The sequence below is a fragment of the Pituophis catenifer genome, unplaced genomic scaffold, assembly GCF_029215685.1.
Source record: "Pituophis catenifer annectens isolate HBS135680 unplaced genomic scaffold, rPitCat1.0.hap2 SCAF_5, whole genome shotgun sequence".
NCBI classification, from domain to species: Eukaryota; Metazoa; Chordata; class Lepidosauria; order Squamata; family Colubridae; genus Pituophis; species Pituophis catenifer.
Window position 1 is genome coordinate 48,568,600 of NW_027256885.1, and position 72,089 is coordinate 48,640,688.

Below are 72,089 nucleotides of genomic sequence, written 5' to 3' on the forward strand. Positions count from 1 at the left end.
CACCGAACAACCCTAAACTCACCGCGAAACTCCGGGCCCTGATCAAGGACTGCGGAGCAGCAACGAGGGAGGAAGAGACAGAACCCGACCACGGAGAAGAGGACACGGTAGGCAAAACACCCCCAAAACAGTCTCCCGCCGAAGAAACCGGGGTCAAAAAGACATTTTCCCCATGGTGGCCATCTTGGAAAATGACGTCACCCAAGATGGCCGACCAATGTCCAATGGGGGGCCAAGATTTGAATTTTCTGGCGGGAACCGAGGCCTACCCTCGAGCCGCCGAAGAGAACCCCACGATCGATCAAGATTAGTGGAGAGAGGACCCAGCTAGCTCGCCTACCGAGCTAGAAATAGACAAGGCCATGCGGGTACTGACCGCAGCCTTCGGTGACAAAATCAAGCTGCCGGGCCCACACCAAAGGGCACCCGTGGGCACAGAGAGAACAACCGGCAACCTAAGGGCCCCAGAAGAGATCTACCCGGACCACGCCGCCCTCGCTGGCTGGTCACAACGTCTGCCGCCACCCACCGGGGACTCCTACATGCTACCCCCGAGGCACCCCTCCGATCCCTGGGGAATCGCGCATCACTTACCAATCCGAAGGCCTACTCCAAGCCACCCGGGAACAACAGCCGGCGAGAGGAGCAACCCGGACCTAATCCAAGCCTTCCGCACCGGGCCGAGTCATCCGGACGCCAGACCGAGCTTCACAAGGCCGACGACCACAACGATGCACCCGATGGACGACCCAGCGACCTGGCGGACCTTCCGGCAGGACCACGATCGACCGAGACCGCCCAGGGCCGAGCCATGGAGCCATCCTGCAGCTTGGGGCCTTCCACCAGGAGCCACGAACACGAGCACCTTCTACAGCGACTGCCGGACGAGAATGAACCCCGAGCATGCGCAGGAGCCACCTACAAGAAGAGAAGAAAGAAACATAGACTCAAGTCTATACAGAGCAGTACCATGCGTCCCTGTGCCATATTGTGAGTTCCCTCACATAAAGAACCATGGACAGCGACAGAATGTGAGTAACTCCACACACAGTGCTGTGACTTTGCCTGCTGACTTCCAGAAACTTAAGACAGATGGGACAACCCTCTTTGATTGGAATCAGCAGCTCCAGATCATTTTTCTAAGAGAGAATATGTTATTCTTAATTAGTGACCCCCCTAGAAAACCCTGGTCTTTTGAGGTGGACTGCCTACACCATAGGGCCTTTTACATACTTATTGCAAGTATTTCTCCTAGCATCTACCCTAGCCTAAGCCACCATCTAACAGTGCCAGAAATACTACAAAAAAATACACAACCTATTCTACAGCAAGAGCGTAGCCACAACAACCAAGATCTCTAGGGAATTTTATTCTGCTAGACACAAGGATAACACACCAATGGGGGAACACATACTGAACCTAAATGCTACTAGACTAGAGCTTATACAGAGAGGGGAGGCAATATCAGATGAGAGCATGAAAAGTATTATAATTAATTCACTTGACTCTAGCTGGGACGGGTTCATAACGCAACTAGATAGCCTCAGTCTAGAGCACCTCACACTAGAGACCCTCACAAATAAATTAATAGCGGAAGACAGCCTAAGGAGAGACCGTTACGCAAGTCGCAGGGAAGGCAGAACAACCAAAAGGGTCGATTTTCAGGTCAGGGAAAACAGCACTCCAGAGTGCTACACTTGTGGTTCCAGGAACCACTATAAGAGGGACTGCCCCAGAAACAGCAAGGATAGGGAAAGGCAAGGACGAAGACCAGGCTTCCCCGACAGACACACATCTGACAACAGGTATAGGCGTAGGGACTCCCCCAACCCGAGGGACAGAAGAGGGCGGAGAGATAGCTCCAGTGAAAGCCAGACAGGTTCAATGTATGGACTCAGAGACCAGGAAAAGACACGCACCCAATTGAGAGATGCATGGCTTATTGACTCAGGGGCTACCAATCACACGACTAACAATAGGGAAATACTTACAGCATTCACAAAAGAGAATTATTACGTAAAGGTAGCGAACCAGGACAGGGTCCTAGTAACAGGCAGGGGCAACACCTACATAAACGGAGTAGGGAAAATAGAGGGGGTATTACTCATACCCGGAATACCACGCAACATACTAGCGACCCTCAGACTGAGCAAGGACACAGGCATCAAAACCACTTTTGAAGGGGGAAGAGCATACATGACTAGGGACAATAAGGACATAGGCAAGATAATTATCGAGGGAGGGCTAACATACCTCCAACCCGAAGGGGAACCACAGTCATGCCAAAACATACACACAGAAGGCATCGAAGATAAAGAAGGTGACAACGAGGAAATAGAGGGGGATAAGGCAGAAGACAATACAGGGAGTAAACAGACACATGAGGCAACACACAAAGGGAAATTGTGCATTGGCAGGCCCATGCACGATGAATGCGCCCACTTACTACACCGGAAGCTAGGTCACGCCAGTTTCCCAGTTATACAAAAAATGCTTGAGTGTTCAAACGGTTTAAAAATAAAGAGCTGTAAAAACTATCTAGAGTGCTCTGTATGTAAATGCTCAAAAATCAAAACCAAGCCCAAACCCAAGAGAGCCACACGCACCACAAAGTCCACCTTTCACTTAGTACACATGGACCTGGTGGGCCCCATGAAACCATCTATAAAATATAAGAAGAGATATTTCCTAACCATAGTAGATGACTTCAGTAGGTATGGGTTCGTGTACACACTTAGCCACAAGAATGAAGCATTCCAAAAATTTAGGGAGTTTTACAAAAGGGTGGAAACACAACATAACACAAAAATAAAACAGATAATGACAGACAGAGGGTCCGAATTCCTATCCAGAGAGTTCTCGAATTGGCTGAAGGAGCGCGGGATACTGCACTTTAAATCAACGCCGTTTTCCGCATTCCAGAACGGGGTGGCAGAAAGAAAAAAACGGTGTATTGCAGACCATGACCAGGTGCGTGCTAGAAGACGCAGGACTAGGACAATCATTCTGGGCAGAGGCACTCGCATACTCCAACTATACCTTGAACAGGCTTTGGTCCAGTGTAGTAGACAAAACACCATATGAGATAATGTACAGCAGGAAGCCCCAAATAGGACATTTGCACATATTTGGTGTAACCGCAGATGTACACATCCCAAAGCAACTTAGACGCAAGGGAGAAAAGGTCTCGAGAAGGTTAAGGTTCATGGGCTATGAAACCGGGACTAAGGGGTATAGGTTTATTGACAGAGATAACAGATTCATTATATCTAGGACAGCGGTATTTCACGAAAATACGAACTGGTCCAGGATACACCTCAATGAAATACTACACAGGCAGGAAGATATAGACAGGGCAAGAGATGAGGGCAATCAGGACAAAACAGACACACATAAACACGAAAGGCGCAAACCTAGGCACCATGAAATAACTACCAAGGAATGGAAGGAAGGTCACCCTACAATAAAGGTAGACATCCTCACAAAGAAAGAAGCCAGGTACATGCATGGCAACGAGACACCACCCAACAGGCCCGTCAGATCTAACAGGAACAAGACCCCAAAAAGACTCGATGATTACATCCTATCCATACACGCTAGCAGGGTAACGCCCAACTCATATGAAGAGGTGCTCAGGCTGCCACCGGAAGAAAGGGAGCAAGCCATGGACAAAGAGATGGCCAGCCTGAAGGAATTAAATGTGTACACCCCTTCTAAGGCACCCACCGATAAGACACCCATTGGGACTAAATGGGTCTTCAAGATCAAAGAGCTCGAAAACAACCAGGCGTTATACAAAGCTAGACTGGTAGCACAGGGGTTCGCCCAGAAATACCCCGAGGATTATACAGACACATACTCACCAACAGTCAGGTCTGAAAGCATTAAGAGTGCCTTGGTAGTAGGGTCTCTCCTAGGACTTGAGGTGTATCAGTTTGACGTGCAAACAGCCTACCTCCATGCGGAACTAGACAAGAAAATCTTTGTCAAGGCACCCCCCGGGAGAAACCAAATACAAGGGGACACTTGGTTATTAAACAAAAGCTTATACGGTTTGAAACAGTCTGGAAAGAGGTGGTATGATTGCTTGGCAGCGATACTCAAGGACATGGGCTTCACACCCACCTCTGCTGATCTTTGTTTCTTCCTCAAGAAGGAAGGCGCATCAATAGAGTACGTATTGCTTTACATGGACGATATTTTATATTTTGGCCCACACAAACGGAAATGCGATACATTTGCAGAGAGGCTAGGCAGGCATTTCACACTCAAAACATTGGGGAAAGTAAATAAGTACCTAGGGGTACAGATAACCAAAACACAGAACGGGTTCAAACTCTCTCAGAGAGAGAAAATACTGGAACTCTTACATAAATGTAATATGGATGAAGCCAAACCCTGCGAGACACCCATGCAGGCCGACTTCCTAAAACACATGTATGAGCAAAGCGAACCATTTAAGGACAACACGCTGTATAGGTCTATCATCGGGTCCCTGCTATATATAGCCAACTGGACCAGGCCAGACATCATCCTGGCAGTCAACCTCCTGTCCAGACACATCAGTGAACCCACAACATACCACTGGGAAGGAGCAAAAAGAATTCTCAGGTACCTTAAATACAGCACAGATGCCTGCCTACACCTAGAACCACCCAACTCCAAAGAACCCATCTTAAACTGCTATGCAGATGCTGACTGGGCCGGAGACACGAAGAGCAGAAAAAGCACATCCGGCTACGTGTTCTTCATCAATGACTGCCCAGTGCACTGGTACACCGGAAAACAAAACCTGGTAGCCACCTCCACAGCAGAAGCGGAATACATCTGCCTGTCCAAGGCAGCAAACAACCTAACATGGTTTGATGACCTGCTTTCCAACATACGGACCGAGCCAGTCTACACCATCATAATACACGAAGATAACAAGGCAGCCATAGACATCTCCATGGCAGACGCAGTAGGCCAGAGGTCAAGGCATATTGACATCAAGCATAAACATGTTAGGCAGTTATCGAGCATCGGATTCATCAAGGCTGTACATTGCGAGACTGTTGAGCAAATTGCAGACATACTGACCAAGCCACTGCAGAGCAAGCAACATGCCTACCTCACCACAAAATTAGGCATACACCTACAACCTGCACACACACATCAGCATGTTAGACATTTAGAGGGGGATTTGTTAGATATAAATGCCTAACACGCTTTGTCCATGCTATAGCAGGGGTTAACATCCACCCACCGGACCCTTCCCTTGACCCCTCCTTACCTTAGCTCCGCCTCCCAGGTATAAAAGGTACAGTCCAAGGGTCCCACGGGCATTTCAGATGATGACCTGTAACAGAAACATGATATAAATAAAGATATCTTGAACCAAGCATACCTCTTGTTGGAATCATTGGGTTAGATCCTTGGAAACCTGTAACAGAGAGTAGTTGGAGGGCCAGTCTTTCAGAATCGGACCGGACACTGGTAAGATCTCATATTAGGAATTACCTAGTGGCGATAAAAGCAGCAAAATGTAACTATTTTGCTGCTCTTATTGCATCATCAGATAACCGCCCAGCCGCCCTGTTTAGGGTGACCCGCTCCCTGCTCCACCAGGAAGCGCGGGAGGACCCCTTGGAGGGTAGAGCCGAGGATTTTGTTCAGTATCTGTATGACAAAATCACTCAGATCCGGGAAGATTTGGACTCCGACTGGGTAGTCTCAGGGGGAGGGACTGGGGCAGGTCTTGAGAATGTTATCTGGCATGAGTTTGATCCTGTGACGCCTGAGGACGTGGACAGGATTCTGGGCAGACTGAACGCGACCACTTGTTTATTGGACCCGTGCCCCTCCTGGTTAGTGCTGGCTTCCCGGGAGGTGACGCGAGGCTGGCTCCAGGGGATTATAAATGCTTCGTTGGGTGAGGGTGACTTTCCCGCCGCCTTGAAAGAGGCGGTGGTGAGGCCTCTCCTCAAGAAGCCTTCCCTGGACCCAGCAGTGTTGGCTAATTATCGTCCGGTCTCCAACCTTCGTTTTGTGGCGAAGGTTGTTGAGAGTGTGGTTGCGCGACAGCTCCCCCAGTACCTGGATGAAACGACGTATCTGGATCCATTCCAGTCGGGCTTCAGGCCGGGGTACAGCACGGAAACAGCATTGGTCGCATTGGTTGATGATCTCTGGAGGGCTTGGGACAGGGGTTGCTCCTCTGTCCTGGTCCTATTAGATCTCTCAGCGGCTTTTGATACCATCGACCATGGTATCATGCTGCACCGGTTGGAAGAGTTAGAGGTGGGGGGCACTGTGCTGCGGTGGTTCTCCTCCTTCCTCTCCGACCGCTCGCAGTTTGTGTTGCCAGGGGGGCAGAGGTCGACCTCGTGGCGCCTCGCTTGGGGAGTGCCACAAGGGTCAGTCCTCTCGCCCCTTCTGTTCAACATTTATGTAAAGCCGCTGGGCGAGATCATCCGTGGTTTCGGGGTGAAGTACCATCAGTACGCTGATGATACCCAGCTGTACATCTCCACCCCAGACCACCCCAACGGTGCCCTTGAAGTGATGTCCCGGTGTCTGGAGGCTGTGCGGATCTGGATGGGGAGGAACAGGCTCAGGCTCAACCCATCCAAGACCGAGTGGCTGTGGTTTCCGATGTCCCGATATAGTCAGTTGACGCCATCGCTGACTATTGGGGGCAAATCGCTGGCCCCCACGGAGAGGGCCCGCAACTTGGGCGTCCTACTGGATTCACGGCTGTCTTTAGAAGAGCACTTGACGGCCGTGACCGGGAGGATTTTTCATCAGGTTCGCCTGATTCGCCAGTTGCATCCCTTTCTGGATCGGGACTCCCTACACACAGTCACTCATGCCCTTGTCACCTCCCACCTGGACTATTGTATGCTCTCTACATGGGGCTCCCCTTGAGGAGCACCCGGAGGCTCCAACTGGCGCAGAGTGCGGCTGCGCGGGTGGTTATGGGATCAACATGGCACTCCCGTGTGACACCTCTCCTGTGCGAGCTGCACTGGCTCCCGGTGGTCTTCCGTGTGCGCTTCAAGGTTTTGGTTACCACCTTTAGAGCGCTCCATGGCTTAGGACCTGGTTATTTACGGGACCGCCTACTACCACAAACAGCCTCCCACCGGCCGGTACGCTCTCATAGAGAGGGGCTCCTCCGGGTGCCGTCAGCCAAGCAGTGTCAACTGGCGGCCCCCAGGGGGAGGGCCTTCTCTGTGGGGGCACCCACTATCTGGAACGAGCTCCCCCCGGAGATACGGAGGATCCCGGATCTGCGCACTTTCTGCCGTGCTCTTAAGACCCTCCTATTCCAGCAAGCTGGCCTGGCCTAATTTTTTCTCCCCTTTCTTTTAAATTTTTAAACTGAAATTTTAATTTGTTTTAAATTATTGGGATTTTTAATTGTTTTGGGCTAAATTATTTAATTTGGTTTTAAATTGTTTCTAACTTTTGTATTTCTGTATTTTATTCTGTGCCTGTTCACCACCCTGAGTCCTTCGGGAGTAGGGCGGTATACAAATTTAATAAAACAAACAAACATAAAACAAACCTGGCAGGACAAAGTTCCAAATAGCGCAGTCTTGGAACGTGCTGGAATTTCTAGCATGTATACACTATTGAAACAGCGACGTCTACGCTGGCTGGGGCATGTCATGAGAATGGCTGATGGTCGGATTCCGAAAGATCTCCTGTATGGAGAATTAGTGCAGGGAAAGCACCTCAGAGGGAGACCACAGCTGCGATATAAGGATATCTGCAAGAGGGACCTAAAGGCCCTGGGAATGGACATTAACAACTGGGAAACCTTGACCTCCGATCGTTCAGCTTGGGGGCTAAAGACGCAGCATGGCCTTTTCCAATTCGAAGAGACACTTGTTCGGCAGGCCGAGGCAAAGAGGCAGTCCCGGAACCAGCGAAATCTGGGGGCTGGGCAGGGGACAGAATGGATCTACCCTCAGTGTGGAAGGGATTGCCACTCTCGAATTGGCCTTTTTAGTCACACTAGATGCTGTTTTAGGGCCTCTTTCCAGAGCACGATACCATAGTCTCTTGAGACTGAAGGATGCCAATGAATGAATCCTTAAGATTTATATTGACTGTTTCCCTATGACTATCATTAAGTGTTGTACCTTATGATTCTTGATAAACGTGATGTCAGCGTCTCACCGCTGGCATAGAGAGGAGAGAGATAAGCCCTGAACTTTTGCCTGCTAAATCCCTTTGAAGCTGGGTCATCGTGGAAATGAAGGGAGGGGGGACATTCCTGTGAAATGACGAGACAAGAAGTCAGTAGAGTGACTTGGGAGATAGCCAATGAGAAGCAGATAATTGGGGATTGGAAAGGGAGGGATTGGGGGGCAAAAGGTCAGTCTTGTCCGCATCGAGTCATGATCCGGTTGCTGTGCTCAAATAAAGAGAAGATTTCCTTAAAGATTGGCAGTTTGGAAATTCATTTATTTTGAGATAGCATCAAAGTCTGACACGTATCTTTTCTTTTATGTACACTGAGAGCATATGCACCAAGACAAATTCCTTGTGTGTCCAATCACACTTGGCCAATAAAAAAATTCTATTCTATTCTATTCTATTCTATTCTATTCTATTCTATTCTATTCTATTCTATTCTATTCTATTCTATTCTATTCTATTCTATTCTATTCTATTCTATTCTATTCTTAGAGTTTATTCATTCAACCACATACAATGGTTGAAGGTAGTCCACAACGTTAGAGATGTATTTCTATGGGTATATCATATGACAAGTGGGCTTTGATATTTAGATATGCAGATTGAGGTTCCTACCAGGGGTGGGTTCTACTTACCTTTACTACCGGTTTGCAACGGGATCGCGCTCGCACACACACCTTGCTTCTGCGCAGAAGCTTCTGCATGTGCGCAGATTGCCAATTATGACATCCAGGGCGGTGGTCGGGGCCTCCTGCCGGTTTTACTACCGGTTCTTGGGAACCGGTCCGAACCAGGGGCAACCCACCACTGGTTCCTACCCTAGGCTTTGATTTCGATTGCCCTGAGGATGTGTTAAATCTGGGAAGGAAGTTCCTTCCTAGGTGTGGATTATTATGAGGAGGTCTGGTATCTTAGAAGTTTGAAGGAGCCAGTGAGGTGCTAGTCTAAGCGTTAGGATTGCTAAAGGGGAGGGGGGCAAATCAAAGGCTTTTAACTTCTAATGTTCTTTTCTATGTTCTTTTTCTATTTAAATTCTAACACCACCATTGTTTATTCAACACGCAAACCCCTAAATGATGTTCAAATGAAATGCTAAGCCTAAATCAAACAAGCCATAATATAGGTTCAGAGCAATGTGAACCCAGTGACTGTACTTCCTCCCCTACTTCAGGAAGTGATAACACTGGCTTAGGCTTGGTCGCTCCGCCACCAGACTCCCATCAGCAGATATATTCAGGGGTAGAAAGAAACGAAAATTAGGGGGAAAGTGGAGGCTAGTAGAGGGCAAAACCCAAACAAAGAAAACCCTGGTCTGCCATGCCTTTCGGAAGTTGTAGTTTGTGCAAAGTTGGCTTTGAGTTTCTTCACCACAAGGACTCGATTTCCCAGGATTCCGTGAAAAGCCAATTACCATCACGTGCTCTAATTTGGGAAAAGTACAGGCGAAATACGAGGCGTCGGCCATTTTGTGAATGACCGTCGCTGTTCCTGTTGTAGCCGCAGCTGCTGCCACCGTCTTCCCCGTTTTCCCCTCCCCCCCAGCTGGGTCTTCTGTGCCCTTCAGGTTTTGCTGGTTTGCATTTTTTCCTTTATTTTTCCCCGCTACTGAACCTGGGAGTCCCGGGCGAACCCAGCCGCGGCCTTTTCCCCACGAGCAGCGCCCAGCCACAGAAGCGCATGTCCACTATCCAGAACCTCCAATCCTTCGGTAAGAAACGGGCTCCCCTTTGTCCCTCGTCTCGATGTCAGAGGCCGCATGGACACCGTTGCGGCTTTCCTTCGGAGGGGAATTGTTCGCGGCTTGGGCTATTGTCCCTTTCGTTTCTGCTTTCCTCATTCCCATTTACGCTTTCCAGCCCTTTGTTAGGGACGGCGCCGTCGTCGGCTGTTTTCTCTGTTGCCTGCTCTAACCAGTGGACTGCAGTTAGAATAGAATAGAATGGAATAACAAGAGTTGGAAGGGACCTTGGAGGTCTTCTAGTCCAACCCCCTGCTCAGGCAGGAAACCCTATACCATTTCAGACAAATGGTTGTCCAATCTCTTATTAAAAATTTCCAGTGTTGGAGCACTCACAACTTCGGGAGGCAAGTTGTTCCACTGATTAATTGTTCTGTCAGGAAATTGCTCTTTAGTTCTAGGTTGCTTCTCTCCTTGATTAGTTTCCACCCATGGCTTCTTGTCCTACCTTCAGGTGCTTTGGAGATTGGTCTCTTCCTTCTCTTCCTTTCCCTGTCACCGCTGGCCTTGAGCCTTATCAGGACGAATGTCTTGTCTTGGGCGCGGGATTCAGGATGGAGAGAGAACACTTATTTTGCAACTCTGCGGGGTTAATATTGGTATAGACCTCTTGTCTCCAAAATGTCTTGGTTGAGAAATAGGGAACTATAAAGAGCACTGGCCTGAAAGCCCGCCTGCCTTCTCCCCATGACAAATTGCCACTGATGAAACAACACATATTTCTTTTCACTGCCCAGCATCCTTTGGAGGAGGATGCCAGACTCTTCTCTCCCCTCCCCAGATCCTCTTATAAGATGCTGGGTGACTGAAATACTTTTGATTATCGGTTACTTAAAGAGTTAATTGAGCTCAATTAGCCCTTTTACGCCTTCTTAGGAGCTTAAATTTTAGTGCTATATGACATCAAAATAGACCAAAATGAATGCCACCTACTTTTTCTTCTTAAATCCATTTTCCTTGACAAATTGCACTCTATTAGCTGAAACAGTAATTGGATATATACATGGCTAAAATTTGACACCTAAATTTTTTTAGTCTAAAATAGCTTGCTTAACCTTATTCAAAACTATTTGTCTTACTAAGACTTAGTTGCCAATGAGTTATTATAGGGAACAAATATTTTGGTAAAATATCTGCAGTCTTCTTTCAGTATAAATTCTAGCCTATGAGATAGTATCATACCCACTCTTCTTTTCATTGTAAGACAGACACATTTTGATTTAAATTCCACTGTAGGTCTTTCCATATCATTTTACAACTTAATTGGTAAATTTATTTATTAATTCAATTTATATGCCGCCTTTCTCCAGAGACTCAGGGTGGCTTATAATTTTCTAGTAGAAAATTCTAGTAGTAAAATTTTAGTAGAAAATAATTTTCTACTTGTAGAAAATTTTAGGGTCTTCCTTTGGTTTCTTCTCAGGTGGCAGTCTGTTCAGATTCAGCCTCTTCTCTTCAATTATGCCATCATAACATATTGGTAGAAAATAAAGATTTTGGGGTTTTAGCTTTTCTCCATGTCTGGTTTGGAGCACTTTTTTTCTAGAATGGAATAGACTAGCAAGTGATTGATTGATCTTCATTGCCTTAGAAGAGTACATTTTTCTTTCCATTTCAGGATTCTCTTTCCTGGTATTTAGGATGTTTATCAAGAGTTCTTATGTTACTTCCTGCCTTGATATTTATTTATTTATTTATTTTATTAGATTTTTATACCGCCCTTCTCCCACTGGACTCAGGGCGGTGAACAGCCAAGAATAAAAACATCACATACAAAAATTTAATTTTTTTAAAAAAAAGAATTAAACAAATTTTGGCCCAATAAATTTAAAACACCCCAACTAAAATCAATTAACAATTAAAAATATCTAAGGGGGGGGTTTAAGCCATCCCGGCTTGATGAAATAAAAAAGTTTTAAGGGCATGGTGAAAAGCATGGAGATCTGGGATCCTATGTATCTCCGGGGGCAGGTCGTTCCAGAGGACAGGTGCTGCCACAGAGAAGGCCCTCCCCCTGGGGGTCGCCAGCCGACATTGTCTGGCCGACGGCACCCTGAGGAGTCCCTCTCTGTGGGAGCGTACTGGACGGTGGGAGGCTATCGGTGGCAGAAGGCGGTCCCGCAAATACCCAGGCCCTATGCCATGGAGCGCTTTAAAGGTGGTAACCAACACCTTGAAGCGCACCCGGAAGACCACTGGGAGCCAGTGCAGCTCGCGCAGGAGGGGTGTCACATGGGAGCGCCCCATCGCTCCCATAATCCCCCATGCGGCCGCATTCTATACCAGTTGGAGCCTCCGGGTGCTCCTCAAGGGGAGCCCCATGTAGAGAGCATTACAGTAGTCCAGGCGGGAGGTGACGAGTGCCTGAGTGACCGTGCGTAAGGAGTCCCGATCCAGAAAGGGACGCAACTGGCAAATCAGGCGGACCTGATAAAAAGCCCCCCTGGCCACGGCCGTCATATGCTCTTTTAAAGACAGCTGTGCATCCAGGAGTCCTTGTTTTACAAAAATGATCTGCAATTTGTGCTGCAGCTGGCAGTTGAATAGAGGTCCTTCAGTTTTGTACTCAATTTGTTATGCAGTTCTAGCTCCCAAATCTCTTAAAATTAAATGTTTTGGGAGTAACTCTTTTAGCTACTGAGTTATACATTATAACTTTCCAAATGGCAGGAAAGGTAAATATGTTATCTATGTTTATAAATATTTTATTCATTGTGAACACTGAAGGGTTGCTTTGGCTCAGTTTCTACAGACGCAAGTCCTACTGGCCTATTTAGATACAGTGTGCAACTGCCTGGGAGTATCTGTAATATTTGAATAAGTGCCTCAAGCCTCTTCAGTGCCTTTGTGAACCAATAGTATATCATGGAAATGATACCAGGATCTACTTGGCTAGTGTGCAGGAATTGTACACTAGATAGACCAATACCGAAAAAAAATATTTGAAGGTAGGATAGCTTCTAGGTGGCTGCTGGCTAGTATAATATCAGGAAAACTGTATCTTCCTCAGGTTGAACATCAAACAGAATCTTAATGGAAAACAGCTATATTAAGCAGGCAGTGAAATGCTTACATTTATTTAAAAAGTTTGTGGATTTGAGTGTAAGAATGGCCAATGCAGTTTTTAAAGAAATACTATAAAAGTATCTGATGAAATTGTAGCTTACATATATTACTTCCGGTAAGTTTTCTCATCAATATTGATAGCCTGCCTTGGGTATTCTTGATCAGTGTTTGAGTAATTCTTAAAATGAGAGAAAGCTTGTATTTTTTTTTTTGTAAATATTTTTTTATTTTTTTAAACATAAACATAAAATACATCTTTCCAGAGTGAAGTCTCGATCCGGTCATAGGTAGGTACACCGCTTACATTTCTTTAACAGGCTCCAATCACAATTTCCCATTACATTTTTTTTTAAGTAACAATCAAAACATTGAAGAAAAAGAAATTTTTAACATAAATTCTAACATCTTAAACTAAACAATTCTATTATATCACCACAGATTTAATTTCCAGCTAAACTTAACTCATTTATATCCATGTATTAATTCAAATTATATCTGGTTCTTCTCCAAATTGCTTTCATTACATCTTTTAACATCAATATCAAAATATAAATTTAAAAAATATTTTAGCCTCTTAATCTAATTATTTACCTTACAATTTCATCACCACAAATCTTAATTTCAAATTCCATACAGCTCTATTTTTATTTTAGTTCATAGAACAAAATTCTATCCATAATTCTCAATCTCTAGGCCCATTTCATCAAATCTTAAAATCTTGAATTTTATCAATTTACCTTTAATTTTTCCCCCTTAATCATCTATTACTCATTTAATTTTACACAGATTTATCTCAAAATCCATATCCTCCTCCGTATCGCCCATTGTTGTTTGGTTCATGTCCAGCATACCATTTAGGCTGATTTCCAGCATATTCTCCTCCATACCTCCACTTATTATTTGGCTGATTTCCAGCATATTATATTTGGCTGATTTCCAGCATAGTCTCCTCTGGAACAGCCACTATTGTTTGGCTAATTTCTAGCATAATCTCCTCCTAACCTCCCACTATTATTTGGCTGATTTCCAGCATATTATATTTGGCTGATTTCCAGCATAATCTCCTCCAGAACGCCCCCTGTTATTTGGCTGATTTCCAGCATTATCTCCTCCAAACCTCTAAATTTTCCAAAAGTAATCCAGTTAGGGTAACAAGACACAAAGTTTCTCCTTTCAGTCGCTGGCAATACACAATTTGTCACTTTCACTTCGGCTGGTGTTCATTTTGTCTATCACCGCTCGTCTTTTCTCCTTGTTTTAAAAAGTTCCTGTTTACCTCTTCCTCCCTTTCTCTCTCTTCAAAAGCAATCCAATCTCATTAAGAAAAGAAAAAAGTGCCAGTTTTTTAATTTTTCCAAGAAAACAATCCTTCCAAAGCAGTCAATAGTTACTATAATCCATTAACGGGTCTTTTCCTCTTTTTGTTTACTTTGCAAAAGTCTTTTGCCCAGATAGTTTACAGCCGCTAATTGGGGCTAGGGCTCACTTGTTATAAATCCGCACTTAAAAGCTACTCCCGCCTGGGTTGAATCTCACTCACCCGGCATTCAAGTACCTAGCTCTGTTTCTCCATTTCTTCCTCTTGCACATCGCTTTTCCCGGCTGTCCCAGCCTTGGGACAGCCGCCATGGCTGCTGCTGAGCCGCTGCCGACACAGAGGACAATCCTCCGGCCCCGAGGAACCTGCCCGTTCCTCTCGGCCGTCTGAGGGGTCCCTCTCCGGAGACTCAGGGCGGCTCACAATACATTTTTTTTTAAAAAAAAAAACCATTCTAAAAACATTTAAAAGATTAAAAAACATTAAAAACCTTAGAACGCATTCATAACATTTGTGGCCAGATCTCGCCAGATCGCAAAGCGAGATCAACAGCCCCAGGCCTGCTGGAAAAGCCAGGTCTTCACCGCTTTTCGGAAGGCCAGTAGGGTGGGGATGGTCCAGACCTCAGGAGGTAACTGGTTCCAGAGAGCTGGGGCAGCCACAGAGAAGGCCCGCCCCTGCGGGCCCGCCAGCCGGCATTGTTTAGCTGACGGGACCCGGAGGAGACCAACTCTGTGGGATCTTACCGGTCGCTGGGAGCTATGCGGTAGAAGGCGGTTTCGAAGATAACCTGGCCCTGAGCCATGTAGGGCTTTAAAGGTGATAAACAACACCTTCACTTGTGCCCGGAGACCAATAGGGAGCCAGTGCAGCTCACGGAGAATTGGTGTAATGTGGGTGTATCTAGGTGCACCCACAACAGCTCGTGCGGCTGCGTTCTGGACCAGCTGCAGTCTCCGAACACTTTTCAAGGGTAGCCCCATGTAGAGTGCGTTGCAATAATCTAACCGTGAGGTGACAAGGGCATGAGTGACTGTGAGGAGCGCCTCCTGATCCAAGTAGGGTCGCAATTGGTGCACCAGGTGAACCTGTGCAAAGGTCCCCCTAGCCACAGCTGTCAGATGTTGCTCTAATCTTAGCTGTGAGTCTAGGAGGACACCCAATTTGCGAGCCCGTTCTGAGGGGGACAATTTCTCCCCTCCCAGAACCAAGGATGGACAAGCAACATAGTCTTTAGGAGGCAATACCCACAGCCACTCGGTCTTGTCTGGGTTAAGTCTGAGCCTAAGTCTAAGCCTAAGTGTTAAACATCTTTGTTAGTCTTGCTGGTGGCAAATGCCACCTATAAAACATTTTATACACATTTTCCTTGTAGGTAGTTGCCATTGTTAGTTTATAATTTCTATCCCAAAGCTTTTGCCATTTATATAATTCTATAGTGCTGTGATGGCGAACCTATGGCATGCATGCCACAGGTGGCACGTGTAGCCATGTCGCATGGCACTCTAACTCAGCTCTCGCGCTGGTAAGCTGATTTTCGGGCCTTCTGGGCCCACCAGAAGTAGGGAAAAAGGCTGTTTCCTGCCTCCAGTGGGCCTGGGGGGGGGGGCGTTTTTCTTTCTCACCTGGCTCCAGATCCTCTCTATGCATCTGGGGAGGGCGAAAACAGCCTTCCACACCCCCTCAGAGGCCCTCCAGAGGCCTGAAATGGCCCATTTCCCAACTTCCAGTTGGACAGGAAGTGACTTTTTTGCTGTCCCCAGCCTCCAGAGACTCTAGAAACACTCTGTTTCTCTGTAAAGTTTTTAACCAGTATCTTCGTTTTTTCTTTGTTTATTTTCAATCCTGCCACTTCTCCATATTCTTCTTTTTTTTATTATTAGCTTGGGGCCAGTTTCTAATGGTTCTTCTAAAATAAATACCAGGTCATCCACAAATGCTTGTAATTTATATTTTTCTTTTTTTATTTCTATCCCTTTTATAGCTGAGTCTTGTCTAACATTTCTATTTAGCGCTTCCAATGTTAATATAAATAGTAATGGGGATAATGGACATCCTTGTCTTGTACCTTTTCTTATGTCGAAATTCTCTGCCAAATCCCCATTCACAATAACTTTTGCTGCTTGTCTAGAGTATATTGTCTGAATCATATTTATAAACTTTTCACCAAAGTTCATACATTTTAGTTGTAGCATAAATTGCCAATTTAAATTGTCAAATGCTTTTTGTGCATCTAAAAAAATCAGCGCCATTTGTTTTTCTGAATGTACTTTGTTAGGAAATGATGATTACCTAACTTGTTGGGTTGGCAATATATAAACCATCAATATAGCTTTAAGACTGCTGTATTGCATCATACTGTGTCCTGATTGGTTGGCTCTGTAGCCAATGTCCTTAAGAGGGAGCTAGAAACCTGGTTTATTTCTCTTTGCTCTTTGTGCTCTCTGATATCTGTTTGCTACTGTTTGCAACTGTTTATCGTGTATGACTACAATGACTGGTAAGAAGACTTTGTTATTGGATTATCCCTGGACTATTGTATTAGTATCTACTGCTTTATCTGTGTATGACCTGGACTGTTTATTGGGCTGTGCCTTATTACTATTTCCTGAAAGTAAACACAACTCAGTGTATCTGTGTGTTGGCTGTGTTATTTCCTAACTACTCTCAATCGCTTTTCATGTGCACACCCTTGCTACTCAAGAGTTGCTCTGCAAATTCCTCAACATACTTCGTAATATTCCATGTATCCAAAATGATTTTCACATTATTTTTTATTTGTCTTTTTGGTAAAAACCCATTTTGATCTGAATGTATGAATTAATTCAAATACCTTTTAAGTCTTTCCGCTATTATTGAAGTGAATATTTTGTAGTCTACATTTAATAGTGATATTGGCCTATAATTCTTTATTTGTGTTAAATCCAAATCATCTTTTAGAATTAACATAATATTTGCTTCCCTCCAAGACTTTGGTATCTTCACTTCTGCCAGTGCTTCATTATAAACCTGTAACATTGGTGTACGTAATACATCTTGTAGATATTTATAAAATTCTGCCGGCAATCCATCTGGCCCTGGTGTTTTATCATTCTTTTGTCTTTTAACCGCCTCTGTCAATTCCATCATTGTTATTTTTTCATTTAACATAGTTTTCACCATTTCAGGTACTTTTGGTAATTCTGCTTTTCCTAAATATTGCAATATTTTTTTTGTCTGGCACTTTTTCTTGGTCATATAACTTTCTATAGAACTCCTGAATTATTTTCTTTTTACTCTCATTTTGGTACTGTAAGTGTCAGGTTCCCAACAGAAGAAAAAGAAAGGACACAAACCTGGTGTGTTGCTGCCTTCTTTATTTACATCCTGGCACTTGTGATCAATGAAGAACTTCTTGTTAGAGCTACTGGCCCATGCTCCCTGCCACATTTTATATCATAATCACCACCCACCCAATCCCGCGTGCAGCTCCCACCCACGTGACCCGGAAATAGAGACAAATCACCGAAGCCAGCATCCGACCATCAATTAGCCCAAGCCTTCACCCCAGTCTGTCCCTTTGCCTGTTTGTAAGGAAGGCTTGGTTCCCCTTCCTCTGTCCCACAGGAAGCCCCTCCCAGAGGGGCCAGGGAGAGCAGCGGCTGCCTCCCTGCATCTCCGCTGTCTTGGATGAGGTCATTGCCACGTGACCGCTTCTCAGCTGTTCGCCGGCTACGTGGCATCCGGGCAGCATGGCAGTGCTCCCCAGGTCGATTGGAGCAGCTCTGGCGCCAGAACAGGTGGGGGACGTCATGGCTGATGTCTCCCGGCATCCTGGTGGGCCCAGCAGGGTGGTGTCTGTGCTGGTGGCTGTCCAGCAGTCCGGTGCGTCCTCCCCCCTGAATGGCAACTCCGGGCCGGCTGGCATGCCGGAGCTGACATGCAGCCCCCTCTACCATGGAGACGGCGTCTGTAACATAAAGACCACAGTAATTCAAGGGTTGTGGGGCTGATGTCCCCCCTGGGTTCCCTGGGTACTTTTTATGGAACCTGGCGACCAGTCGGGGAGCGTGTATGTCTCTTTTGGGTACCCACGAGGCCTCAGAAATGGGATACCCCTTCCACAGGAGAAGGTATTGGAGCTTACCCCTATACCATCGGGTATCTAGCACTTTTTCTACTTCATAGTGCTGTTCGCCATCCACCACCAGCGGCGGAGGTAGCGGAGGGATAGCCTCTCTGAGGGTGGATGAGCAGGCTGGCACGCCGGAACTGACAGTAAGTCTCCCTTCTCATCTTGCAATTTACTTATCAAAAAAGAAAGACAAGAAGGACTAGTATAAAAAGTGGAAAGAGGGGCAAATAACTAAGGAAGAATATCTGCAAATAGCCCGAGCCTGTAAAGATGAAGCGAGGAAAGCTAAGGCTCACAATGAACAAAGGCTTGCAACAAAAGTAAAAAATAACAAAAAAAGCTTCATCCAACATGTTAAAAACAAGAAAAAAGTGAAGGAAACAATTGGTCCATTGCTGGGAGAAAGTGGCAAGAAGGTGACAAGCAACAGGGAGAAAGCAGAACTACTTAACTCATTTTTTGCATCTGTCTTTACACAAAAGGAAAAAACAGTCCAACCTATCAAAAACAGCACCACAAAAAACAGATTAGGAACACAAGTTAAAATAGGGAAGAAAATGGTAAGTGAACACCTGTCTACCCTAGACGAGTTCAAATCACCAGGACCAGGTGGATTACACCCCAAGGTTCTGAAGGAACTGGCAGACGAGATCTCGGAACCACTGAACTATATTTTTCAAAGATCCTGGAACACAGGGGAACTGCCAGAGGATTGGAAAAAAGCTGATGTAGTTCCCATCTTCAAAAAAGGAAAAAAATAGATCCAGGAAACTACAGACCTATCAGCCTGACCTCAATACCAGGGAAGATTCTGGAAAAGATAATCAAGCAACAAATCAGCGAACACCTAGAAGCAAACAAAGTAATAACCAAAAGCCAACATGGGTTTGTCAAAAACAGATCATGCCAGACAAATCTTATTGCATTCTTTGACAAAGTGACAAAATTAGTGGACCAGAGGAATACTGTCAATTTAACTTACTTGGACTTCAGTAAGGCATTTGATAAAGTAGACCACAACCTACTACTAGATAAAGTAGAATAATGTGGGTTAGACGGCATCACCACCAGATGGATTTGTAACTGGCTGACCAACCGCACTCAACATGTAGTCCTCAATGGACTACAATGCATCTACATGGAGGGAAGTATGCGATGGAGTATACCCCAAGGCTCTGTTTTAGGCCCAGTACTCTTCAACATCTTCATCAATGACTTGGACGAGGGGATAGATGGGGAACTCATCAAATTTGCAGATGACACCAACCTGGCAGGAATAGTCAACACTCCAGAAGATACACTTAAGATACAGAAGGATCTTGACAGACTTGAACTTGGGCGCTATCTAACAAAATGAAATGCAATGGTGAAAAAAGTAAGGTTCTACATTTAGGCAAGAAAAACAAAATCCACAGGTACAGTATATGTGGTACCTCGCTCAATAGTAGTAATTGTGAGAGGGATCTTGGAGTCCTAGTGGACAACCATTTAGATATGAGCCAGCAATGTGCAGCAGCAGCCAAAAAAGCCAACACAGTTCTAGGCTGCATAAACAGAGGGATAGAATTAAGATCACGTGAAGTGTTAATACCACTTTATAATGCCTTGGTAAGGCCACACTTGGAATGCTGCATTCAGTTTTGGTTGCCACGTTGTAAAAAAGATGTGGAGACTCTAGAAAGAGTGCAGAGAAGAGCAACAAAGATGATTAGGGGACTGGAGGCTAAAACATATGAAGAACGGTTGCAGGAACTGGGTATGTCTAGTTTAATGAAAAGAAGGACTAAGGGAGACATGATAGCAGTGTTCCAATATCTCAGAGGCTGCCACAAAGAAGAGGGAGTCAAGCTATTCTACAAAGCACCTGAGGGTAGAACAAGAAGCAACGGGTGGAAACTAATAGAGGAGAGAAGCAACTTAGTACTAAGGACAAATTTCCTGACAGAACAATTAATCAGTGGAACAACTTGCCTCCAGAAGTTGTGAATGCTCCAACACTGGAAGTTTTTAAGGAGATGTTGGATATTCATTTGTCTGAAGTGGTGTAGGGTTTCCTGCCTAGGCAGGGGGTTGGACTAGAAGACCTCCAAAGTACCTTCCAACTCTGTTATTCTATTTCTAATTTCTTCTCTTTCTCCTTTTTCAACTTGTATGCTAACCATCTTCCCAGTTTATTTGCATTTACAAAAAAAAAAATTGTTTTGATCTTTTAATTTGTTGTATGAAACCTTCCTTTTCCATTAGATTTAATTTATGTTTTATTGTTTCCATTTGTAATTTTAAATTTCTTTTCTGCAGTTCTCTTTGTAGATCAGTTTCAAGTCTTTTATACTCTGTTCTAGTATCTAGTATCTTGTTTTTTCTTGCTGTGTAGGTTATGGCTAACCCTCTAGCACAGTGAAGGCTAACCTTTTCCGGACCGAGTGCCCAAAGCGCGCATGCCTGAACCCCCCCAAATGCAATGCGCGCACGGCCCCCGCACATGCGTGTGTGGCCCCCACATGTGCCTCACCCCCTGCGCATGCATGCGCATGCCCCCCCGCTCACAACCACACAACCTGCCCCCCACATGCGCATGACCAGCTGGCCAGCGGGAGGCGTGCATGTCAGTGTTCCAGAAAAAAAACCCTCTCCAAGTAAAGACACGGAAGCAAGCATTTTCCAAAGTCCTCTTTACTAGAATAGGCAAACTGGCACATATGGGAAATCCTGAATCTGAAAAGCCCGGGCTTTCCTTCAGTAATTCAAAGCTCCCAAAACCATCCCATTTCTCTCCAGTCGGTCACATGCTCCAGTCAACGTCCGTTCCACCTCGACTCAGCCCCTGACCTTGACCGATAGGAAGAATGCCTACTAATTCTCCTCTCCTAAATCCCCCCTCCTACTTTCCCCCACACGAGGAGATGGCAGCATTGAAGCTTTCGGCCTAATATGGCTTCCAAGGCTGACAGGTGTCCCCCCCTGCAGAAAAACCACATCCCAACTTTTAACCCAAGTAGCTTCAGCCAAAGGGTAGCCTTTCCAGTGCACCAAATATTGTAATCGCCCCCTGTAGAGTCTAGAGTCTAGGATTTTCTTCACCTCATAATGAGTCTCCCCTTGTACTACTAAAGGAGGGGGCGGAGCAGCTGGCAAAGGTCTGAGGGTAGATTCTCTGACCGGTTTCAATTAGCTACTGTGGAAAACGGGGTGTATTTTCCCTAATATGCGAGGGAGTCTAAGTTGGACAGTCACCGGATTAATCACTTTCACTATAGGAAAGGGACCAATGAATTTGGGTCCAAACTTCTTGCTAGGCAACCTCAATCTTAGGTACTTGGTTGACAAATACACCTTATCACCTATTCTGAAAGGTGGTTGGAGACCCCGGTATTTGTCGGCCTGGGCCTTATATTTTTCTGCTGACTCCGCTAAAACTTTTTTGGTATTCTCCCAACCCTTTTTCAACGAGGTCATCCAGTCCATCAAGGACACAGAAGTAGGCAGCTCTCTAGGCAACTCAGGCATCGGCACAAAATCCATGCCCGTAGTTATCTGAAAAGGAGTCAACCCAGTACTGCTGTGTACTGCATTATTATAAGCAACTTCTGCGAATGGTAGCAAGTCCGCCCAGTTCTCTTGTTGATAATTCACATAACACCTAATGTCCTGCTCCACCATTGAGTTCAATTTTTCAGCTGATCCGTTAGTCGATGGGTGAAAAGCCGAGCTAAGTCCCTGGGACGACCCAATGGATCGTAGGAACTCCCTCCAGAACTTAGCGGTAAACTGGACCCCGCGGTCCGATATTATTCTTTTTGGGACTCCATGTAGCCTGTAGATGTGTTTCACAAACAGCTTTGCCAGTTTTTTGGCCGAGGGTAGTCCGCTGCAGGCAGTGAAGTGGGCTTGCTTGGAGAATAAATCAATGACAGTCCAAATGACCCGGTTGCCCCCACTGTCCGGGAGCTCAACTATTAAGTCCATCACAGTCTCCTCCCAGGGCTTTGTGGGTTCGGCTACAGCCTGGAGAAGTCCAGGGGGCTTTCCTGGTCAGTATTTCATGGTGGCGCAGGTGGCACAGCTCCTCACATAGTCTTCCACATCAGCTTTCATCTTTGGCCACCAGAATTGCCTCCTAGTCAAATGGAGGGTTTTTAAAAACCCAAAGTGACCCCCTAGGTGAGAATCATGACTTCTGTTTAGTACCAGGAGCCGCAGGCTGTGGGGCACGTAAAGTTTAGTCCCCTTCCAGGCCAACCCGTCCCTTAGGGTTAGGTCCGCCTGGTTTTCTTTGAACCAGGAATCATTAGAGAGCGCCGCTTTTAGCTCCGCTGTCAACTTGTCTTCGGGGAGATTTGAACCCTGGCGCGTTTGCGCTCTGGTGCGGGCTTGGGCGGCTGGCTGAGTTTCTGAGATCATGGCGTGAACTACCTTTTCCCGTTGGCTGTCAAATTGTGGTTTGCGGGAGAGATCGTCAGCCAGAAGGTTCTTACCCCCTGGGATGTATTTCAGGTTAAAGTTAAAGGGTTTGAAATATTGAGCCCAATGGATCTGCTTTGGAGAGAGCTTCCTCGGGGTCTTCAGAGCCTCGAGATTTTTGTGGTCAGTCCAAACCTCAAAAGGCTCATCCACCCCCTCCAGGAAGTGCCTCCAGGACAGGAGAGCCCATCGCACCGCAAACGCTTCTTTTTTCCATACCGCCCATCTGCACTCAGTGTCTGTTAACTTCCTGGATACATAAGCACACAGCATTAGATTGTTCTGGGGTTCCCTTTGTAGTAGAACAGCCGCCACCGCCACATCACTTGCGTCCGCCTGAACCACGAAGGGTTTAGTTGGGTCAGGATGCTGTAGGATCGGCTCCACCGCAAATAGGAGTTTTAATCGTTCAAAAGATTTTTGGCAGTCCATTGTCCAAGCTAAGGGCTGGCTAGGTTTTGGCTTGGTGGGAGATGGGCCAGTCTTTAGCAATTCTGTCAAAGGGAGTGTGACCTCAGCGAAGGAAGGGATGAATTGTCTGTAAAAGTTTGCAAACCCCAGGAAGCTCTGGAGCTGCTTACGGGTGCGTGGGGGCTGCCAGTCCAGTACTGCCCTCACCTTACCCGGGTCCATTTCGATGCCCTTATTGGACACCCTGTATCCCAGATAGTCCAGGGCCTCCTTGTGGAACTCACATTTGGACAATTTTGCATAAAGTTTGGCTGCTAGGAGTTTTTTCAGCACTTGTCTGACCAATTTGATGTGGTCTTCCATATTTTCGCTGAATATAAGAATGTCATCGAGATAACAATCCCCTGATATAAATGCTCATGCAAAATTTCATTGATCAGTTGCATGAAGACCCCTGGGGCCCCCTGGAGTCCGAAAGGCATGACCTGGAATTGGAAGCTACCCAAGGGGCAGTTAAAAGCGGTCTTCCATTCGTCTCCCTCCTTTATGCGAACTCGGTAGTAGGCTTCTCTTAGATCTAGCTTGGTGAAAATTTTCCCTTTCAATGGGTGGTTCAGTAAGTCATCAGTGGGAGGGGGTAGGTATTTTGTATGCAAATAGTGTTCACGCATCAAAAATCAATACACAATCTTAAGGTGCCATCTTTTCTTTAAATAATATTGGGGCGGCCATGGTGGATTTCGCAGGCTCGATGAACCCTCTGGCCAGGTTGGTGTCAATGTACTTCCTCAATTCAGTCATCTCAGCAGGTGTCATGGAGTACATTCTAGGCTTTGGCAATTTAGCCCCCGGTTGTAATTCAGTGGTGCAGTCTGTGGGCCGGTGAGGGGGGAGGAGGTTACATTCCTCCTCGCTGAAAGCTTCGGCTAAGTCTGCATACACCTTAGGGTTCTGGTGTTTGCCTGGAGGTCTGTCTGAAGAAGCTGCTGCTGTCTCTGGCCGCTGGCCGTTATGGGTAGGTTGCTGTTTGGGGGGAGGGGTAGGGGGTGATGGGCCAACTGCTATTCTGATTTTTCGGTATCCATCTTCCCATGTGATGGTGGGGCCCCATTTGTCTAGCCAAGCCAGGCCTAATATGATAGATTCTGACATCTTTGGGGTTACTATAAATCATATAAATTCATGATGTTTCCCCATCTCCAATCTAATCAGTTCAGTAATATGAGTGGAAGGGACTCTCCCAATTAGCGTGCCATCCACCTGGTAAAATTTAATTGGTTGTTTTAAGGGTGTTGTTTTGATGCCCAGTTGTTCTACAGCAGTGGTTCTCAACCTTCCTAATGCCGCGACCCTTTAATACAGTTCCTCATGTTGTGGTGACCCCCAACCAGGGGTGGGTTCTAAATTTTTTTACTACCGGTTCTGTGGGCATGGTTATTTTGTGGGTGTGGCTTGGAGGTCATGTGACCGGGTGGCCGTGGCTAGCTGGTCATGTGACCGGGTGGCCATGGCTATGTGTATAGGGACTACTCAGAGGGCTGAAAAAAGTCATTTCTGACAGGTCCTCACACTTTTGACTGGTCCTCACACTTATGACCATCCTCACATTTATGCCTGTGCAGCATTCTTAACAACCATGTCACTCATTTCACAACTGCTTCTCTTCACCATGGTGACAAGATAGGGCAAAAACGTAAATTGTGAGGACAGTCGTAAGTTCGAGGACTGGTCAAAAGTGCGAGGACCAGTCAAAAATAACTTTTTCAGCCCTCTGAGTAGTCCATATGCATAAAAGGATACAGCAATAGAGAGGGATGAAGGAAGGGAAGGGAAATTAGAGTAGGAGTGAGGGTAAGAGAGGGAGGAAGAGAGGAGGAGAAGGAGAAAGGAAGAGGAAGTAGGGAGAAGAAGAAGGGGGGGAAGAGAAAGTAAGAAGGAAAGAAAAGAGAGAGGTGGTAGGTTTGAGGAGAAAGATTGCTGTACAATAAAAAAGATGAAAGGGAAGAAAGCCAACCCCAAACAAATATAAAGATATTAAGATAAAGAATGAATTGTTAAACTTTAAAGAATAAAAGAGAACAAATATGAATAAATAGCAATAATTAGAAACACACATACAAACATACAACATATTTTCTTTGAACAGAGTATTTGGCTGGTTCACAAATTTAAACAGTTGTAGGAGGTTAGCACCCACCCCTTTCCTAGAAGAATGAAATATTTTGGGAAATATTAAAAAGGCAGAATATTATATTTCCCTGGATGAGAAATGGAGAAGCATATTTTACAGACAAAGCAGCTCCCACCTTCCTGCCCCCCACCCTTTGTTAATGGGCCAGAGGCAGAAAGTCAATCCTTTGTCAAAGGACATTTGCAACACAATAGCAAACAGAAACTAACACAATGGGCCCCATCTAGCAACCGAAACTCACCACATGTGACCTGGGAAGCATGTGACCTGGGAAGCACATGTGACCATCAGCCAGCAAGGCTAGCTAAGACCCCCCACCCCCTGGGAGTCTGACAACCAATCAGGATACTCTTTCGGGGCCCCAAGAAATGCAAAGCCAGAGAGAGCATAAAAACCGGAGGATTTACTGTATCTGCCCCTTTTCTGTTCAGGAACTCAAGCCATGTGATCCTGTCCACCATTAAACCATCTTTCCAAGCAGTCTCCATGTTTCCAGTGTCTTTTTCCCCACTTGGAGCAGAACCCAGAAGGATATTTCTTCCAACACAGTGTTTAGTCATTTCAATTAAATTTACAATTTCTATATTTCCTTTTTACCATATTTATTCATCTATTTTTTTAAAAAACCAATATTATCCTTCATCCTTATCTCTAATCTTAATCAAATTCAATTTTTCCCTTCTATATTATACCCCTTCACATTGTCATCTATTTTTATATCCATCCTCACATTGGTTAATTATGTAATACAGTAGTTTAATACAAATTCAACATTTTAATATAAATCAATTAGTTATATAACTATCTTTTTTGTATATTAATCAATATGAACATGAATATTCCAATTATTTCCATGCAATCCAATTTCTTACAAATAATTAATTATATTTACCAATAATAATAAACCAAATAATTTCCCCCATATATTCCTCCAAACCACAACTTAACCATTTCTGCTTTCAACACAATATACAATTAATAGTATCTCAATTATTACAATTCCCTAGTTAAATAGAGCTTTTTTTCTTTTGTGTTTTAAAATCTTGAACCTCCTCTTTTGCCCTAAATTTCCCATTGCACCTACCTTTTTTGGTGAGGAAAAAGAAAAAGAAATCTCTCTGCCTCATTTTGTCACGTTGCAGCAAAGACCCTGCTTTACTTTCAATTTCGCTTTTTCAGCATAGCTAGGGGAAACAAATCTGCTCCAGGAATTTACCTCTTTGCAGCTAGCTAGCAACAGAGCCCTCCGCAAAACAGCTGAGAGCAAATCAGCTGAGAGTGGGGAGGCTGATCAAATCAACTTATGTTAATTAACCTATGCTGAAGCTGAAAGGCGCTTTTTTTTCTATTTTTGCAGGCACCAGTCTATTCATTTGTTTTCTTTTAACTCTGATCAGCTGTAGGGCGGCCCTTTGAAGCCCAGCGGCAAGAATTTAAAGTTTTTTTTGCTCTAACCATCAACTGGGACTCCGGAGGCAGCAATAGATTGGGAGTGGGCGGGGTAAGCGACCGGCGACCGGCGATCCAACAGAGGCAGAGGGTGAGGGTGAGTGAAGGTGTGGGGGGGGGCGAGAGAGGGCTTTGGCGACCCCTGTGAAATGGCCGTTCGACCCCCAAAGGGGTTGCAACCCCCAGGTTGAGAACCGCTGGTCTAGAGCAATGGACATGGTATACCACTCGTGGAGACGCTCAGACACTCCCCGGATCCCACAGGCTTTTCTGACTGGGTCGATGGCTTTCTTGAAGTAGTGCAGGAGTATGCGGTCAGGCCAATGGCCCAGATTCCCTGCGACTCACCTAAAGTCCCATACAAAGTCTTTCATCGGTCGATTACCTTGTTTCATGACTTTTAGCGTGGCTTCATTTTCATTTACGCAGTCTGGGTTGTCAAAGCGGGACCGTAGCAGTGTGATAAAGCCATCGATATCATACAGTTCAACAGCGCCCTCATTGTGCAGCTGGGCTATCCATTCAGAGGCCTCTCCCTCATTCATCCCATCTGAGATTGCCGACACCAAGTCCTGTTCTGATTCGTATTGGTCACCATACTGATCAACGTGAGCCCAGACCCTGCTGAGGAAATAAGCTAGCTTGGCTGGCGTCCCGTCAAAAGTTGCCCTGAAGCAGGGTGGTTGGGGGAGGGGGGCTGGTTGCTGAGCTGCTTGCTGCACTGGAGGGGGAGGCATTCCAGCCGGTTGTTGGATTAATCCCCCCTGTGGTGCCCCTGGTTGTTGCATTCCAACAGGTTGGTGTGAAGGTAGCTGGGTTGGAGGGGGGGCGGGCAACGGTGTCGGCTGATGGGGGAGGGGGCCTGGCTGCTGAGCTGCTTGCTGTGCTGGAGGGAAGGACACTCCAGCTGGCTGCTGGATTAGCCCTCCCTGTGGTGCCAGGATCGTTGAGCCATAGGAGGGGGCCCAGGGGGAACCCTGGAAGCTTGAAATAGACATCATGGGATACCACTGGCCCTGGATCCATCCCTGGCCAGGACAGAAACCCCATCCAGGCTGTCTGTTCTCAGCAGGAGGTAACGAGAAGGCAGGCTGGCAAGGGGCCCCAAAAGGGGGGTTTTGCATTTTGTATGCTGGCTGAGCCTGATGCCCCACTGCTGCAGGATTGGAATGCTGCGCTAATCCTCTTGTTTGGCCTCTGGATGGGTAAGGGGGGTCTGCGTCCTACTAATCCCCCCTCCATGTCCTAGATCAGGTAGGGTGAACGTTGGTTTCGCTAACCTCCAACTCACCTCCAGGGGTGGGGAAGTGGAGGTGAAAGTCCCCACTTCCATCCTCCAGTCTGGCTCACCGGGCGACTTCTTTTCCCCTCCTGGAGCTGCGTCGGAGTGACAACTCTTCCAGGAATCTGACGCTTTGGCAGCCTCCATGGCTCGTCCCATTTCTTCAGCAAGAGAAAGCAAGGGATAGGCAAATTCTTGAGCATTCGGGCCCCTGGTGAGCCTCCCTCCGATTTCTCCTTTCTCCTCCATCTTCACTGAGTCTTTGCATCACCCAGGGTTTAGGTAGATGCTGGGGCTCAGTACCCCTGACAGCCCCCTTACGGGGTGCTGTTAGGTTTAGGGCGAGATTCGGGATAATGTCAGCGTTCCAGAAAAAAACCCCTCTCCAAGTAAAGACACGGAAGCAAGCATTTTCCAAAGTCCTCTTTACTAGAATAGGCAAACTGGCACATATGGGAAATCCCGAATCTGAAAAGCCCGGGCTTTCCTTCAGTAATTCAAAGCTCCCAAAACCATCCCATTTCTCCCCAGTTGGTCACATGCTCCAATCAACGTCCGTTCCACCTCGACTCAGCCCCTGACCTTGACCGATAGGAAGAATGCTATTATGTCTACTAATTCTCCTCTCCTAAATCCCCCCTCCTACTTTCCCACACACGAGGAGATGGCAGCATTGAAGCTTCCGGCCTAATATGGCTTCCAAGGCTGACAGCGCGCACATGCACGGCAGAGCTGAACTGGGGCGATGGGTCGCGTGCCAACAGAGGGCGCTGCGTGCCACCTCTGGCACACGTCCCATAGGTTTGCCATCATGGCTTCTAGCATATGGTTTAGCTGTGTCCCATACATTTTGTAATGAGGTCTCTTTTCTGTTCACTTTGAAGAATTCCATTTCTTGTTCAATTGTTTTAATACATTATCTTTTAATATCGACTGATTCAGCATCCATCTCACCTTTTTCTTTTATCCCTTCCAACTCATTTTTATTGGATTATGATCAGCCCATAAATTCGTTTCTATCTCTTGCAGATTTGTTCTCAGTTCCAGGGACATCCATATCATGTCAATTCTGGACCATGATTGGAGTCTATTTGAGTAGAATGTATACTGATTTTTCTCTGGGTTTATTTCTCTCCATGTATCCTCTATACCTATTTCTTCTGCCATTTTGAAGAAAGTCCCAGGAAGAGTCCTCCTTACTTTTTTACCTTTTTTACTACTTTTATGGTCCAGTTTTATATCTACAATTGTATTGAAGTCTCCTATCATACATATATTTTCATAGTCTATTTCAATTATCTTCTTATGCAATTTTTTATAAAATTCTTCTTGTCTGTTATTTGGTGCATAAATCACTATCAAAAGTATCTTTTTTTTAATTTATTACTATATTACTAGCTCCACCATCAAATTCTCCCTTCTTCATCTGTATTTGTTTGGCATTTATTGTTTCCTTGATATATAAAGCCACTCCTCTTTTGTTTTGCTAGTGAAAAATAAACATTCCCAATCTTAGGGTATTCCAATAGTTTACTATGTTGGGTTTTAATGTGAACTTCTTGAAGACAGATTATATCTAAGTTCAATTTTTGTAAGTGTGTAAAAAATTCTTTCCTTTTCATAGGAGAGTTCAATCCATTTATATTAACTGAGAAAAGTTTAGTTTCAGCTTCCATCTTCATCACTTATATATGGGTCTTTGCTCTCCTAGTTGTTCTTATTTCTCTCTGGTCTTTTGCTCTAGCTCCTTCTCGTTCTGCTCGCTCTATTTTCTCAGCCTCACTTTCTTCTTGTTGCATGTTTATTTCTTCTCTTGCTTGTTCCTCTTGTTTCTTATATTCTATTTCTTCTTGTTTCCTGTCCCTCATTTGCACTAAAATGGTAGTCATAAAATTTTAACTCCTTCTCTAATGTATCCAGTCTGTATCTTTTTTCATTCCAATTCACTAATATCCCCTCAGGCACCAACCATCTAAAATTTATATTATACATGATTAATTTCCCAGTCAAGAATTGACTCTAACTCTTCTCGGAACCTGTTCTCCATCGAAGAGGAAAAACGTCAGTAAGAGTGGGGATACATCCCATCCAGCCAATGACCGAGTCCTTTTCAAGCTAAGGCTCCGCCCTTCGAGGCTGCCCCAGTTCTTCGTCTCGGTCTTCGCCTGACAGGACGTGTCCTCCTCTGAAGAACTTTTTCCTCATATTTCAATTAGTCTCCTCCGCTGCCTACGATCTTCTTCTCGACCGGCAAGTGTTCTCTCGATCTGCAGGCTTCGTGCCTAGCAGCGGGACAGTCCTTTTGCTTAAATTAATTGCGTGTAAACGGCCTTTGCCTAGCAGCTTTTACTGGCGCTAGCGGTTGCTCGCCAGTTCCCCTGAGTCGCGTTTGTAGCTGGACGGCTAGCGACTGAAGAGCGCCTCTTTCTCCAGCTGATCGGCGCAAGCGGGGGTGATCGGAGAGATAAGGCTGAAGCGGACGCTCGCCTTAACCCACTGAGGTCGCTTATAGCTGGAGGGCTTGCGACGTGGGTGATGGCTCCCCTGGGCTTGATTTACTGCGGTCAGAACACAAGCCGTGTTTTTTGTCTGTTGGCGCCCATTTCGAAGGCTCTAATTAAATTCAAAATGGCGGCTGCCATGCGGAGCTCCGAGAGGCCTTCCTCCTCATCCACCCGAAGGCGCCATCCTAGCGATCCCCTCGAGGGATCATCAACCTCGCTACCTCCGCCAAATAAAAAATCCCGTTCTAAACGGGATAATTCCCAAACCTCAAAATCTTGGACTTCAAGTGAGGAGCAGCGCCGACATAAGGCCATGGAAAAGGCTTTCTTGAAGGCTCAATCACAGGCCTTACCTTCTGAGCGGTCTGCCTCCCAGCCACCTTCGGTGGCACGCTCACCTCATTCGGTGAGGGACCTTTCCCCTGATGTTCTGGGTGATCCTCAGGCGGTTTCTCCTTTGGAGCCCCAGAGACTTTTTCAGACCCTTCCGGATTCTGGACAACCTCCAGCCTTGCCTCCTGTCCCTCCTCCTCCACCCCCAATTCCAGCTACTCCGATGACTGACTCTTTGGAGGCTTTTATTTCGAGGGCTATCCGACAAACTATTTCTGAATGCCTTAGCCAGGCTCCTGCTTCTGCTGCCTTAAGGGCTTCTCCTCAACCCCTTTCTGAGGCCCGGGAAAGTTCCTTGCTGGATCAGGAGCAATCTGTTCCCCAGGTTACCCTCGACCAAGCCTCGGTATCAGAAGGCGAGGATTATCAAGATCAAGCCTGGTCAGATGATGAGGGTTTGGGACCCGACCAACCGGCTTTTATTGGCCTTTTTAAACCACAGCTTTTTCGTTCCTTGCTGTTTAAGGCCATTGCCGTCACCCGCTTGGGTTCTCCTCCCTCTTCTGCTCCATCTTCATCTGCTTTGGATCCTGCAGCGGCCATGTTTGCGGAGCCCACCAGCGAACCTGAAACCATTCCAGCTCCAAAGTTGTTTACCGACGTTCTACAATGCCAGTGGGCCTTGCCAGGGGCTGGTCCTAGCCCTAATGGCTTGGACAAATGGCTCTACAATTCTGTCTCCCCTCTAGCGGATATATTACAGGTTCCAACGGTAGATCCTCCCATCGTAGCCTTGACTGATTCGTCTCATCCCACGGGACCTCCCGAAGATTCTCTTAGACCTGAGGACAAGAGAGCTGAAAAGACCCTTCTGAAAGGACACCATGCTACAGCCTGGTCCATACGGGCCTCTACTTCGGCCTCTTTTTTTAACCGAGCGGCTTTTCTGTGGCTTAAACAACTACAAGCCAGGCTTCCTCTCTCAGATGCAAGGTCTCACCAAGACCTAAATAAGATTGCTGCTGCTCTAGAATATTCAGCAGACGCCACATTGAATTCCACATGTTTTTCAGCCAGAGCCTTAGCTTCTAATGTAACATCTTGCCGACTCTTATGGCTTAGAAATTGGCAAGCCGACATGCGCAGTAAATGGCAGCTCGCGTCAGCTCCTTATGCCAGTGGGTCCCTCTTTGGTTCGGCTTTGGAGCCTCTGCTTGTTGAGACCAGAGATCGACGGAAAATTCTTCCTCCGGCTACTCGTCGTTCTGATTCCCGTTTCTCATTTTCACGGTTTCAGTCCTTTCGGACCTCTGGTTCCTCCTCCTTTCAACCTCGGGGTCAACGATCCTTTTCCTCCAGGCCTCAACCGGATCCCCAGGTTAGACAAGGGTCCAAATTTCCCCCTCGTAGGGCATACCGAGGTGGTAGGGGGGGTCGTTGGTCTCGCAGGGCTAGGTGAGGAGATTTTTCAATTGCCTATTGGAGGTCATCTCTCATTATTTCGGGATCAATGGGCTACCTCCATCAGCGATACCTGGGTGCTTAACACCATTTCCTTTGGGTTGGCATTAGAGTTTTCCTCCCCTCCCCCCTCCCGTTTTATTCCTTGCCCTGTTTCCCGGGACCCAGTTAGAACGGGGATTATTTCAGCGGCTATTGACCATCTTTTTCGAATCGCCGCCATTGAAAGGGTCCCTGTTTCTCAACAGGGCCATGGGTTCTATTCCCGTCTTTTTGTTGTCCAGAAGGCTTCTGGAGGTTGGCGCCCCATTTTAGACTTGAAGTCGTTGAACCGGCACATTAAATACCGCCGGTTCAAAATGCAATCCCTTTCGTCGATTCTTGAATCTATTCGCCCCTCCGATTTCCTTTCCTCCATCGACCTAACAGAAGCTTACCTGCATGTCCCTATTTTACCTCCCCATAGGCAGTTCCTCCGTTTTACTTTCAAAGGAGCGCACTACCAGTATAAGGCATTGCCCTTCGGGCTATCTTCAGCCCCTAGGGTATTTACAAAGATTATGGCCTCTTTGATAGGACACATCCGTTCCCATCCGATTCGCCTTCAGTTTTATTTAGATGACATATTAATTATGTCCCCTTCCCTTCGGGCAGCTCAAGAGGACTTGTCCTTTGTCCTGTCCTCCCTTCAAACCCATGGTTTTTCAATAAATTGGTCCAAAAGCCACCTGTCTCCTTCCACCAGTATCCTTCACTTAGGGGCCTCTATTGACACCATTTCTACTACGGTTTGCCTCTCGCCGGAACGCCAGTCCAATCTACGTTCCTTAGCTCTTAAATGTCTAGCGGCTGGCACGGCAACTGTTCTCGTTCTTTCCCGTTTGTTGGGCATGATGGTGTCCACCTTCGGTATTACACCATGGTCACGTCTGCATAGTAGGGAGCTTCAATGGCTTCTGTTGCCATTTCAACATGTGAACCAAGAGGTTTCTTCCCGTCGTATCTGGCTGCCTGAACCGGTTCTCCGCTCCCTCCTCTGGTGGATGTCGCCGGCTTTATCCCGCGGATCTTCTTTCAGAGAACCTCAGAGACTCCAGCTTACCACGGATGCGAGCCTCTCCGGCTGGGGGGGCACATCTTCAACATCACATGGCCCATCACGGTGGACCTCTCAGGAAGCTCTCCTCAGTATCAACTTGTTGGAATTGCGAGCCATGCGGCTCGCATTGTTGCAGTTCCACGATTTAGTGGAAGGTAGACATATCTTAGTTCTAACCGATAACACTACAGCTAACGCCCACGTAAATAGATTGGGGGGTACGAGGTCTCGTTCACTAATGGACGAGGCCCATCTGCTGGGCATATGGGCTGAGGACCACCTGGCTTCCATCAGGGTAGATTACATTTCGGGATCCGACAACATCCAGGCTGATTCCCTCAGTCGTTCGCAGGTGGATCAGGGCGAGTGGTCTATTTCTCCGGAGCTCTTCCAAGACATCGTCTCGAGATTTGGATGTCCTGTTCTGGATTTGTTCGCATCTCGTATGAATTATCATCTTCCCCGTTATTTTTCCAGGTTCTTGGACCTTCAGGCGGAAGCCACGGATGCCCTCCGCAGCCCTTGGCCACCTGGTCTCCTATGTGCTTTCCCCCCCCCTCCCGGTGATCCCCAGGGTCATAAGGAAGTTACTCGAAGAACGGGCCTAGCTTCTCCTGGTGGCTCCATTCTGGCCAATGCGTCCCTGGTTTGCGGACTTGGTGAACCTCTCAGTGGCTCCTCCTTGGCAGATCCCTGTCTCCGAGGTCCTCTTGTCGCAAGGGCCTCTCATCCATCTGGATCCGGGGTGGCTTCGCTTGACCGTCTGGCGGTTGAGCGGCTCCTCCTGACGGAGGCCAGGATTCCGCCAGAGGTCGTTTCCACGATTCAGACTGCTCGCAGACCCTCTATGGTCCGAATTTATGAGGCCACGTGGAGGTCCTTTGTTTCTTGGTGTTCCTCTGTTCCGGTTTTGCCTACTTCGGCTTCAATTATCCACGTTTTAACCTTTCTTCAGGCTGGTCTTCGCAAAGGACTTTGGCCCAACACGTTACGACGACAAGTGGCCGCCATTGCCTCTGTTTTGTCCTGCGGCTCAAAGGATTCCATCTCACATCATCCAATCATCACGAGTTTCCTACGGGGAGCTATGAATTTACGACCCCCTACAATACATCGGTTTCCTACATGGAACCTGAATAAGGTTCTTAACGCTCTCATGTCTCCTCCCTTCGAGCCTCTCCGCTCTGTTTCCCTGCGTTTCCTTTCTTTGAAGGTTGCATTCTTAGTGGCAATTACTTCCTCCCGCAGGATTTCGGAACTGGCAGCATTGTCCGTGCGGGCGGACCTATGCATCTTCCATAACGACAGGGTGGTACTCTGGCTAGACCCATCATTTGTTCCCAAAGTGAACTCACCCTTTCAAAGAGCACAGGAGCTCGTTCTTCCTGACTTTTGTCCTCGCCCTTCTCATCAGCTGGAGAGAGCCTGGCACACGCTGGATGTACGCAGGGCGTTAAAAATTTATATAGCCCGTACGGCTACTCACCGGAAGACGGAGGCCCTGTTTGTCGCTTTCCATCCATCCTCTCTTGGAGTCCGCGTATCGAGTGTTACCTTGGGCCGCTGGATTAGGGCCACGATTGCCCTGGCTTACCGTCATTCTGACTCTCCTCTTCCTCATCCCATCACTGCACATTCAACAAGGAGCGCCTCTACATCAGCCGCCTGGGCTACTCAGGCTCCACTCGAGGAAGTTTGTCGAGCAGCCACATGGACTACTATCAGTCCCTTCGTCAGACATTACAGAGTGGACTCCTTCGCTTCCGCTGACGCTGCGTTCGGCAAAAGGGTGCTCCAGTCGGTCCATCTCGCTTAAGGGTTACTGGACCAGTATCTTCCCTCCCTGGTGACATCAAGCTTTGGTATGTCCCCACTCTGACTGACGTTTTTCCTCTTCGATGGAGAATGGACGTTGGGCTTACCTGATACGTCCGTTCTCGACATGAGGAAAAACGTCAGTCAGCCCCACCCTTGGATACGTTCCGGTGGTGGTTGGGGGGGGTGATATTAATTGTCTATCTTTTCAGGAGGACACGGTACACGAGTCCGTCGCTTCACCTCAACGAAGAACTGGGGCAGCCTCGAAGGGCGGAGCCTTAGCTTGAAAAGGACTTGGTCATTGGCTGGACGGGACGTATCCCCACTCTGACTGACGTTTTTCCTCATGTCGAGAACAGACGTATCAGGTAAGCCCAACGTCCATTTCAGAACAATGATTTCTTTTCCTTTGTATTGCAATGGTCCATCTCTTCCCTTTTTAAGTACTTCTTCTCTTGTTGATTTTTTAACAAATCTCACATGGACCTCTCTTGGAAGTTTTCTGTCTTTTCACATAGCTCGTATGTATTCAGAATATTTCATCCACCTCATTATCCGCCTCCTGTTTATTTAAATTTAAAGCCTTGGCTAGTATCTCTATCATACCCAGGTCGTCTCCTTTTTCTTCTTCAATATTTTGGAATCGTAAATAATAAGCCGCCTTCTCCATTTCGAGCATTATTACTGAGTCTGTAAGCTCTTTATTTTCTTGTGTCAGTCTTTGATTTATTTCATCTACCTTTTTTTCTTCTTGTTCTGATTTTTCCTCTATTTTCTGAATCCTTTGTTCATTCTTTGTTCTCATTTGCTGAAAATTCCCTATTCTTTCATCCAAATTGTGCATTTTTTCTTTTATCTCTCCCATACCACTTTTCATTTCTCCCAACTCATTTTTCATCTCAGTATAATTTTTTGTCATAGCTTCTTGTATTGACTGAAGCATCATTTGTAACTGAGAGGTATTCATTTTCTCTTGTTGTAGCACGGTATCTATAGATCTTTGACTTGATGGGCTGGAGGAAGCTGATGATGGTGTTGATGATGCTTTTTTTCCTATTCTGGTTAGATTTGAAATACTTGTTGTTTCAGTGCCTAATAAAAAAGGCAGTCTAATTAAATCATTTATTTTATTTTATTATTATTAATTTAATTTGTATACCGCCCTTCTCCCAGAAGGGACTCAGGGCGGTGAACAGCCAAAACTAAAAAACATACAAATGCAAAAGTTAAGATAATTAAAAGAATTAAATCACTGGCTACCCAATTTAAAACCCCAAATCCATAAAATTTAAAATCCCAATTAAAAACCATTTAGGCTAGGCCGGCTTGATGAAATAAAAACGTCTTCAGGGCTTTACGGAAGGTCCGGAGGTCCGGGATCAATCGTATTCCAGGAGGCAGCTCATTCCACAGGGCGGGTGCCCCCACAGAGAAGGCTCGCCCCCTGGGGGCCGCCAGCCGACATTGCCTGACCGACGGCACCCCGAGGAGGCCCTCTCTGTGAGAGCGTATTGGCCGGTGGGAGGTTATCAGTAGCAGCAGGCGGTCTCGCAAATACCCTGGCCCTAAGCCATGGAGCGCTTTAAAGATGAGAACCAACACCTTAAAGCGCACCCGGAAGACCACCGGGAGCCAATGCAGCTCGCGCAGGAGAGGTGTTACATGGGAGCGCCACGTCGCTTCCATAATCACCCGCGCGGCCGCATTCTGCACCAGCTGGAGCCTCCGGGTGCTCCTCAAGGGGAGCTCCATGTAGAGAGCGTTACAGTAGTCCAGGCGTGACGTAACCAAGGCATGAGTGACTGTGCACAAGGAGTCCCGATCCAGAAAGGGGCGCAACTGGCGTATCAGGCGAACCTGATAAAAAGCCCCCCTGGCCACGGCCGTCATATGCTCTTCTAAAGACAGCCGTGTGTCCAGGAAGACGCCCAAGTTGCGAGGCCCCTCTGTGGGGGTCAGTGACTCGCCCCCAATAGCCAGCGATGGCACCAGCTGGCTATACCGGGACGCCGGCATCCACAGCCACTCGGTCTTGGAAGGGTTGAGCTGAAGCCTGTTCCTCCCCATCCAGACCCGCACGGCCTCCAGACACTGGGACATCACTTCAAGGGCATCATTGGGGTGGTCTGGGGTGGAAATGTACAGCTGAGTGTCATCAGCGTACAGATGGCATCGCACCCCAAAACCACGGATGATCTCACCCAGCAGCTTCACATAAATGTTGAACAGGAGCGGCGAGAGGACCGACCCTTGCGGCACCCCGCAAGCAAGGCGCCTCTGCCCCCCTGCCAACACAGACTGCGACCGGTCAGAGAGATAGGAGGAGAACCACCGCAGCACGGTGCCTCCCACCCCCAGTCCCTCCAGCCGGCGCAGCATGATACCATGGTCGATGGTATCAAAAGCCGCTGAGAGGTCTAACAGGACCAGAACAGAGGAACAACCCCTGTCCCGAGCCCTCCAGAGATCATCCACCATTTAGGGGAGAAAAACATAGAAAATAACAGAGAACACGATAATCTCAAACCATCCACAGTCACCACATTATCCCACATACCCAATAGGCTGGGTGATCAAACCAGTGCCTATTTCTCTCAGTCACCAATAGTTTCTTACAGACGTTTGACTTTGTAATCCTCAGAGTCAGTGCACAAAGTCAATCTGTTGTGTAGCTATAGGTTTATATAGTTATTTCTTTATCTTTTATCAGTTAGTATTTGTAATCCAGAAGGCCCACCAAACCCCTCAAAAATTCAATAGTCCAGTATTCCAAATGTCTAGTAAGTCAGAAAATTGCTTCACTTGGCTCTTGGTTACAAGAGCCTTGGTGGTGCAGCGGACTAAAGTGCTGTTAAGTAGCACTTAGCTGCCAGCTGCCTGCAATTACTGCAAGTTCAAATCTCACCAGGCTCAAGGTTGACTCAGCCTTCCATCCTTCCGAGGTAGGTAAAATGAGGACCCGGATTGTGGGGGCAGTAAGCTGACTCTGTAAACAGCTTAGAGAGGGCTGTAAAGCACTGTGAAGCAGTATATAAGTCCAAGTGCTATTGCTATTGGAATGAGAGGGAAAAAGAACACCACTTGGGGGGCGGCAAAGCCCTACTAAGCAGGTATATACAAAAGTATGAAGGCTATTGCTTAACGTATTGTAAGCCGCCCTGAGTCTCCGGAGAAGAGCGGCATATAAATTGAACCAATAAATAATAAATAATAAATAAATAAATAAATAAATAAATAAAATGAAACCAAGCTAATCCATTATGTCATGCTGTCAAGGTTATTTGTAATCCACGGTGTTTCCAGAAGTTCTCTATCTTCAAACTCCACACAAAAACAGTTTTTCAACAACTGTTGTTTTGCCTCTTGAAACAGCCTCTGTGTCTCTGTCTTCTCTTATCTGTAACCTTGGGAGTGTTATGCCTTCCTTAATTCTTTTCACACATGTAATGTCCTTTCCAGCCAGTAGGTGTCACCCTGACTCTCTCTTCCATCTTTACAGCCAACTTTAAGAGATCCAACAGAGTCCCAAGATTTATTTCTTATTCTTCCAAAATTCGTTATTTAAAGTTACAAAAAACAACAAAGCACAAAGGAAGGGGTTCCAAAACAGCTTTTTTTTAATTTAATTTTTTATTAAAGAGTTTTACAAAAAAAATTACAAATATTTCCCCATCCCCCCATCCCTTCCTTACCCCCCCAGCCCCCCCCCCCGAACTTCCCAGAACAATACAGGGTATAACAATTAACAGTCATATACTAAACTAAGCTAACTATCTATGGACTCCTATCCCCCCCTTCACACTTTAACTCCCCTTTTACTTAACTAAATATGAATACTCTTAATTTTTCTATTCATTCATAAGCTATTTGATACTGTTTAGTCCGATATTTGTTTTGAATATAATCAATCCATCTTCTCCATTCCGATATATATCTTTCTTGTGAATAGTCTTTCAAGTATGCTGAAATTTTTGCCATTTCTGCTAAATTCGCTACTTTTAATGTCCATTCTTCAATAGTAGGCAAATCTTCCTTCTTCCAATATTGCGCCACCAAAAGTCTAGCTGCAGTTATTAAATTCAAAATCAATTTAGTCTCTATAACCGTACAATCTGTAATTATACCCAACAAAAACAACTGTGGAGTAAACCTTATCTTCTTTTTAAGAATATTTTGGATAATCCACCATATTTTTATCCAAAATGCTTTAACTTTTTTACAAGTCCACCATATATGATAATAGGTGGCATCATCACAATCACATCTCCAACACTTAGATTGCAAATTCGGATACATACAGGCTAGCTTTTTAGGGTCTAAATGCCATCTGTAAAACATTTTATAAAAATTTTCTCTTAAATTTTGCGCTTGCGTGAATTTCACATTTCTAACCCATATTTTTTCCCAAAACAGCTTTTAACGTTTTAAAAATAACCAGTCTAGTCTTTTCCCTTTGTTTTTAAAAGTTCCACCTCGGTCTCCTCTTTGTTTTTTATGGATCTGTCAACTGCTCCCAATTTTACTCGCCGCTATTCTTTCGGAGGTGGGCAAATATTCCCTTCCTCCTACTCTACAGAATCCCACTTTTCAAAAATACTTCTCGGGGGATTTAATGCCCCGTGGAAATTAGAAGTAAGAAGTCTCACCAGATCAAATACACTGCTTTGGATCCTCACTTCCTATTTATTCATCTCTTCGATTGCCCCAGCTTTGTTACGGCCATAATGGCCGTCTCTCTTCTCTGTCGGTTGGTCGGGTGCCTCGGATCAAGCGAAAGAGCCACCGCTTTTCCACGATCGGCGAGGGGTCCCTCCTTTCTTCATCACCCCTTAGGGCTTCCTTATTGAGAAGTATTGGCTGGGATTCGTGGCACCAAACCAGAAGTCTGGGCTATGACTTCTTGAAGAGGCCGGCACCTAATCCAGGCCTCAAGCAGACAAGACGAACCAGTCAAAATAGAGAAAACATTCTCGGCAACTAATTAATTGCCACATCCCAGGAAACCTCCAATCACTAACTGACCCCCCCCCCCCCCCGTTCAAATCTTACACAGACTATAAATACTACAAGGCAATCCCTACATCTAAACAGTTCCACTTAGGAAGCATAGCTGGGATGTGGACAGACTGTCTGCAAAAAACCTAATCAGTACCTCAGTATTGAACTGTGGAGAACCCAACTCCATCAAACTCTATGTGGCAGTATGATTAGACCATTTAGATAAAAGGCAACATGTTGATATTATTCAAGTAATGCATTTTAAGGTACCAATAGCCTATATCTGTTTACTTAGAAAATTCAGGCTATGAAAAAATCATTTTCATTATATGCCCTTTTCAGACCCCTTTGCTGATGCAACTAAGGGTGACGACTTACTCCCGGCAGGGACTGAAGACTACATCCATATAAGGATCCAGCAACGAAACGGTAGAAAAACATTAACAACTGTTCAGGGGATTGCTGATGATTATGACAAAAAGAAACTTGTGAAAGCATTCAAAAAGGTAAAGTTGGTGTTTCTTGGATTTTTAAATGTTTGAGCTAAGAACATCCAAACTGAATATACATACATTCACAAGTATACAGTTATTTACATATATTTTTAAAAAGTGCTATTCCTGAAATTGTTATGCCAATATTTTTGTCTCAGCCAGCAAAAACAGACAGTACATGTTTTCAAAGAAACAAGTGATTCCTGGTTGATTTTTTTTAAAAAAATCTTTTGAGCAGTACTACCCTGTATCCCCCAAAATAAGACATCCCCTGATAATAAGCCCAATCGGGCTTTTGAGCGCATGGCAATAAGGCCAAGCGCTTATTTCAAGGTTCAAAAAAATATACGACAGGGTCTTACGTATTTTCGGGGAAACACGGTAGTGATACAGTTGATTTCATGGCGTCTCCTAAAACTGCCATATTTAGGAAAAGATCAAGGTCCTTTAAAATGGATCTAACCCTTACAGGTAGAAATACTACAAAAGATAATCAGAATTTAATATCAATTGATCCTGGAATATTCCTCAATATTGTTCTAATCTACTTCTTTGCTAGTAACAGTTATTTCAGGAAAACGTGGATTAAAAGCAAGCTAAATTCAATATTCAATCCTGCCTTTCTTTCAAGATAATGAGAAATCAAAGGTATGAATGCACTAAAACAGAGAGTAAAGAGATATAATATGAAGGCTGCATGGAAGATGTCCAAACTACCGTATTTTTCGGAGTATAAGATGCACCGAAGTATAAGACGCACCTTAGTTTTTGGGGAGGAAAATAAGAAAAAAACTGATTGGTGGGTGGATCAATACCTCCAATCAGCTGTTCCCAGAGGTGAATTTTAGCAACAGGTTCCTTGGTTGTGAGCTCTGTGCCTTGCTTTTTTTTTTTTTTTTGCTTTTTTTTCTGCCGAAAAAACTTTTTCTTGCCTCTGAAAGCCTCTGAAACAGCTTCAGAAAAAAGCCTCTGAAGCTCTGTTTGGGGGCTTCTTTTCTGATGCTTTGTTTCTGATGCTTTTTTCAGCCTCTGAAACCTCCATTTTAGAAGCTGGGTGGGGCTGCATTCGGAGTATAAGACGCACCCAGATTTTCACACTCTTTTTTTGGGGAAAAAGGTGCGTCTTATACTCCAAAAAATACGGTATATGAAATGGAGAGAAGTAGAACAAGCAGTAGTCCGCATAACTAACTAGTGATAATTAGATGTAGAACTATAAAATGGAAAACCCTAACAAGTTATTGGGTGGTGGGCTAGCTTAGTTCAAAGCGCTAATCTTAAATATACTGGTGCATTGGTAAGATCCTTTGTTAGCAAAATTCAGTTGAACGTTTAGAGCTATGCCTTACAATCAGAATTACATTGTATAGTGCAGTGGTGTCAAACTGAAATAGAAACGGGAGCTGCTAAAGCAGACATGTCAAACTCAAGGCCTGCGGGCCAAATCCGGCCTGCGATGTGTTTAGATATGACCCGCAGAGCCGCCCTGGAGATGGGCTGGCACTCCCCTTGGGCGCACGCACAGGCAGCGAGCGTGCAGGGGCTGTCATCCTGGTGAAAGGGAAACGCTCGCAGGCTGTGGGGCCATGCAGGCGGCAGAAAGCTGGTGGTGGGCGCAGCGCTGCTGCTGAGGCTCTAGGCACTGATCTACAACAACTTCGTGGTGGCAGGGAAGGAAGGGTGGCAAGGAAGGAAGGAGATGGGGAATGAGAAGGAGGGAGGGAGGGAAGGAAGGAGGGGGGAGAGAGGGAGGAAGGAAGGAAGGAAAGAGGGGAAGGAGATGGGAATGAAAAGGAGGGAGGGAGGAAGGAAGGAGGGAGATAAGAGCCATGGTGGTGCAGTGGTTAGAGTGCAGTACTGCAGGGTACTTCGGCTGACTGCCGGCTGACTGTAATTTGGCCGTTCAAATCTCACCAGGCTCAAGGTTGACTCAGCCTTCCATCCTTCTGAGGAGGGTAAAATGAGGACCCAAATTGTTGGGAGCAATATGCTGACTCTGTAAACAGCTTAGGGCTGTAAAGCACTGTGAAGCAGTATATAAGTCCAAGTGCTATTGCTATTGGAATGAGAGGGAGGGTGGGTTTGCGGGTACTCCTGCCTTAGCACTTGGCCACCAGCAGCCCTGCTGCCCTCTCACCATCCCCTTGCCCCCTCCTCCTGGTGGTCTCCCATCCTATCACTGAGGATGCTTTGCTTACAAAGCTGGGTCTCCTCACATGGAGAGGGAGTGGGCCTCCCTCTGACCCACACACTTTGCCCTCCCGCACCCACCATGAGCAACCTGGCCAAGAAGAGTGAGCACAGCAGCAACAGCCTTGAGGAGGAGGTAAACGCGGCCAGGCGCCCTCTCAGGGAAGCAGGGCTGGGCTGCGGGGGGTCCCGGTGCCCCGGGAGCTCAAGGGCTGGGCTGGGCACTTGCCTCCACTGCCCAGGGCTCTGGGCAGCCCACGCCACCTTCTGGGGGTCCTCCGTGTGGCCTGAGAGGGATGACGATGCTCCTCTGGTGGACCGAGGCTTTGGGGTTCATCCTGGTCTCGCCGTCCTCCACTGGAGACCTCCAGATCCCCCCTCCCAGCCTTGCCTGGCCTGCACAGGACGACATTGCTGCATGTGGAAGTGTCGAGGAGAAAGTTTGCAGGAAGCAGTTTCCTCCAAGTCCAACTTCTGCCTTGACAGTTCTCTGGAGAAGAGGAGGTGGTGGCGGGGGAGCTGCATGAGGAGATTTTTTTCATTTATTAATGCATCAACGCAACAAACAAGTAGGAACTAGATATAACAAAAACAGTACAAAATAAACATTACAAATTTGATTATTTCTTTTTAGTATTTGTGGGAATTTCTATATATTTGTGTATATAGTATACATATATATGTATACTATATATGTATACAAATCCATCTCACTGAGTTTCTTCATGGCCTTTGGCCAAATTACCACACAAACCACTTTCACACCTCCTCCTCCCATATACCACCTCCCTGCAATATTCCCTTTTACTTCTGACATCCCATGTGTGGAAAAATGTTTTGTGTAGCTTTTCCCAAACCAAGTACAAATTTGTACACCACAATACAAGAGTATGAGTAAATTGCAAATATATCAGGGATGAAATGCTCCTGGTTCGGACCGGCTCGGGCGAGTAGGTAGCGATGGCGGGCAGTTCGGAGAACCAGTAGCAAAAATCCCTGCCCCTGCCCCTGCCCCCCCATGCCCAGCTGAGCCGCGTGATCATCAGAGCCTTTTTTCCCTTTTAAATGGCTAATCAGGCAACTCAGCTTGGATTGTCAGACCCATTTAAAAGAAAAAAGTTTCTTTTTTTCTCCCCCCCCCCCCCCCCAGCCTCCAGCTTGCTTACCTTAGCTGCTGGACGCAACACGCTTGCTGTAATACCTGCAATCCATTGCATCAGCAAGCAACTGAATCTCCCTGCCTGCAATCAAACTCATCGGTGAGCAGCTCTATCTGCAACTTTAAGACTTGTGGACTTCAACTCCCAGCAAAGCTGGCTGAGGAATTCTGGGAGTTGAAGTCCACAAGTCTTAAAGTTGCCAAGGTTGGAGACCCCTGTTCTATTGGGTAAGTTTTTTTCCCCTTTGGGAGCTTTAAAAAAAATAGTTAATTGGGGTTTTTTTTAGTTGTTCTTTTTTTAGACCTAGCCATTTAAAGTTTAGGAAGTTTTAAATTTAGCTGCTTTTATATAAAAATAAAAATAAATAAAAATAAAATAATATTTGTGCAGCTTTCTGAGATTTAGTGTGTTTCTGTAGTGTTTCACTCTAACTACACAAACACACAAAATCTCACAAAGCTGTATGTGGATTTTTTTTTTTAAATTTGATTTATATGCCGCCCTTCTCCGGAGACTCAGGGTGGCTTACAATGCGTTAAGCAATAGCCTTTATACTTTTGTATATTTATACAAAGTCAGCTTATTGCCCCCACAAACTGGGTCCTCAATTTACCTACGCCCACAGAACCGGTAGCAAAAAAATTTAGATTTCACCCCTGAAATATATGTAATAGTGACATGTTAAAAAATTATGTATTTCATAGTTAAAGTATAGAAAATAGTATAGTATGTCACATACTTGCTTGAAAGTTGCGCCCTCAAGTCATTTTGAACTTCTGGGAACTGCCCCCCTCCACTTTTCTTGGCAGCATTTTTCAAGTGCTGGAGGAGGGCCTGGAGGGGGGTGGGGAAGGCCCGTTTTTCTTTCTCACCTGGCTCCAGATCCTCTCTATGAGTCTAGGGAGGGCGAAAACAGCCTTCCCTACCCCCTCGGAGGCCCTCCAGAGGCCAGAAACGGCCCATTCCCCAACTTCCGGTTGGACAGGAAGTGGCGTTTTTTGCTGTCCCCAGCCTCCAGAGACTCCTAGAGAGTTCCCAGGTATTGATGCCAGGCTGATTGGTCTGTAGTTTCGTGGGTCCCCCCCTTTTTTTTTTTTTAAAGATGGGAACCACATCGGCTCTTTTCCAATCCTCAGGTACTTCCCAATTGCAACAGGATTTTTGAAAGATATGGTATAGTAGTTCTGAGATAATATCTGCCAGCTCCTTCAGAACTCTGGGAAGTAATCTGTCAGGTCCTGGTGATTTACATTCATCAAGTTCAGACAGGTGTTCTCTTACCTTTTTCTTGCCTATTTTAATTTTTATTTCTAGTCTGTCTTTTACAATTGTGATTTTGGTAGGTTGGGTTATAGTTTCTTTTTGTGTGAGGACCGATGCAAATAATGAGTTAAGCAGCTCTGCTTTCTCTCTGCTGCCTGTTACTTCCTTGCCATCTTCCCTCTTTAGTGGACCGACTTTTTCCTTGACTTTTTTCTTGTTATTTATATGTTGAAAGAAACTTATTATCTTTGACATTTGTTGCAAGTCTTTGTTCATTTTTAGCCTTTGCTTTCCTGACTTTATCTTTGCAGATTCAGGCTATCTGCTAATATTCTGCCTTAGTTAGCTGTCCCTCTTCCCATTTTTTGTACTTGTCCTTTTTGTCTTTCAGTTTATCAGAGAGATCTTTGTGCAACCATGCTGGTTTCTTCTTGGATTTCTTGTTTTTCTTTATCAGCAGTATTGTGCTGGACTGGGCTTTTATGATCATATTTTTAAGAGTTTCCCACACTTCTTGAGTTGTTTTCCCCTTTAGGATTTTCATCCATGAAATTTTTCTTTTATATATATATATATTTAAAACGAACATACACACAAACAATACATTTTTTCTGAATATTGAGTATTCTGAGTATTGAATACTGAGTATTGACCGAGTCAAAATTTATACAGCTTATTCTCCTTCCAGACAGGGAACGGCAGGCAGCGCTGGGTAGACTCTGTCAGTTGACCAATCAGGACCGGGTCTGCAAGAGTTTAAGCCCCGCCCTTCCTGTCGTTCCCCAGTTTATCGACTCGGTCGACTTGGACACTTGTGTCTCCTGCTTCTTCTGAGATCGAAGTCTAGGAAATTTAAAATAAATTGCAAAAAGGGCAGAATTAGCGTCTTGGAGGAGCCTTGCTGCGATCCCAGCTTGAAAGAGGGCTCGCTTTCGCCCGCGGCCGCCTGATCGCCGCTTCTCTCTGCCGGCTGGCAGTTTCAGGCAGGGCCCACGAGTTCGCTCCGTAGCCCTGGCCTGCACCGCGCTGTATTGCCCTTCAAAAATCAGACGCTTTTGCTGCACTTTGAAGCCTTCGCTTCGCAGCTCCCCCCACCGCGCCGAAATCCACTCGCTGCTTGGAGCCGCTTGCTGCTTGCCTCTCGGACCGTTTGGGCGCAGTGAGTACTAAGGGAGGCCATTTTAAAATTGGTTTTCGTGCCAACGGGGGTAATTTCAAGATGGCTGACTCCCGTTCCTCAAGAAGTGGTCGTGGGGCGGGCGCTCATCAGGATAGGAAGCGCCATAACAGCGATCCGGGGGAAGGGACCTCATCAGGATAGGAAGCGCCATAACAGCGATCCGGGGGAAGGGACCTCAGGCCTGCATCGAGGCCATAAGAAGCCCAAATTGCCATCTGCCCCTCCAGAAAAGTCAGCTCTGACCAGGAAGGATGAACAGCGCCGCCATAGGGCCCTGGAAAGGGCGGTCCAGAAGGCTCAGATTCAAGCCTCCAAACAAGGCCTGCCTTCCCCCGCCTCTTCCACCCCTCAAGTTTCTGCTGGGGTTTCTAGTGGTCAGGCCCAGCCCCAGATTTGCCATAGATCTGCACTCTCCCCAGATCGGTTTTCCTCAGGGATTTCTCCGGCTCCTGATGAAGCGGCCATTTTATTTGCAACCTTGCCTCAGGAAGGTCATTCTCCTGCTGCTGTACTTCCAGACCAAGGGGAGGATATTCCTTCCACTCATCCTCCTCCCCCCCTCCTCCCCCCCCCCAGTGACTCCCTGCCTTCTACCATTTCCCCTGCTCTGGCTTCTCTCATCGCAACTGCCATCCGTCAGGGCATCTCTGAAGGCCTACAACAGCGTGCAGAATCAGATATTTTAGACTGCTCGAGCCAAGTCAGTCATTTATCATGGGGGGTGGAGGCTTCGCCCCATCTGGAGAGACCATCTTCTCCTGCTTCTGCCAGCCAGATATCCCTCTCTGCGGAGGACCTCGCCCTAGACCAAGAATGGTCTGATGATGAGGGCCTAGCTCCTGACCAGCCGGCCTTTATAGGCCTCTTCAAACCTCATCTCTTTTGCTCCTTGCTGTTTAAGGCTTTGTCTGTTACCAAAATGTTACCGGCTCCTCCTGCTTCCACAGGGAATCCATCATCTGAGGATCCTTCTGCTTCTCTTTTCGCAGAACAACCAGCTCGTATGGATACCTTGCCTGCACCTAAACTCTTTTCAGATGTGGTGAAGAGACAGTGGTCATCGCCAGGCTCTGGGCCTCTGCCCAATTCCCAAGACAAAAAGTTCTATGCTACCGCTTCTGACTTTTCTGACTTGTTGCAGGTGCCGAATGTGGACGCTCCAGTTGTCGCCTTGGCTTCTACCTCTCATCTGGCAGGTCCTCCTGAGGAGTCCTTGCGTCCGGAGGACAAGCGAGCCGAGCGGACCCTTATCAAAGGTCACCAGGCCTGACTTCCGGGTTGGCTCCGCAGCGCCATTGACGGTCTTTTTAGACCGCCGCCCCCGTGATCCCGTTGAGCCGTTCTGACAGCGCTAATCAGCTGTCAAACGGCTTGAAAATCTCCCCTTCGGGAAAAGAAGGGGAGGAGAGCAGGTGGGTGAGGGTAGAGCTCCCCGAAAACCCCTGGATTAATTCCAGGGGTTAGGAGGGCGAGAGCTCCCCGTTCAGCCCACTGAAGCTCCGGATCCGGGGGGACTCTGTTTTTTTTTTACAGAGCTAGGCGTTGCGTCCAATTTCTGCTGTCAAACAGAAGATTAAATGATTTCAAAAAAGCAGGCGGAACAGAAGCAGGAGGACAAGCTTTTTGCAAGTATAATACTTAACTCCGGGGATACAATGTTTCTAATTGGATTTTCTGAGCTGGAAGTAAAGATGGTGTTTCTTTGTTGCGATTTTAAAAGTGAAAGTTAGAAAGGAAAGTCTTTGCTAATAGACTCGTGCTCAGAGACTGGCTTTAAGTTGCCGGAATAGATTTTGAAGAGCTGTTTGGGAAAAGATTATTTCGTTTGGTGATTTATAAAGAAATTGCTGAAAGCTGCTCAAAAGGATGGCTTTGACTTTATGATTTTATGGTTGTGGGAAGAAAGAAAATCTTTTTAAAATAAAATGGCTTCTAAGAAAGAAGATCCTGAAAGTGCTGGAAGCTATTTGGAGGTGTCAGAAATGAAACAGTTGTCTGATTTACAGAGCTATAAGGATTTTGATGCAGAATTTACAGAATTTATAAAAGAAGCCATGAATAATCATACTGCAGCTATAAGTAATCAAATAGCAATTCTTAAAGGGATAACAACAGAAATGACTGAGGAGACAAAAATAAGTACGGAGCATGATGACAATTCAGGAGATATTCTGATTGCAGCAGAGAAGGTGGAAGAATCTTCTCAAGAATTTTTGAGCTTATTCTCTGCTCTTTTTGAAAAAATTGATAGAATCTTTCAAAATTACGACTTGGTTTGGAAAAAAGCAGTAAATGACCAGACTTTCGAAGTTTCAGAAGATGAAGGAGATTTGCCAGTGGCATTTATACATTTAATAGAAAAGAAACAACTGAACTTTTTTTCACAAACTCTTGATAAACTTTGGTTCTACAGACGAAGGAATGAACTGATTTATATAAGCAAGAAGAGGCGATTTGGGGGCTCTAAATCAGAGGAAATTTTCTTAAAAAGGGGACAATCTTTGCAGTTACATCAACCTCAAATTAAAATGAAAAACCTCCTCAATATAGAAGTAGGAGGGATGCAGAAAGACTGGAAAAAATATAAAAAGAAAGCAAGAATGGAAGATTAACCTTTTTTTTTGGTTTTGCAGTTGTTCTATTCATGGTTAAAAATGATTATGTTTTAGGTGTTATAACTACTGAGGGGGAAAAAGCATAAAGTTAAATATTGATTTTTAAATATGCATAGAAAGCAAGAATGGAAGATTTAAAAATGATTATGTTTTAGGTGTTATAACTACTGAGGGGGAAAAAGCATAAAGTTAAATATTGATTTTTAAATATGATGCATTAATGGTTGAATGTAAGATTAATCCTTTTTGGTTTTCTAGTTTATGTATTAATGGTTAATTATGTTGATGATTAGCTTTTAAAATTCTAAAAGTTGGAGGGAGGAATAATGAAGGGGGAAAATTTAGAAACTTAAAAAATGTAGAAATTTAACTACTGAATATCTAAGGTTTATTTTTTGTTATGAGATTTCAAAATATCTGAACTTTGAGAAAAGTAGGAGGGGGAAAATGTTTTTGCAAATGAATTGAATACTTTACTGATATATTAAGAGAATTTTTAAGGTTTGAATATTTAATATTTGTTAATGGCTTTAAAACTCTTAGAGTTACTGGAGTATACGCTACTTTGAGTCTATAAAAAGGGAGGTTGATGAAATTGTAAAAGGGGAGTTAAGGGGTCTTGGGAGTTATTAAATCTTGCAGTTAGCTAGTTTATTTTAGCGAATGTTTGGTGAAATCTATGCCCTGTTTTCTGTTCTGGGAAGTCGGGGGTGGGGGGTGGTGAGGAGGGGTTGAAGATTGAGTTTACCAAGGATTGATTTTTTTTTTCTTTTTCTTGATGATAGTTTGAATGATTGTTTATATTGTATACTTGTTTGATCAGAAAATAAAAACTTTTTTATTAAAAAAAAAAAAAGGTCACCAGGCCTCAGCATGGGCGGTAAGAACCGCCTCGGCGGCATCTTTTTTCAACAGGGCCTCCATTTTGTGGCTCAAACAGCTGCAGGATCGTCTTCCGGCCTCCGATTCACGTTCCCACCAGGACATTAATAAAATTTTGGCGGCCGTCAAATTTTCGGCCGACGCTACCCTTAATACGGCCCGTTTTGCAGCTAAGGCCATTGGGTCTTCAGTTACCTCCCGCAGGCTCCTCTGGCTTCGCCACTGGCAGGCTGATGCCAGGAACAAATGGCGCCTGGCTGCCTCTCCTTATGAAGGAGCTAACCTTTTTGGTTCTTCCCTGGATCCAATTTTGGTAGAGACTAGGGATCACAAGAAGATCTTTCCCGTGGTCTCCCGTCGGTCGGACTTTTGATAGCAATTCTATCAACGGTCCCATTCTTTCGCCCGACTGGCACCGGCTCCTCCTTCAACCGCTCCTCTCGCAACTTTTCCTCCAGAGGAATGCAAGGCCAAGACTTTCAGGTCAGGTCCTCTTCCAGATTTCCTCCCAGAAGGTCCTTCCGGGGTGGCAAAGGCCGCCCTTTCCACAGGTCCCGTTAGCCGACCTCCAGATTCTCTGGTTGGGGGCCATCTTTCCTTCTTCTCTGATACCTGGTTTGTTTCTACTTCCGATCTTTGGGTTCACTCTACTGTTCGAGAAGGCCTCCGTTTAGAGTTTAGAGCTTCTCCCCCGCGTGTTTTTGTTCCTTGTCCTCTTTCACAGGACTCTGCTTCCCGTGCCCGTATGGCCTCGGCGGTTGCCCACCTCCTCCACATCGAAGCCATTGAGGAGGTTCCTCCATCTGAACGTAGGTCCGGTTTTTACTCCCGGCTCTTCCTTGTCCCTAAAGCTTCGGGGGGCTGGTGCGCCATCTTAGACCTAAAGGCACTGAACCGGTATATAACATACCGCCGGTTCAAGATGCATTCCCTCTCTACTATTTTAGAACGCATTCGGGAGGGGGATTTCCTTGCTTCAGTTGATTTAACCGAAGCTTATTTACATGTTCCCATTTTTCCGCCCCATCATAAATTTCTTCGTTTTTATTATAGGGGCTCTCATTATCAATATAAAGCTCTCCCTTTCGGTCTTTCTTCTGCACCCAGGGTCTTCACCAAGTTGATGGCGGCCCTTGTGGCCCACATTCGATCCCTACCTATTCGCATTTTATTCTACTTGGATGATATTCTTATTCTTTCTTCCTCCCTTCAAGGGGCTCGGCGGGATGTTTCTACCACGCTCCGTCTTTTTCAAAGCCATGGGTTCCTGATCAACTGGGCCAAGAGCTCCCTGTCTCCCTCGACTCGCATTCAACATTTGGGTGCAGTCATTGACACCCTCTCCTCCACTGTTTTTCTCTCTCCGGCCCGCCAGTCCAGCCTATCTGAGCTGGCGTCGCTATGTTTGGAAGGCTGGCCCATTTCTATTCTTTCCCTCTCCAGGTTCCTGGGCAAAATGGTGTCTTCCTTCGACATTGTCCCCTGGTCCCGTTTGCACAGTAGGCTTCTCCAATGGTACCTTCTTCCGTTTCAACGATCCCTTTCAGTTTCTTCCTTGCGTAAGGTCTCTCTTCCCCCTAAGGTTTTGGATTCCTTACGGTGGTGGGGTTCAGAGGCCATCACCCAGGGTACCCTGTTTAGAGAGCCTCAGAGGATGGTGCTCACCACTGATGCGAGCCTCTCCGGCTGGGGGGCTCACCTTAACTCCCATATGGTTCAGGGCATCTGGGCTGAGGAGGAACGAGGCACCTCCATCAACTTCCTCGAGTTACGGGCTATCTTTCTGGCCTTACGTCATTTCCAACTTCTGCTCCAAGGGCAGCACGTGCTCGTTCTAACTGATAATGTTTCTGCTAAGGCCCATATTAACAAACAGGGTGGAACCCAGTCCTGGACCCTTCTTCGTGAATCTCTACTACTTGGCCTCTGGGCTGAATCTCATTTAGCTTCCTTACGGGCTGCCCACATTTCTGGTAAAGCTAATATCCAAGCAGATTTCCTTAGCCGTAATCTGGTGGACCATTCCGAATGGAAGCTCCACCCTGTCCTCTTCCAGGACCTCTCCAACCGATTTGGCCGCCCTGCAGTTGATTTGTTCGCTACCAATTTAAATCATCAGGTTCCACGTTTCTTTTCCAGATTCCCGTCCCCAGGCGCAGAGGCGGTGGACGCCCTCCGATCCCCCTGGCCCCAGGGCGTCCTTCTTTATGCGTTCCCCCCTCTTCCACTCATCGTCAGGGTCATCCGGAAGCTTCTGGCGGAGGGGTCGGAAATGGTTCTCATAGCTCCCCACTGGCCCCGTCGGCCATGGTTTTCGGACCTAGTCGCCCTGTCCACTGCCCGCCCCTGGCGGATCCCGGACGACCGGATTTGCCTCCTCCAGGGGGCTCTCTTACACCCAGAGCCCCAATGGCTGCAACTAACCGCCTGGAGACTGAGCGGGAGTTCTTGACTCGGGTCAATATTCCTCCCGCCGCCATCACTACAATGCAAGCTGCCCGGCGCCCGTCCACTACTCGTATCTACGAGTCTACCTGGCGCTCCTTCTCGTCTTGGTGCTCGGCTCGAGGGATCAACCCCACTTCGCCTTCGGTAGCACACATCATCGCTTTCCTCCAGGATGGCTTTGAATCCGGACTGGCCCCTTCTACTCTACGTCGCCAGACTGCAGCCTTGGCCTCCGTCTCAGCTTGTGCATCCTTGACAGCCATCACTAAGGATCCATTGATTCGGCAATTTCTCCGGGGGGCCTCCAACCTGAGGCCCCAGTCGTCCACCGTTTCCCTACATGGGACCTCTCGAAGGTTTTGGCCTCGCTGACTCGCCCGCCTTACGAGCCTCTCCGGTCGGCGTCTTTGAAATTTCTCTCCTTCAAGGTGGCCCTTTTGGTGGCAGTGACTTCCGCTCATCGCATTTCTGAAATGGCCGCCTTGTCGGTCCGCCAAGACCTATGTGTTTTCCATCACGACAAAGTTGTCCTTCGTTTGGACCCTACTTTTCTTCCCAAAGTTAACTCATTGTACCATCGGTCGCAGGAAATTTCTTTGCCCAACTTTTGTCCCAATCCATCTCACCACTTAGAAAGGGCGTGGCACACTCTCGACGTACGCAGAGCCTTGAAAATCTACATCTCACGTTCTGCTTCGTTTCGCAAGACCGAGGCCTTGTTCGTCTCGTTTCAACCTACCGCAATGGGATCCAACGTCTCGGCGCCAACCTTGGGTCGCTGGATCCGGGCCACGATTGCATTCGCTTACGAGTCCCAGTCTCTGCCGGTTCCCAACCGTGTGACTGCACATTCCACCAGGAGTGCCGCCACCTCTGCGGCCTGGGCTACCCAGGCTTCTCTGGAGGAAGTCTGCAGGGCGGCGACCTGGTCCACCCCGATGCCGTTCATCAGACACTACCGTCTGGACGTCTACGTGTCAGCGGATGCGGCATTCGGCAGACGGGTCCTACAACGTGTGCATGAGACCTGATCTTCGGCTCTCCCCGGCTGCCCGCCCTTGGACATCAAGCTTTGGTATGTCCCAGCGCTGCCTGCCGTTCCCTGTCTGGGAGGAGAATGGGCGTTGGTCCTACCTGAGACGCCCGTTCTCTCCCGTAGGAGGGAACGGCAGGCAGCCCCCACCCTCTTGGGGATGAGCCGTCGATGCCGGGGTGGGGCGGGTCCTACTTACCTTTTCTTTATTCTTAGCAGGAGACACGCCAGTCTGCAGTGAAATCCTCGCCGATAAACTGGGGAACGACAGGAAGGGCGGGGCTTAAACTCTTGCAGACCCGGTCCTGATTGGTCAACTGACAGAGTCTACCCAGCGCTGCCTGCCGTTCCCTCCTACGGGAGAGAACGGGCGTCTCAGGTAGGACCAACGCCCATTTTCTGCAAATTTAATTTATATATTTCAATTTCTGCCATACTATTCCTTTTCTACTTTTTTATTTTTCATCTCTATTTAATATTTAATATATAATCAATATTGCCATCCACCCTGACCACCTAATCTTAAATCTTATTTCATTTCATTCTATTATTTCTCCCTTTATCACATATATTTCTCAATGTTGTCTTTTTTCTATTGAAACCCTTTAATTTAAACACCATCATTTCCATCCTCAATTTCTAATTTTTAGCTTGATATTTCACAATTATTTCTTAATATCATTTTTTTTCTAGGGTGGACCAATTTAGCATGTCTTACTTCCTTATTAATCATTTTACCATTTTACCAAAAATAATATATTTCTTCAAATTTATTTTTCACACCACCTTTTTTAAATAGAAATACCTTATTTCATTTCAATTTCATTTCAATTTCCATTTCTTAACCCCTTCTAAATAAAACATTTTATATTTCACAATTTGTATCATCATTTTCATTCATCTTCCCCTCTGAGTAAATAATTTCAGTCATCGTTTTGCATTACCTTGAATTCAGTTTTTACAATACTAAAATTAATCATTATTTTCCTTCATTCTACCATTCATATTAAACCATATATTTCATCTTATTCAGCTATTACAATCACCAATATTAATAGTAATACAATTCACTTACTACCATGAGTATATCTCATATTACCCTTCCTCTTTTCCATTAATTACTCCTTTTAACTCTTGGTCCATCCACCAAACCTCCTCTTCAAATTCCCCTCCGTTTATCCCATTCTCTCATTTTCTTTTTTCCTTTTTTTCCTTTTTATAGTTATGTCTTTTCTCCTGTATCCTTCCTTTGACTTTTAAATCCATTACTCGCTTATTTTGCCCTATATTCCCATCTGATCTATTCCCCTTTTCTCCTCTCATCTTTCTTATTTCCCCACTGTTAATCTCACTGTAATCATTAGATTTTTTGTCTCTAATCTCTTCCCCTTTTTTTGTCTCTCTTGCTTCTTCCTACCCTCTCTATTTTTGCCACTGTTAATCCCAGTGTAATCATTAAAAACCTTTTTCTCTAATCTTTTCCCCTTTCTTTTCCTTCCCTTAATTTGCTTCTTTTTTATTGGTTGTTTCTTCTTAACCCTTCTCTTTTTTTCATTGTTACTCCCAATGTAATCATTTAATGTCACCAGTGTTTTTCACCAGTCTCTGCTGCTGAAAAACACCCCCACAACATGATGCTGCCACCACCATGCTTCACTGTTGGGATGATATTGGGCAGGTGATGAGCAGTGCCTAGTTTCCTCCAGACATAATGTTTAGAATTCAGGCCAAACAGTTCAATCTTGGTTTCATCAGACCAGAGAATCTTGTTCCCCACAGTCTGAGAGTCCTTCAAGTGCTTTTTTGCAAACTCCAAGCGGGCTTTCATGTGTTTTGCACTGAGGAGAGGCTTCCGTCTAGCCACTCTGCCATAAAGCCCAGATTGGTGGAGGGCTGCAGTGACGGTTGTCCTTCTGGAACTCTGTCCCATCTCCATACAGGATCTCTGGAGCTCTGTCAGAGTGACCATCAGGTTCTTGGTCACCTCTCTTACTAAGGTCCTTCTCCCCTGATTGCTCAGTTTGACCAAGTGATCAGCTCTTGGAAGAGTCCTGGTTGTGCCAAACTTCTTCCATTTGAGAATTATGGAGGCCACTGTGCTCTTAGGAACCTTCAGTGCAGCAGAAATTTTATTGTAGCCTTCCCCAGTTCTGTGCCTTGCAATAATCCTGTCTCTGAGATCTGCAGGCAGTTCCTTTGACCTCATGAGTTTTGCTCTGCCACAGTATGGCAGCTGTCAGCTGTGAGGCGTTCTATAGAGAGGTGTGTGCCTTTCCAAATCATGTCCAATTTAATTTACCACAGGTGGACTCCAATCAAGGTGTAGAAACATGTCAGCAATGATGAAGAGAAATGGGAGGCACCTGAGCTAAATGTCAAGTGTTGTTGCAAAGGGTCTAAATCAGGGGTGTCAAACTGGATTTCTTTGAGGGCTGGATCAGCATTGTTCTCTGTGGGGGAGGGAGACCAAGAGGGGGAAGACAGGACGGATGCCTCCTGCGGCACTTTTCTGGCCAAAACGGCATGGGGGGGGCACACGTGGCCCCCAGCGCCTCGTTTTTGGCCTCCAGCACTCCCCCAGCTGAAAACGGGCCATGCGGAGTATACTACAGGAGGCCGTGGAGGCCAAAAACAGGACGCAGGGGTTCCCCCCCCCGAGGCCCGTTTTGACTGGCAGAGGCACCCCGGGCCGGTCCTTTGATATTTCCAGGCCGGTCCCATGGGCCAGATTTAAGCACCCCGCAGGCCAGATCCAGCCCATGGGCCTTGAGTTTGACACCCCTGATCTAAATACTTATGCCAATGTGATATTTCAGTTTTTTCTTTTTAATTTATGAAGTTAACCATGGGCATGGACCTTCTGCAGCCTGAAACTCAACAGATTCAACCTCTTTTGAAGGGAGGCGAGAAATTAATTTAACCTGTTTTGCAGAGAGGTGCTCCTTCATGCACTGGAGGGTCTGAGGTTTGCAGCAGGTCGTCTACCAGTGTAAGGCTGCCTGCTTGCCTGCCATCTGAGGATAAGGCAAAAGTTTGCAACCTTAGCTTAATTACAGCAGTCTGGGGCACGTGAGGCTGCTGTAGAAGAGACAGAGAAGGAGCTTTTGTCACATGGTACTCCTGCTTAGTCCTTGCTGCAGCAATGGCAAGTATTCTTTGCTGTTGCAATTAAGCTGAGACAGTGAGCTTGTGCAGCACTCCTTGTAAGTCATGAGCCCACAGTTTTGGTGATTGGTGACTAAATTATTATTTAGTTTTAAAATGTAATAGCTATGTTTTGTTGTATTTTTATTTTACTTTCTTAAATATGACCCATTTTAATCTGGTTTAGGCCTCAGTTGGGAGTGTTGTGGGCTTGTGTGCTTGATACCTCTGGTGTAATGGAATAGCTTCAAGTACCTGAAAAACAGTTTGTTGCCACTGAATAGAGCAATGTTTCTCTGCAGAAATTTGCCTGTAATGGTACTGTGATTGAGCATCCTGAATACGGGGAGGTGATCCAGTTGCAGGGTGACCAGAGGAAGAACATTTGCCAGTTCCTCTTAGAGGTGAGTTTCTATAAGTCTAGCAATTCAGACAGCTGACTCAATTTTTTTTTAATTTTTATTGATTAAAATACAAAAAATACAAACAAACATACGTACAACAATAAAACATACACAACAAATAAACATGGATCAAGTCTTTGTGACTTCTTTTTCAAACTTGTCACATCAGTAGACTATATTTGTGTTCATATCTATATATCAATATATTTATGTATAAAACAATATATATATATTCCTAATACATCATCTCCTCGGATTTTCTTAATCTATGTATTTAATTTACTATATTCCTTAGTTAGTACTCAATTGTTATCCATGGGTTATGTCCTCTCTTTTGTATCCCTATTTATTTAATTTCCTTTCTTTTCTCCAGCCAATTATACCATTTCTGCCATACTAAATAGTAAACCGTTTCTTCCTTTTCCTGTGTTTCTTTTGTAAATTTGTCCATTTCTGCACATTCCATGATTTTGCTAATTATTTTATCTTCTGTTGGTATATCTTCATGCTTCCAGCTCTGAGCAAAAACTATCCGTGCTGCCGTTAGTATATGAATAATTAGGTATTTTATTTCTTTTTCGTAATGTCCTGTGGTTATTCCTAACAGGAAGGTTTCTGGTCTCAATTCTATTTTCTGGTGTGTGATTTCCTCTATTTGTATCCTGATTGCCTGCCAAAACTGTTTTGCTTTCTGACAAGACCACCACATGTGGTAGTAGGTTCCTTTCTGCAATTTGCATTTCCAGCACGTTGGGGAGGTATTCGGAAACATTCTTGCTAAACGAGCAGGGGGGAGGTGCCACCTATAGAACATTTTGTACATGTTCTCTTTGTAGGGTACAGACATTGTTAATTTATAATTTACGTTCCATCGTTTTTCCCATTTTTCCAGTTCAATGTTATATCCGAAATTTTTCGCCCAAATTATATTTTCTTTGACCACTTCTTCCTCTAATTTGTATCTTAGTAAATAATTATAAATTTTGGTTATCAATTTATCATCTGTCCTTTGTAAAATTTTATCTAATTCATATGGCTCTTTTTGGAATCCAAATTTTACCAGGTCTGTTTTGTACCTCGCTGACTCAAATATTAAAATGCTTATAGCTCATTTAGTTTAAACAGATACTTGGAAATCATTAGTACACTTTAGGGCCTGAACATGATAACAAAATAGAATTTAATGAGTTACTCTGCCAACTGTGAGCTCTATTGTTTTCACTAAATTGATAAAGAGCTGAATTATGGGGCTGAGTGGAAGAGTGTAACCAACTTGGCTCCAACACTTTTGTTTTCTTAATAGCACAATTGATACCATATATTTGAACAGTTAAGATTTTATTGCAGGATGTTTTAAGGAAAAATTTGAGGATTTTCTAGCTTGACTTGTAAACTGAAAATTGCTGCTATAGATAACTTTGCACCAGTCTCAGCTGGCATTATATCCCTGCTCAGCAATTGTACTTCAATTAGTATGTGGAATTACTTTTGTGTTCACATTTCTGGTCCTAACTGCCAAGGGCTTACTGATGTTTGTATATTTTCTGCAGGTTGGCATTGTTAAGGAGGAACAACTGAAAGTTCATGGCTTCTGAATTGTGTGTACTTACCTGAAGAACTCTACAGGTTTTGTTCTACCAAGCTGGCTACTCTGTGAAATATGATTCTTTGTAGTAAATGGACTTCCCATTCAAAATCTGATTTGCTTTTGCATGATTATAGAAAAGTTGTGGGGTATAGAGTAGAATCACATAAGAAAACTGCAGTAAGACTGTAACAAGAAATGCTTAAGAATTTTAACACATTTCCAATGGAAATGTTCTACTGCTGATACTTCAGTGTATTTTTCATCTGATTTAAGTGTATTAAAAACATGTGTGTTGCAGCTTAAATAAACTCTCTCTTACCATTTGAGTGTAGAGTTCATTATATACTTTAGCCAATTTAAGCATATAAACAGCTTTTTAACTATATAGCAGACCAGGTCAAACTTCAAAAGCTAATACTCCATATGTAGTACAGCTAAACTGACTTAAAAGTTTTCATGATTACTTAGCAGTCAGAAGTTCAGTGAAATCTAAACCACTAGGTATTCCTTCCTTCTATGAGAATTATATTGGGTAAAGTCCAGCTAGTATCCAAGAAATGCTGCCATTCCTGGGGCTTGATATCAAATCCATTCCCAGATAGGGTGTGCAAGAACTCAAACCATTTTGATGTGAGGCTTCACAAAAGATCCCATTATAAGTACCATGTTTTCCTGAAAATAAGACCCTGTCTTATTTTTTTTCCAGTGTGCTGCGTCTACACTCTAGCTGGGTTCAATCCTCTTCTCTGACAGCAACTGAGAGAACTTTTAAATTAATTCAATACCTCACTCTGTGCTCTAGCCACGCCCCCCTTGCTTCCAATTCCCCAGTCTTTCTCTCAGTTGCTGACAGACTGAGGTGGATTTTCTCTGTGCTCTGGATTTAGTAATGCGAATAGGCCTTTTGGTTAATTTTGATTGTTGTTTTTTTTGTTAGCGGTGGAGAGCGGAAGATTATTTCTCTTGCCCGCCTGTCAGCTGTATTCGCCGGCAACGTGTCTGGGTGAGCCAGGCCGTTCCGAGCTTCGCGCTTTGAGTGCTAACAGCCACTGGTTTCTGTCCCTGCGGGGCAGATCCGGCCGACAATTTGCCACCGGTGGAGAGTGGGCTGGGCGGTTCGCTGTCGTAACCCCTGCCACCAGGTTATTGTTTTGGAGGCTCTCCGGTTAGGGAGGCGGCGGCGGGGCAAGTGCACGATATTTGTGCTTGTGACGCATTAATTTCATTGCCGACGACCGGCGACTGTCCCGTCAGGTTCTGCGGGCGGCGCCGTGTTTCTGGGGCTAGTGTGGCGGCTTGACTGAGGAACACCTGAGGCGTGAGTTCCTGCATCGGGAGAAGCTGTGCGGCTGTTTTTCTGCTCGCCAGCCTCCTGCGCCACCAATTATTGCTGTCGGGCCGGGCTCCTTGTGGGATGCGGAGTTGCAGTGACTGTGGATCGTTGCGGCCGCCATTTTGGGGCCGCCAACATCACGCCCGCCATTTTGCCACCATTTGTTTCTTCGACATTGGGCGCCAGTTGCCTATCTGACTGCAAGATTGTGAGGAGGGTCGTGCTCCCGGCCCGCACGTCGTGTTTGACATCTGTCCCGTCCCCCCAGGCTGTCGGACTGTTCTTGAGCCTTTGGGTTCTCCTTGGTCATTTTCGCAGAGTCAGTGGCCGTTGTTTCATTGCAGGCGGGGCCTCACTACTGTTGAGACCTTGGGTCCTGCTTCCTTGCTGGTGGTCGAACTTTGGGGGCCCTCAGTCCCACCAGGCGTAGGCTAGTACCGTCCTTTGTTTAAAATAAATATATATATATATAGTTTTATATTCATATTTTCATACGGACGTGTACATTGCTAACAGTACCTATGGCAGACTCTTCATTTTCGTCGGACCTTGAACAGGAGGCCAGCCCTGCCAGGTCCACCAGGTCTCAAAAGAAAAAAGTGGGCAAGCGGTCTGTGTCTGGAGAGGGCGCGCAACTTGGGCGTCCTCCTGGATTCACGGCTGTCTTTAGAAGAGCACTTGACGGCCGTGACCGGGAGGATTTTTCATCAGGTTCGCCTGATTCGTCAGTTGCATCCCTTTCTGGATTGGGACTCCTTACGCACGGTCACTCATGCCCTCGTCACCTCCCGCCTGGACTATTGTAACGCTCTCTACATGGAGCTCCCCTTGAGGAGCACCCGGAGGCTCCAACTGGCGCAGAGTGCGGCCGCGCAGGTGGTAATGGGAGCGACATGACACTCCCATGTAACACCCCTCCTGCGCGAGCTGCACTGGCTCCCGGTGGTCTTCTGGGTGCGCTTCAAGGTTTTGGTCACCACCTTTAAAGCGCTCCATGGCTCAGGACCTGGGTACTTGCGGGACCGCCTACTACCACCAATAGCCTCCCACCGGCCAGTACGCTCTCATAGAGAGGGGCTCCTCCGGGTGCCGTTGGCCAAACAATGTCGACTGGCGGCCCCCAGGGGGAGAGCCTTCTCTGTGGGGGCACCTACTATCTGGAACGAGCTCCCCCCGGAGATACGGAGGATCCCGGATCTGCGCACCTTCCGCCGCGCTCTAAAGACTTTTATTTCACCAGGCGGGCCTGGCCTAACTTTCTCCCTCTTTTTAAAATAATTTTAATATTTTAATATGTTTAATATGTTTTAATCCTCAAAGTTTAAATCTGTTTTAAATTGACTGGTGTTTTAATCTGTCTGGGCCAAACTATTTAATTCGATTTTATTTCTGCTTTTTTAAAATTTGTATGTATGTATTTTATTGTTGGCTGTTCACCGCCCTGAGTCCTTCGGGAGTAGGGCGGTATACAAATCAAATAAAAGTAAAGTAAAAAGTAAAGTGTCCGTCAGCCACAAGTCCCACCATTCCAAGACCTCTGCCACAGCTGACAAAGACGCCCTCCGACGCCATAAGGCCTTGGAGCGGCAGTATGAGAAGGCCAAGCATGCGGCGTCCGCGTCAAGCAGCTGGGATGCGGTGCCCTTTCAGCCAGTGCCGCCTGTTCCCGAGCATTCCACGTCCGGGACTGTTCCGCCTGCCCCTTTGGCGTTAAAAAAAGAGGTATCACAGTCTTTGCTGGACATTTCGGCTGCGGGGTTGGACTCCTGTCATCTGCCTCACCGACGGGCGCCTTCCGCCACCTTTACGCCTACGGCAGCAGAACTCCAGGCAGCGGAGCCACCTTCGACGGGTTCGCAGTTCGATCTCCAGGCCATGCTTTCAACGGCCTTGGCTACCATCATGGCAGCTGGTATACAACAGGCTCATCAGGGTCCTTCTCCGGTGTTGCCTCGAGAAGCGACTTATGCTCCTGTTTCACGCTGGCCCTGTTCTCCTCACCGACGTGAGTCTGATTCGTCTGAGGAGTCTGACCATGAGGTTTATCTTGAAGATCTTGAATTTTCCGAGGACGAGGGCTTGCTGCCCAACTCTCCGGCATTTACGGGCTTCTTTCGACCGGCCTTGTTTAAGTCCCTCCTTCACAAGGCGCGTTTGACTACTAATCTGGGGTCGGTAGGGGCACAACCCTCTACTTCCCAACCTGAAGCCGGGCCAAATGATGCTTTGTTCAAACAAGCCAAGCAGGAGAAGGACTTTATCCCGTGTCCCCAACTGTTCACGGACGTGCTGCAAGCACCATGGGGCCAGCCTGGGTCGTTGACTGCGCCCAGCAATCTGGACAAAAAATTGTACTGCCTGGCGCCTGAGCTGGAGGCGTTATTGGACTTGCCGGCTGTGGATGCTCCGGTGGCGGGCCTCACATCCCAGTCAATGATTTCTTCAGATCCTTTGGATGGCCTGAAATCAGAGGACAGACGCGCAGAACTGGCCTTTCGTAAGGCCCATCAGGTTGTGGCCTGGGCCATCAGAACCGCAACGGCCACTTTGTTCTTTAATCGCGCTTCCTTGATCTGGCTGCGACAGCTGCAAGAATGGCTTCCTCCTGAGGAAACCCGATTACATCACGATATCAACAAGGTTGTCGCAGCCACGGAATATTCGGCTAACGCCTCATTAAGTTTTGTAAAGTATGCCTCGCGGGCCCTCGCTGCGTCAATCACATCGAGACGCCTCTTCTGGCTACGCCCTTGGAAGGCCGATGTCAAAACGAAATGGAAGCTGGCTGCGGCTCCGTACAAGGCCCCCAACCTGTTCGGTGCCGCCCTGGAACCGGTCCTCGTTGAGGACAAATATAAGCAGAAAGTCCTCCCATCGACTTCTCGCAAGCAGGACAGACGTTATACACCTTACACACAGTGGCAGCCCTTTCAATCTTATTCCGGGACCGGGGTGTCCTCCGCTTATCGGCAGTCGTTTCAATCTTCTGACTGTTTCTCCGACAGGCAGCGGTTCCGGGACCGCGGCAGATCACAAGCCGCTTTGAAACGACCCTTTTGTGGTGCCAGCTCCAAACCCTTCCGGCGGGGCAAATGACTCACCGGCGCCCGGTCCAGTAGGTGGTCGTCTGCAAGCCTTTCACTGCCAGTGGGAATTGTCAACGTTGGATGTTTGGGTACGTCGCACTGTCTCCGAGGGCCTCTTGATTGAGTTCACGGGCCGACCCCCGAGACGGTTCATCAGGTGCCCCATTCCTCTTTCGACCGAGCTCCGTCGTCTTATGTTGGCGGAAATCACTCACCTTCTGGACATCAAGGCAATAGAGCTGGTCCCATTGGACCAGCTGGGGATCGGATTTTACTCGATACTTTTTCTGGTGCCCAAGAGTTCGGGGGGTGTCAGAGGGATCCTCAACTTAAAACAACTGAATCTGGTGGTACGTTACCGCTGATTCAAAATGCACTCTCTTCGTTCGATTCTCTCTTCAGTGCGCCAAGGGGATCTCATGCAGTCGGTGGATCTACGCGAGGCCTACCTTCATGTGCCAGTTCATCCCTCGCATCGCCAGTTTCTGCGGTTCGAGTTTGCGGGCAGGCATTACCAATACTGTGCCATGCCTTTCGGGCTTTCCTCAGCGCCCAGGACCTTCACCAAGTTGGTGGCAGCTGTTGCCGCAACCCTCAGGTTGGTTCCGGTGAGGATTTTGTGTTATCTGGACGACGTCCTGGTCCTTTCGTCCTCCCGGGCCCAAGCGGCACGCGACATGCAACTGGTGCTTTCTGCCTTTCGGATGCACGGGTTTACCATAAACCTGGACAAGAGTCATCTCGTGCCGTCCACTTCCATCCTGCACCTAGGATCTGTGATAGACTCTACCAAGGGGCAGGTGTTTTTGTCGCCGGAGAGGGTGCGGAACATCACGGTCTTACTAGACCAGGTCCTGGCCCAGAGATCTGTGCCCCTATTGACTCTTTCACAACTGCTCGGGAAGCTTGTCTAGTGCTTCCGCATTGTCCCTTGGGCGCGCAGGCACTCTCGCCCATTACAATGGCTATTCCTCCCCTTTCTATTTGTTTATTTCTATTTCTATTTATTTGATTTATATACCGCCCTACTCCCAAAGGACTCAGGGCGGTGAACAGCCAAACAATTTGGCCCAGACAGATTAAAACACCCCAATCATTTAAAAACCGATTAAAATTTGCATAATTAAAAAGAGGGAAAAGTTTAGGCCAGGCCCGCCTGGTGGAATAAAAAGGTTTTAAGAGCGTGGCGGAAGGTGCGCAGATCCGGGATCCTCCGTATCTCCGGGGGAGCTCGTTCCAGATAGTAGGTGCCCCCACGGAGAAGGCCCTCCCCCTAGGGGCCGCCAGTCGACATTGTTTGGCCGACGGCACCCGGAGGAGCCCCTCTCTATGAGAGCGTACCGGCCGGTGGGAGGTTATTGGTGGTAGTAGGCGGTCCCGTAGATAACCAGGTCCTCAGCCATGGAGCGCTCTAAAGGTGGTAACCAAAACCTTGGCCAACGGCACCCAGAGGAGCCCCTCTCTATGAGAGCATACCGGCCGGTGGGAGGCTATTGGTGGTAGTAGGCGGTCTTATAGATAACCAGGTCCTAAGCCATGGAGCGGTCCAGAAAGGGACGCAACTGGCGAATCAGGCGAACCTGATGAAAAATCCTCCCGGTCACGGCCGTCAAATGCTCTTCTAAATACAGCCGTGAATACAGGAGGACGCCCAAGTTGCGAGCCCTCTCCGTGGGGGCCAATGATTCGCCCCCAATAGTCAATGATGGCACCAACTGACTATATCGCGACGTCGGAAACCACAGCCACTCGGTCTTGGATGGGTTGAGCCTGAGCCTATTCCTCCCCATCCAGATCCGCACGGCCTCCAGGCACCGGGACATCACTTCAAGGACATCGTTGGGGTAGTCTGGGGTGGAGATGTACAGCTGGGTGTCATCAGCGTACTGGTGGTACTTCACCCCGAAACCATGGATGATCTCGCCCAGCGGCTTCACATAAATGTTGAACAGGAGGGGCGAGAGGACCGACCCTTGCGGCACCCCACATATGAGGGGCCTCGGGGTCAACCTCTGCCCCCCTGTCAAGGGAGGGGCTGTTCCAACTCGGCGAGGAAGGTGTTTGTGCCTCCCCAGGTCCGTCTGTCGCTTCGATGGTGGAAGTCGCCAGCCATCCTGCAGGGCTGTCACTTTCTGGAACTGGACCAGATCGTGATCACCACCAATGCCAGTCTCCACGGTTGGGGTGCCCACCTGGCCAACCAGGTAGCTCAAGGGCTGTGGTCTCAGTCGGAGCGCCTCCACAGCATCAATCTCCTCGAAATTCGGGCGATTCGTCTTGCCCTTCTTCACTTCCGTTCTGCGATACAGGGGTGTCACATTCTGGTCCTCACGGACAACACATCCGCCAAGGCGCACGTGAACCGGGAAGGGGGGACGAGGTCCCGTGCTCTAATGCTTGAGTCGTAAAGGCTATTCAGTTGGGCGGAACGCCATCTTCTATCTATTCGTGCGGACCACATATCCGGGACTGCCAACACTCGAGCGGACTGGCTCAGCAGGGAGCTGATAGACCCGGCCGAGTGGCAACTGCACCCGCGATTGTTTCGGGAACTGTCGCTCAGGTTTGGAAAACCGGTGGTCGACCTGTTCGCCAGTCCCGCCAACGCCCAGCTTCCTCGGTTCATTTCACGTTACCCGACTCCATTGGCGGAGGACTCGGACGCCCTGCGGTGTCGTTGGCTGACCGGACTGTTGTACACCTTTCCCCCAGTCATGCTGATTCAACAGGTGGTCCAGAAGATCGTTGCAGAAAGGCCGGAGGTTTTGCTGGTGGCTCCCAACTGGCCACGCCGGCCCTGGTTTGCCGACCTAGTGGAGTTTTCAGTGAGCAGCCCGTGGGTGATCCCACCCCATCGGATCTCCCTGTGCCAGGGCGCCATCTGTCACCCAGAGCCTCAATGGCTCCAGTTGGCCATATGGCATTTGAATGGGTCATCCTGAAGAAAGGTCGGCTGTCGGATTCGGTAATCGGCACAATTCAGGCGGCCCGTAGGCCCTCCACAACACGGATCTATGAGGCTTCTTGGAAGGCCTTTTGTCGCTGGTGTTCTGGTCGTTATGTGGACCTGACTTCAGCAGCTATCCAGGACATTCTTGACTTTCTCCAGTCGGGATTGGACAGAGGTTTGGCTCCGACCACCTTGCGATGCCGGGTTGCGGCCCTCTCCACGGTCCTTTCCTCTCCCCCTTATCAATCATTGTCTCATCACCCATGGGTGCGAGGGTTTCTTCATGGCATCACAAACTTGCGCCCTCCCACGGTACATCGGTACCCATCTTGGGATTTACCTCTGGTCTTACAAGCTCTCACAGTCCCACCGTTTGAACCCCTTGGTTCTATTTCTCTCAAGTTTCTTTCGTTTAAAGTGGCTTTCCTTCTAGCTATCACGTCGGCCCGGAGGATCTCTGAACTAGCAGCATTGTCCGTTAGGAAAGACTTATGCATTTTTCATGCTAATACGGTGGTGCTTCGGCTAGATCCTGCGTTTACACCCAAAGTAAATTCGTGGTTTCACCGCTCGCAGGAGATCGTATTGCCAGATTTCTGCCCTTCTCCCAGGCATCATTGCGAGGTTCTCTGGCACACCCTCGACGTTCGCAGGGCTCTGTGTCGTTATATTCGTTGAACTGCATCATTTAGGAAGACGGAAGCCCTTCTTGTTTCCTTCCACCCGGCCTCTATGGGCCAGAAAGTTTCATCACCCACGGTGGGTCGTTGGATTAAAGCCTGTATCTCAGCCGCCTACGAACGTCAAGCCTGCCCTGCTCCGGCCAGGATTTTGCCTCATTCCACACGGAGTGCGGCCACTTCAGCGGCTTGGGCGACACAGGCTTCGGTGTTGGACATCTGTCGGGCAGCCACTTGGACCTCGCTGTCGCCCTTCATCCGGCACTATAAAATTGACGCTTACGCTTCAGCAGAGGCGTCTTTCGGGCGAAGGGCATTGCAAAGTGTTGTTTCAGGGTCTTCTACTGGGAGCAGTCAGCCGCCCGGCCCTGGGGTTTAGGCTTGGGTATGTCCCAGCTATGGAGTGTAGACGCAGCGCACTGGAAAACGGACGTTGTCTTACCTGAAGGTCCATTTTCTGGGCGCTGCGGATACACTCCATTCCCTCCCTCACTTGTTGTTGGGGCTTCCTGCTCTGTGGTTTAATTTTGGTTGAGGTTGTGAGGTTGTTTCTTAATAAAATTTGTTATATCAATTACTGTGCTGCGCCTTCGTTCAAGACTGGGGAATTGGAAGCAAGGGGGGCGTGGCTAGAGCACAGAGTGAGGTATTGAATTAATTTAAAAGTTCTCTCAGTTGCTGTCAGAGAAGAGGATTGAACCCAGCTATGGAGTGTATCCGCAGCACCCAGAAAATGGACGTTCAGGTAAGACAACGTCCGTTCCCAGATAGGGTGTGCAAGAACTCAAACCATTTTGATGTGAGGCTTCACAAAAGATCCCATTATAAGTACCATGTTTTCCTGAAAATAAGACCCTGTCTTATATTTTTTTGAACCCTGAAATAAGCGCTTGGCCTTATTGCCATGCACTCAAAAGCCCGATTGGGCTTATTATCAGGGGAATGTCTTATTTTGGGGGAAACAGGGTACAGAACAGCACTTCTGCAATCTGTACATGGAGTTACATGAAGGCTTGCATTCTTGACTACCAGTGGATGAATGATCTAATTGAAAAGGTATCTAATGGTTCCTAAGTCAAAAGGAAAAATATATTCCAAATTGAATTCTTGAACTGCTAGTTCATATTCCATCAGCCTCTGTGGAATTAACCTGTTGGTGTAGGACAGGGGTGTCAAACTCGCGACCCGCAGGCCGGATGCATCATGCGCTGGTAACGCCCACCCCCGGTTTAGCGAAGGGGAAAAAAGTTGCGATACATCACATGACGTGAGTTTGACACCCCTGGTCTAGGACTTTATGCCTCCGTACAACCTCCGTCCCTCCAGTCGTGGGTGATTTGCAGAGGGATCATTGTAGTTGAGCGATTCGCCCCAAGGGACAAGCAACCATGCCTCCCAGCAGCCAATCAGGGCTCCGAGGGGTGGGCCTCTGCCAAGCCGTTGAGAGAGTGGCAGGCGGGGTGGCAGCAGCAGCACAGGCCAGGATTGGGGGGGGCTGTAGTGGCAGGCAGCGACTTTCTCTCTCTCTCTCTCACACACACACACGCTTGCTCACTCCGCTGCAGGATCAGGCAGGCGATCCTTTTCTGTGGGAAGGGGAGGATCGCATGCATACCCACACACACTTTTTGTTTTAATCCCCTGGATTCTCTGTTGACGCCTGGCATGTTATGAGAGTTGCAGCGTTCTGGGGTCATGTGATCACCTTTTGATCATGTTATAACTACAGGTAGTCCTCGACTTAAAACAGTTCATTTAGTGACTGTTCAAAGTTACAACGGCACTGAAAAATGTGACATGACAATTTTTCTCACTTAGAACCATTGCAGCATCCCCATGTTCACATGATCAAAATTTGGATACTTGGCAGCTGGTTCATATTTATGACAGTTGCTGTGTTTCAGGGTCATGTGATCACCTTTTGCGATCTTCTGACAAGCAAAGTCAATGCGGAAGCCAGATTCACTTAACTGTGTTACTAATTTAACAACTGCAGTGATTCACTTAACAATTGTGTCAAGAAAGGTGGTAAAATGGTGCAAAATTAACAAAATTAAGAAATGGGCAAAATTAACACAATTAACAAATGTCTCAGCAGCAAAAATATTGGGCTGAATGAATAGAATTAGACTAGAATAAGAATGAATAGAATAGAATTAGAATAAAATTAGAATTAGAATGAATAGAAGGGGAGGGGAGGGGAGAGGAGAGGAATCAGTTGGAAGAGACCTTGGAGGTCTTCTAGTCCAACCCCCTGCTCAGGCAGGAAACCTTATACCACTTCAGACAAATAGTTGTCCAATCTCTTAAAAACTTCCAGTGTTGGAGCATTCACAACTTCTGGAGCCAAGTCATTCCACTGATTAATCATTTCAACTGTCAGGAAATTTCTCCTTCGTTCTAGGTTGTTTCTTTCCTTGATTAGTTTCCATCCATTGCTTCTTGTCCTGCCTTCAGGTGCTTTGGAGAATAGCTTGACTCCCTCTTCTTTGTGACAACCCCTGAGATATTGGCACTGTCGACCCTGAAGCTGACATATGTGTAGCCATGTTTTATTGTAGTCATTTCTTATTCTTTCATAGAGCCGCGGTGGCGCAGTGGTTAGAGTGCAGTACTGCAGGCTACTTCTGATCACCAGCTGCCAGCAGTTTGGCAGATCGAATCTCACCAGGCTCAAGGTTGACTCAGCCTTCCATCCTTCTGAGGTCGGTAAAATGAGGACCCAGATTGTTGGGGGCAATATGCTGACTCTAAACCACTTAGAGAGGGCTGTAAAGCACTATGAAGCGGTATATAAGTCATTATTGCTATTGCTATAAACTTTTAGTATTCTGTAAGGGGATTAAAGATGCTTCAGGCTTGCCACATTCTGGTAGCAGGAAGGGGGGTAGTAGAGTTAAGGGGGTTTGTTATAGCTAGGTGACATTCTTTCCCGTGGGAACAGAGAATGTACCTGCAGATGGTTGAAGGTGGAGTTAGGAGTCACCGGACAGATGGACTGTGAGCTGATTGGATAATGTGACTCTGGAGGGAAGTTTCAAACTTTTGCTTTTTACTGGGTGTAATTCCGGGGTTTGGCCAGAGCCGGAATTACACTGAGACCCTGCCAATTTGATATGTTCCTAATAAAAAGACTTTGTTGGAATATGGCTGCCTTGGACTATTCTTTCTGGGGACATATTACTTGGAAGCTTGACAGGAACACTGCTATCATGTCACCCCTGGTCCTTCTTTTCATTAAACTATACAAACCCAGTTCCAGCAACTGTTCTTCATATGTTTTAGCCTCCAGTCCCCTAATCATCTTTGTTGCTCTTCTTTGTACTCTAGAGTCTCAACATCTTTTTTACATTAAGGCGACCAAAACTGGATGCGGTATTCCAAGTGTGGTCTTGTTTTGACCCAGCTTTAGCAGAAGCAAGAAACAGACTCTTTGTCATGAAAAACCCCTTTATTTACCTCTTGTGAATTAATTGCATTCACCCACAGAAAAGTCCAGGCAATAGTCCTTCAAGGAATTAACTGCAGTAACAGACCTTATCAGTTCCTTGTGATAATAGCAAGGCCATGAACTCCCAGCCAAAAGGCTGCAAATTAAGTTCTGGCAAGCAGTCTTTGTCAGGGGGTTTATTAATCCCATGTTTGGCTCTGGGACTAATTACCCTGGTTTAGAGGAGGAGATGAATGACAATGTCGGCTGGCGACCCCCAGGGGGAGAGCCTTCTCTGTGACGGCGCCCACCCTCTGGAATAACCTTCCCCCGGAGTTACGTATAATAACAGACCTCCGGATTTTTCGTCGGGCCCTGAAAACTTATTTATTTCAACTAGCTGGGCTGGCTTGAGCTAAATTTTAAATTGGTTTTAAATTGGGTTGTTTTAATTTACGGCCAGAATATCTAATTATTTTAATACTGTTTTTTTTAAATTTTGTATGCTTTGTTTTTACTTAGGCTGTGCACCGCCCTGAGTCCTATTTGGAGAAGGGCGGTATAGAAATTTAAACAAATAAATAAATAAATAAATGAATCGAGGCTTATTCCAAGTTGCAATAATCTGAAAAGAAACGCGAGGAAGGTTTCTAATAAAACTCATTTATTTGTTATAAAGAAAATAAAACACCTCACTAACTAAGAAAAGTTAAATTGTTAAATTTTGGCAAGTGAGATCTCCTGCCGGTCCAAGACGGACCTCTCTGGCAGGAGAACAAAGGAAAAAGTGTGAGAAGCAAGTGAAGGAATGTGGGTGGATGCGGAAACACGTAGCTTACTGATAAGAAGTTGGCAAAGCTACGGAGAGTCTGACAGTCCAGAAATAATGAGTTCAGCTGGCAAATAAAATAACGCAGTGACATTCCCCTTCTTTTGCCAGTTGAGCGAATATCAGTTCATCATCAAATAAGGCACATCTTCTCACGCAGATACTCGTGTTGAGCTGCTGGAAGTGGTTTGTTGAGCATATCAGCAATTTGATCATGTGTAGATACATATTGCATTTTGACAAAACCTTTTTTTACTAAATGTTTTATGTTTTGATAACGGATCTCAATGTGTCTGGACCTAGAACCTGTGAAATGAGATTCAGAAATATAAACCACCGATTCATTGTCTTCCATCACTGTGATTGGTCGGATCGGGTGTGTCCAGATATCTGTGACTAAAGCATCAAACCAAGTTAGAGAATTACATGCATCTGAAACACAAGCATATTCAGCTTCAGTAGATGAACAAGAAACAAAATTCTGTTTACGTACTTGCCAATAAACAGGACATCCATTTAAGAACATCATATAACCTGAAGTACTTTTACGTGATTTCTTATCACTTGCCCAATCAGAGTCTGCATAACAACATAATTCTGCATAATCAGTGTGTGTTGGTTCTAACAATAACTTCATGTGTTTGGTGTATTTTAGGTATCTCAATAATTTCTTAATGCATGTCCAATGAAACTGTTTTGCCTTACCTACGTGTCGTGATAAGAGATTAACACTAAGTGCAATGTCGGGTCTGGTCCAACTACTAATGTACAATAATGACCCAATGACTGAACGATAAAGTGTTTGATCCTCGAACTCAGGACTTTCTTCTTGTGTCAAGTTGTGAAAATCTGTTTGCATGGGTGTCTTTGTTGTGTTAGCATCTTTCATGTTGCAATGATGCAAAACTTGTTCAATTTTATCTTCTTGTGAAAGACTAAACCCCTTCTGT

The 72,089-nt window shown here is 46.4% G+C and overlaps 1 protein-coding gene across 1 annotated transcript; it reads left to right on the forward strand.

Moving 5' to 3' along the window:
- Positions 1-9,639: 9,639 nt before the first annotated feature.
- Positions 9,640-58,939, forward strand: EIF1B (eukaryotic translation initiation factor 1B). The gene is made up of 4 exons (XM_070944504.1): positions 9,640-9,895; positions 40,773-40,936; positions 57,142-57,243; positions 58,794-58,939. The coding sequence occupies exons 1-4, from the start codon at positions 9,865-9,867 to the stop codon at positions 58,836-58,838; spliced, it is 342 nt and encodes a 113-aa protein (XP_070800605.1). The 5' UTR covers positions 9,640-9,864; the 3' UTR covers positions 58,839-58,939.
- The last annotated feature ends 13,150 nt before the right edge of the window (positions 58,940-72,089 follow it).

Coding starts and splice junctions, on each gene's coding strand:
- EIF1B (XM_070944504.1), top strand. CDS start 9,865: ATGTCCACTATCCAGAACCTCCAATCCTTCG. Junction 40,937..57,141: donor TTGTGAAAGCATTCAAAAAG/GTAAAGTTGGTG, acceptor GTTTCTCTGCAG/AAATTTGCCTGTAATGGTAC. Junction 57,244..58,793: donor TTTGCCAGTTCCTCTTAGAG/GTGAGTTTCTAT, acceptor TATTTTCTGCAG/GTTGGCATTGTTAAGGAGGA.